The sequence below is a fragment of the Gigantopelta aegis genome, chromosome 12, assembly GCF_016097555.1.
Source record: "Gigantopelta aegis isolate Gae_Host chromosome 12, Gae_host_genome, whole genome shotgun sequence".
NCBI lineage: Eukaryota > Metazoa > Mollusca > Gastropoda > Neomphalida > Peltospiridae > Gigantopelta > Gigantopelta aegis.
Window position 1 is genome coordinate 37,216,221 of NC_054710.1, and position 72,089 is coordinate 37,288,309.

Sequence of the window (72,089 nt, forward strand, 5' to 3'; positions counted from 1 at the left end):
AAACTAATTTTCGGTTCTATCGTCCTATCCACACAAATCGTAGTATGACCTATATTTAAGAAAATATCTGTAAACATGAAGCAGGCGCGGATTCAGGTGGGGAGTTCAAGTGACAAAACCTCAGTTTGACAAAAAAAATATGTATCAAATATTATAATTATATTGTGGAATACACAAGCGCGCGCGCTGGAGAGAGAGAGAGAGAGAGAGAGAGAGAGAGAGAGAGAGAGAGAGAGAGAGAGAGAGAGAGAGAGAGAGAGAGACGTACGTGATTTATGTAACGACGCACTCGACATATTTTAATCTATGGTTATATGGTTATAGGGAGAGAGAGAGAAGAATATGGTATGCATGCGATTGGTGGAGGTGTGACCCTCTGCACAACCCCAACCCCACTTAAGGCTTCTTTTGTATATGGAGCGGGACGTAGCTCAGAGGTAAAGCGTTCGCTCATGGTAGGTCGACTGATCGATCCCACATGGTGGACCCATTGGGTTGTGTCTAGTTCCAGCCTGTGCACCACAACTGATGTATAAAGGCTGTGGTATGTGCTATCCTGTCTATGGGATGGTGCATATAAAACGTCCCTTATTGCTTATCGGAAACAGTGGGCCATGTGGCGGTAGCAAGTTTCTTTCTCACTGTCATAATGCTCCTTAACCGTTTTGTCTGACGCCACATAAACGTATATCAAATGCGTTGAGTGTGTCGTTAAATAAACATTTCTCTCATATGTATGTGTAGTCTATATGCATTTCTAGTCGATTAGTTTATAGGTTGTTAGGTTGTTTGATAGTGAATGATATGGAAATAAATAGTTTTTGGTGTTAAAGAGTTCATGCATACATTAAAGTAATACTCCTGATGGGTATGGAGAAATAACTTAATCAGTCGACGAACTCATTTCTTCATCACTATCTTCGTTAAGAGGGACTATCACAGGGGGTATTTTATCTCGGGCTTCAATCGCACTTTGGATCAGACATACAAATCAACTCAGGAAAGACTAAAAAATCACTTTGAACAAGTTAGATGACCAAGCTGCTTAGCATAACCATTGACAAATATTATTCAGAAATATGTTGTACTATAAAAATTAAACCCTGACATTTCTATGATATTTTCTATATAGCCAAAAAAAACCCAAGTGAGATTCTCTGGGTGTGTGGATGGGGAGGGGGGGGGGAGGCAACTGCCCCCCCTTGACCTCCGGAGGATACGGCCTTGTAAACAAGTGACAGTGATGACCCTTCACATGTACTGTTCTGTACTTGTTTTATTTTGGGGTAAGCAGCCCACAATACAGATACATGTATAAGAAATATGCAATTTTATTGAAAAGAATGTGTTTTATTCATGTTTACTCATTTTATTAAAGTGCTACCGTATATCTTCGCCTGTAAGTCGATCTCGGCTATAAGTCGAGTCCCTAATTTCAAGCCCTGAAAACGTATTTTTTTATTGACCCGTTTATAAGTCGACCCATGGAAAAACTACTTATAAATATTGAAATATTTCTTATTTTCAGCACATGAGAACAATAATATTTGAACAAAAGAAAATTATTTTACAAACTTCTGTTTTCACGTTTTGTACATCGCAATATGATCAGACTATTCCAATCAAACTATCATTATTACATAGCATCAAAACGAAATATTCCCTTAGTAGAGAGTGAAAGCTGTTTGACTGTTACTGTATAGTACTGTACAGATGGTTTTGTGCACAGACAACAACTTTATTTATAAACACTGACAACAGATCACTACGATAAAACTGAAAGTATCACGTTTTGCCGCCATATTAATACATGTAAGGAGGATAACTCTGGAAAGTACACTGGTTTTTGTACCAAATGATGTGTGTCCCTACTGCTGTAGATAAGTGAACTGCAGAGATCAGTCTATTTTAAGGGAAAGCTTAGTAATATTCATGAAGTTAATCACCGCCAAAACATTGTTTGAACAACCATTAATGCCAGTGACCAGATTTCAAAATAAACTCAGGCAACAGGTAGTTAGTATTGTTTACATTTTTACTATTAGTTATGACTGTTAATTTAACTAAGTGGACTGTTGTCTTGGCATGTGAGTGAGATCGTACGCCTTTTCGCATAACCAAAACCGTTCTAATGCCAAAAAAAATAGGTTATAAAAAATAAATGTGTCAAATTAACATATTTGAGTATAAATACATGGCATACTTCAGCAATAAAACTTGTAAAATAATCCCCAAAACAGTAATATCTTTTGGTGAAATTTTTTTACCCTCTTATAAGTCGACCCCCCAAGTTATAAAATCATTTTTGGGTGAAAAAAATTCGACTTATAGGCGAAGATATACGGTAATCAAATTCCAATAGTTGCTAATCAATTCTCCATCTAGTAGGAAAAACTGCTAATCAAAATTTTAAAAACAAATTGCACCCTGATATGTACAAATCGGAAGTTTCTTTTTTTGTTCAGTATATATATATATATATATATATATATATATATATATATTCACTGGCGTAGGAAGCAGGGGGGCAAGTGCCCCCCCACTTTTCAGATATTTTGGCCGCCTCCCCACACTTTTTGGCAGTGTGTGCATACATTCCCCCGTCTTGCCACCTTCATACGCCACTGGTATATGTACATAGATAAATGTGCGTGTTAGTTTGGGTTATCTTTTTGGTTGTGCGTGTGTACTGGTGTGGACTTGTTTTGTAGGCTATTGTTTATTTGGGGGCAGATTTGTTGTTAAAATATTAGGTTTTTTGTTTTGCCTGCCACTTACACTTATAATCATGCATAGAACAATGTCTTCATTTTAACATTTAAGCTTAAGTAATCGTCATGCAAGACTAACATAAATATGTTCACACAGATATTTTGATGTAAACAAAACAAGTACTGTTACTATAGGTAGATGTTTTTAGGTTAAACTATATATTTAGCTGTTATTACAGCAAAATTTACACTTTATAATGAAATGTATATAGGCCTAATCAATTTACAGCAAATATAATATTTAGTCAAACAGGCGCATGTGCAGGAAATTGTGTAACTGGCTAGTGGTGTTTTTAGGGGAGGGGTCGGGTCATACGTCCCCAGAAATACATTGAAGAAACCAAAACAAACATAATATAGCACATGGTGAAGGGAACTGTTCTGATCGGAATATTACATATAGTCCGTCCCATCCTACAAAAATGTTGTTTTTGTAATTAATTTAAGTTTGGTTTGACGTAAAAATAAAAGTTTTTTGGAAATAACAAAAATATGCTATTTTTGTGTGTAATTTAGAAAACAAGCGGCTCAGAAATAAATAACTTGTAAATTCCATAGTATGAAAAAATGCGTTCCTCGTGGGATGCACTATAAACATGTTTCCGTGATCTATTACAACGGTGTTACTGTCACACACAATTCATTAAAACTGGGGTTTGTATGTTTAAATGAAATTATGATAATTAATGTGAGGCGAGATTGCAGCTTTGAAGCAAAAAAAAAAAAAATTGCAAGAAAACCAAAACAATCGGGGGGGGGGGGGGGGGGTGGCAGCTTGCTAGATTCATCTCCTATATTTAACACATGATCAATTATAACAAAACGCAATTTCATCAACTTAATTTTTACCTGTATCATTCTTTATTTTTAAAGCATAGGTGGGGACATTTATGATGCCAGGGATTGGCATGCATAAATCTCAGCTGAAGATTTACAAACAACTGTGACCATCGTTTTTCCAGTTGTGGTTTTGTTCCCGTTGTTGGAAGCTCCCTTTTTCGTAAATATTCCTGCAATTTAACCTTTGTAATCTTTTTTGGAGGCACATTTTCATCGCTGATCCAAGAATTTATATCATGATCGTCCATGTTTGTTCAAACCGGAACGCGCCAGAAGTAGAGAGTGGTTAGGGGACATAACTCTGCCTATTTTTTTTCTTTCGAATTTCTAATAGAGGCTATATTGAAAACACGGAATAGTGGGTTCTGTTACGTTTCTTCCTGTAGTGTCCCTGTGTATTAGTGATTAAAATGTGAAATATTTGTTATCGGCGAACTTTAAAATTATCAATGTAATAGTATTTAGCATCAAACGTATGGGGTTATTGTTGCATTAGAGCAGGAATCTTTGCCTACCCAGTGATAGGTATGTGTTTTCCCTATAGACTTATCTCTGGCTGAGAGAGTGATCATTAACTGTAGGTAATTTATGGAGGAATAATCCCAGTTTGCAAGTTTTGTATCTTGGTTCATCATTTTTCTGTTCTCTTGTTCATCAACATTATTGTTACTTGAAACTACCCAAATCACTGAATAATATTTAATTTTGTTGGAGTGTTGTTGACCCATTAATTGGAGTACTAAGTAGTGCACGAAATCATAACACTCAACTTTTGTCATAATCATTTGTGGGTGACCTAATTCTGAAACATCTAATTCTCCATAACTTTTAATTTTGTGAATGGATTGAGTAAATAAAGAATACAGGATCACACTTTAAGGTTACTAAAGCTTTCTTTATTGTTGTCAGGACAAGTAGTAATAATGGCGTATGCGCTTATCCGGACGAATAGTGAACACGAGGATATCCAAAATGTATAAAATATTTTGAAAGGGTAATCAGTATTTTATTTAATTATTGTCTTACCTTTATAACTTTAAAAGTTAACAATTACTTTTCCCAATGGTGGCAACTTTTGCATTTAGCTCAACATTAACTATTAAGTCTTATATCTATGGATACAATTATCAGCACCACAGAATACGTTTATGGTAGGCGAGACATAATTGTATCAGATTTAATCAGTATTTTATTATTATTTATTTTTTTATTGCAGTAAATCATGGCGAGTGAACTTGCGGACAACTACGAAGCGTCGGACGAGGCGTCTGAGAATGAACTTCTTGACAAGAGTTTGTCCGTGTGGAAGGGTTGGGAGATGGCTGGAGACGACTTTGAACCCCTCCAGCATGATATGCACACGGCCTGCAGCATCGGACATTTCGATTATGTCCGTACACTCATTTCCAGGTGACTTATTATTTGATATTTAAAGTATCTGGAAGTCTCTTCATGTGAGCAGGGCTCGAAACTCACTAAAAAATATGGTGCCCAAAAAATAATTAAGGTAAGCGAACCATGAGCAAGATTTTAATGTGCAATAAATATATGCAATACATATATTAATAGTGGCTCATATGTTATAGCTCTAAAGAAGATCGTCCAGATAATATTGTTTGGGCGATTAACATTATTTTTTAATATTTAAGTTGCCCAAATGTCACATTTGACGACCTGGTCACATGCCGTTTCGAGCCCTGGTAAGTTTTACTAAACTAATGTGCCATCAGATAGTATTTTAGATTTGTTTCGACTACTTGAATAAAATTCTGGCAATCCTAAGTTTGCAACTTTTAGTTTTTTAATATAGCAGTCCACTACATAATCCATTAGCAGTTCATGTAATTTTAAAGTTGCATAGCTAATATGGAAACACAATGATGGTTTGTGTAACATATTATGCCCTGAAGTGATCAATTTTGGAAAATCCAACATGTTTTTAGTCGTCCTGGTCTAAATGTAGTACATAAAAATTAAATTTTAATACATTGGAGGTACATCCTCAGAAACTAGAATCAGCCTGTTTTTGTTAGAATCACAGCATTAGTCATTCTAAATCTTTGTTGATTTTGATGTTTCTCATGACCTAACCAGTATTTCGCAACTGGCATATCAAAGGCTATGGTATATATTGTCCTACCTTTTTTTAATATAATTTACTACTTTTTCAAAAGAAGTAGTCTAAAGTGGTTTTATCTCTCAAACTCTGCTAAGTGGTGAAATAAACATATGTTAGACACCAAACAGCCCATGTTCTGAGGGGTTGTTAACCTTTAGACTACTGGATTAATTTTTAACAAAAACCATGTTGAGTGGGTACAAGTTTATAATTTTTACTGACATATATTCACTTAAATGTTTTATAAATACATGAAATAAAGATCATATATGAATCGGTAAGTGTTATTTTCGTGGGTTTTTGTGATTTTTAGATCCGTTAATGGTGATTAAAATTAGGCAAAAAAAAGAAAAAAAGTCACGTTTACTTAGTCTTATGGGCATTTGTGACCAGCTGTCCAGTATTTATATCCATTATTCCCGATAACAGTGGTTTTCTGAGCAGAATTTTTTTTAAAACACGAACTACGATTCATATTGCAATATTTGGTGATTTTCGTTGTTGGTAAACGATCAAATTTATTATCAAATTAGCTGTCACAATCAGCTATCGATCCCTGAAAATGACCGTGACGTGCCGCCATTGTTGTCAAGCGAAAATACTTATCAAAAACCACTTTTTTGAACTAAACATTTCAAGGTATTTTTGAAAAAAATCAAAATAAAAGATACCATTTTGAAAAGAAATCTTTTTTTCTTTTATTATATTTCCATTTCCGGTGAGTGCCGTGTGCAAAACAGCGGGAAGTATGAATTGGGGAATGCACTGTATGTCGACATTTTGTTTTTAAAATATTGATTAGCAACATTTCTAGTAGTTGAAAATTGATTAGCAACTACTGTCTAATATTATAAAATTGAGTAATGATCTCTGAAATTTGCGAAGTGAATTGTGATGTGATACTGAACAAAATGTTATCTACATTCCTTTCCTTTCCATGGTTTTGTGTCATACAAGTTTATAACAGTGTGTCACGTGAATATTTGTACAACTGAGGTTTTTTAATCACAGTTTGCATGTTTGTTTTCTTTCAGAGGAGACTTGGACAGGAAAAACATGGGTACCTGGACACCATTAATGTATGCTTGTTACATCGGTCATGACAACATCGTCAACTTGTTGACGGAAGCGGGCTGCAGCGTGAACGTTAAAAACCACAAGTGCCAGACTCCACTCATGCTGGCGGCCAGTTGCGGCAACGAGACTGTCGGCAAGATGTTGGTTGGAGTAAGTGTAAGGAATCATTGTGGTCCGAATTTATGAAGCCTGTTTTTCTTAAACGCAGGTGTTTAAACATTGTAAATGCATGTAGTTACACATGTGTAAGTCATACTCGGGCTTTGTAAATTCGACCCTAAATGTTTTCATAGTTCTGATTAGTGACAGACTTTCTGCAAAACTGAGACTTGCTAATAAACACATTCTTTAAATCTTTTTGCCATGTGACACCTTATTGTTTGCAGGTAGGTAAAATGTAAGGTACCAGTACTATACTTTTTATGTGTACTACCTAAGTAGAACATTACCTTGTTTAGAGTTCTTCCCACAGGAAATGCCTTTTTTCATACTGTGGAATTTACTACAAGTTATTGATTTCTTAGCCGATTGTTTTCTCAATTGCACACAAAAATTGTTTTTTTGTGGGGTTTTTCCAAAACACTTACTTTTCTTCTTACGTCAAACCAAACTGAAATTATTTACAAAAAACATTTTTGTAAGAGGATGGGATGGGCTGTTGATCAGTTTTATTACAAAATTTTAACATTATAATATAAATCAGAAATGGGAATTGATTTGGTGTCATTGTGTCATATAAAAGACTGGTGACTGCTTGCATTACATCCACTTGTTGCAGAGTAACGTGTCCTTGAATATCAGTGTCAACAAAATGATGGTCTATTGAAATAGATAATTTTATTTTTTTCAAGTTATATTTTAATAAACATAAACTGGTAAGTATATTAATTTTAGAGATGGTATCTATTGATGATAATTAGATTTTGGCTATAGCTTTTGTAAACATTTCAAGTGGGGGGTTTTAAATACTATTAAATTATAGACTTCCTTTGCCTGTCAAAAGATGGAAGCTTATAACATTGTCAGACATAAGTGTGTTTTGGGCTGTCTGACACTGGTGTGTGTCAAATCGTCCACCTAATGTTAATCCCTGTATTTTTGGATGACCAGGTGAGATTGCAGTAATGAATGTTTTGGGGCGGGATGTAGCCCAGTGGTACAGCGCCCACTGGATGCGCGGTCGATTTGGGATCGATCCCCGTCAGTGGGCCTATTGCGCTATTTCTCTCTCCAGCCAGTGCACCACGACTGGTACATCAAAGGCCATGGTATGTGCTGTCTTGTCTATAGGATGGTGCATATAAAAGATCCCATGCTGCTAATCGAAAAGAGTAGCCCACGAAGTGGCAACAGTGGGTTTCCTCTCTCAATATCTGTGTGGTCCTTAACCATATGTCTGACGCCATATAACCGTAAATAAAATGTGTTGAGTGCGTTGTTAATTAAACATTTCTTTTTCTTTTCCCTCTCTCAATATTTGTGTGGTCCTTAACCATATGTCTGACACCATATAACCATAAATAAAATGTGTTGAGTGTGTCGTTAAATAAAACATTTCTTTCTTTCTTTTTTTAATGAATGTTTTTTCTTATGTTTTTTTAAAATTTATAGGCAGGAGCTCAGCTTGAAGCGAGGGATAGAAAAGGATGGACGGCTTTGTTTCATGCTACCTACGCCGGACACCAAAACTTTGTCCGTTTTTTGCTTTACAATCGTGCAGATATGAATGCTGTGTGAGTTTCAATCTATACACTAATGGTAGAATACTTGCCTAATATGTTATTGTTTGTGTGATCAACCTTGGAGACAACATTGTATTTTTACCTTCTAATCCATTATTTGTCAACAGGTGTATTAAAGGCTTTGGCAGTTTTAATCTTGTTTATAGGAAATACCTTCTTTTTTTCTTTCTTAAGAAGTGGGATCTACCGTATATCTTCGCCTGTAAGTCGATCTCGGCTATAAGTCGAGTCCCTAATTTCAAGCCCTGAAAACGTATTTTTTTATTGACCCGTTTATAAGTCGACCCATGAAAAACTACTTATAAATATTGAAATATTTCTTATTTTCAGCACATGAGAACAATAATATTTGAACAAAAGAAAATTATTTTACAAACTTCGGTTTTCACGTTTTGTACATCACAATATAATCAGACTATTCCAATCAAACTATCATTATTACATAGCATCAAAACGAAATATTCCCTTAGTAGAGAGTGAAAGCTGTTTGACTGTTACTGTATAGTACTGTACAGATGGTTTTGTGCACAGACAACAACTTTATTTATAAACACTGACAACAGATCACTACGATAAAACTGAAAGTATCACGTTTTGCCGCCATATTAATACATGTAAGGAGGATAACTCTGGAAAGTACACTGGTTTTTGTACCAAATGATGTGTGTCCCTATTGCTCTACATAGTGAACTGCAGAGATCAGTCTATTTTAAGGGAAAGCTCAGTAATATTCATGAAGTTAATCACCGCCAAAACATTGTTTGAACAACCATTAATGCCAGTGACCAGATTTCAAAATAAACTCAGGCAACAGGTAGTTAGTATTGTTTACATTTTTACTATTAGTGATGACTGTTAATTTAACTAAGTGGACTGTTGTCTTGGCATGTGAGTGAGATCGTACGCCTTTTCTCATAACCAAAACCGTTCTAATGCCAAAAAAAAAAGGTTATAAAAAATAAATGTGTCAAATTAACATATTTGAGTATAAATACATGGCATACTTCAACAATAAAACTTGTAAAATAATCCCCAAAACAGTAATATTTTTTGGTGGAGCGCTTGTTTGAGGTGCTTGTGTAGGAAAACAAACCGTCAGTAGGCCCATTCTCTGATAGGATTTTCCCCATCCCAACAAGTGCCCCATGACTGGTACATCAAAGACCATGGTATGTACTGTCCTGTCTTGGAAGTGCATATATAGATGATATTTTTTTTTACGTTATATAGATAAATATTTCACTTACCAGATTTGAAATAAAATGGATAAACTGGATTGTTTTATAAACTTTAATTCGTCCCTTCCTCCTATAAAAATGTTTTTCAAAACTACCTTTTATTTGCTTTGACGAAAGAAGAAAAATAAAAGTGTTTTGGAAATAACAAAAAAAATACTAATTTTGTGTGCAGTTTAGAAAACAATTGGCTCAGAAATAAATAACTTGTAGTAAATTCCATAATAAGAAAAAAGACATTCCCGGTGGGAAGGACTATAGAACTCATTTATTTGTATTTGTTTTTCAGTGAACCGCACACAAGTAGAACGCCATTCATGGAGGCAGCAGCCGAAGGACATGAAATTATTGTGCAGCTCTTTTTACAACATGTATGTATTAAGATATTTATTTTGTGTGTTAAGAAATATTTGATGGACGAGGAACGAGATGTAGTTCGATGGTGGTGTGTTCTGAGGTGGTTGGTCTAGGTCTCTAGTTTATTCTGTCTAAACCAATTTTGCCTAAACCCAGACAAAATTGCGACAGAAACCTTTTTTGAGAATTGTTATCAATGGGACTATTTTACTAACAACATACCTCAAATCTACAAAAATCTGACCATAGGAAAGTCTATATTGTCACCTTTTTGTAACACTGTCATTAAGATCTTCCACTGATTTAGGTGCCAAACCATAGTTTATTTTGTGTTCATTGATATACAAATTTAAACATAATGCTTGCAATAATAATTTTTAAAATATCTGTGCTAATAAACTTAGTGGTTGACAATGTAAAGACGAGATTGTCAGCTGTTTTCTTTTTCTTTTTTAAAATTATTTAAAGAAAATATTTTATTGGTCCTGAAATGTTGATAATGTCAGGGATGGGGCCTTGAATCACTATCTTACAAATAACGTTGAGCATAATAATATTAAATACATATAATACATAAAGAGTGTTGTTCAGTGTAAAAGTTTTCTGTGTTTGTTTGTTGCAGGGTGTTGACGTGAACAAGCGAGACCAGAATGGAGACGTGGCGCGGTCGCTGGCCCTGATGAACGGACATATGAAAGTTGTCAGTCTGATCGATAACCACGTGCTGCCAATCTCATCACTTCGATCAGAACCTGGTACGTTATAAAAAGAAATATAATTTAGAATATAATTCATAATGTGTAACGGGGTTATTCATGGAATGTAACTTGTTGGGGTGGTTGAAATATTAACTAGAATATTGGCACAAATATAATACATATTTTTTCGGCTTTGGTAAAATTTGTTATATGCATACCATACTTGACTAACACTGCATTTACTAAAATTTAATAGAAAACACGGACAAATTTGTCACCTAAATTGGCAACAGTCAACTCTAGTTATTTTTTCAATCAATTGAGCAGACTTGAAAAAGAGAATGATATAAAATATACTCTTCAAAAAAAGAAACGCAAAAGGGTACAAATGGGTTATAACTCCGATTTTATGTTTCCTACCGGTTCATGCTTTGTGAATATAAGGTCATTGCATGTCCCAAACACATTCCCACGGTTATATTCGATAAAACGCAGCTACTGTACAATAAAGTTCCAAAATGTGAATATTCGCAAAAACGCAGCCACGTGCAAACCATGTCACCACTGCACGTGCGTTGTCTGCACGTGCAACATGAACACCGACAGTATAAAAGTGCAGGGTGTTCGCTTGCCTGGCCTCTGTATCTGGCCGACAGTTGACAATCCAGGACATGCCACGTCTCAGTGAACCGCAGAGAAACAATGCCATCGGCCGACTAGACGCAGGCGAATCCAGAACGGCCGTTGCCAGGGCATTCCATGTGTCCCCAAGCACCATCTCCAGACTGTGGGACCGTTACCAGCAACATGGATCAACACGTGACCTCCCTAGATCCGGTCGACCACGGGTCACTACCCCCGGGCAGGACCGCTACATCCGGGTACGCCACCTTCGGGAACGATTGACTACTGCCACCTCCACAGCCGCAGCAATACCAGGTTTGCGCAGGATATCCGACCAGACCGTACGGAACCGCCTACGTGAGGTAGGAATTCGTGCCAGACGTCCAGTTCGAGGTGTCATCTTAACACCACAACACCGTCGACTCCGACTGCAGTGGTGCCAGATTCATCGACAATGGCCTCAACTGCGATGGAGACAGGTGTGGTTCAGTGACGAGTCCCGATTTCTGCTCCGACGTCATGATGGAAGATGTCGCGTGTATAGGCGTCGTGGTGAACGTAAAGCAGCAAACTGCGTGCAGGAAGTGGACAGATTCGGCGGGGGTAGTGTCATGGTGTGGGCAGCCATCTCACACACTGGCAGAACTGACCTGGTCCACGTGCAGGGCAACCTGAATGCACAGGGCTACATTGACCAGATCCTCCGGCCACACATCGTTCCAGTTATGGCCAACGCCAACGCAGTGTTCCAACATGACAACGCCAGGCCTCACACAGCACGTCTCACAACGGCTTTCCTACAGAACAACAACATTAATGTCCTTCCTTGGCCATCGATATCACCGGATTTGAACCCAATTGAGCATCTATGGGACGAGTTGGACCGACGCCTCCGACAGCGACAACCACAGCCCCAGACCCTGCCCGAGCTGGCAGCAGCCTTGCAGGCCGAGTGGGCCACCATCCCCCGGGACGTCATCCGTACTCTGGTTGCTTCAATGGGCAGGCGGTGCCAGGCAGTTGTCAACACACGCGGAGGCCACACCCGGTATTGACTTCAGATGACCTTGACCTTGGTGGTGTGTCCTATCACTTACTCACAATGGACTAGAGTGAATTGTGAACAATCCTGCAACATTTGGTAATTATCGGACTCACCATTCAATAATTAAATCAATTCTCCAAATGTTACGACAATGTGGTTTTGCGTTTCTTCTTTTGAAGAGTATATTAAATTTATCATAAAGTGTTAATCAAAGATCAAGGCATCATTATGTACAAAGCCGTGAAGTCTAAATCAAAAGATAAGTAGACCATATTGCTGTCTTTAATAATTAAAATTTACCATAAAATGCTTATTACTAAATTGATGTGGTAGGTAAGGCTTGGTTTCTTCTACTTTGTGGTTTTTAAGACTGATGTTAAGTTTGTTAATCTGTTTGGTTTGTTTTAGGACTAGACGATGACTTCAGTTCTTCAGATGAAGCTTACCAAAGGCCAAGGCATCACCACATACCGAGACATTCAAAAACTAAATCTAAAGGTAATGACACTAAATGTTAAGAAAATGTGTGCGAAATAAACTGAATATGTATCAAGTATTAACAGTTTATTACATGGAACTACTCGGCATAAAAAGAACAGTCGGGTCAAATATGAACCTTATCTGTTGGAAAGATGCATACCTGGAAAATCAGTTTCTGGGAATATATTATTGGGATGAAGTTCCTATTAAAAAACGAGCCCTGTTGCTTCATAAAGAAGATAAATTACATTACATTGTTTTCATTACCTGTTTAGCATTTAACGGGGTTTGCAGTTCAGAAAATTGCTTGAGCCAAAAAGAAATTTTGTGTAAATAATAACAGTAATATTAAAAATGCTGTTGCAGAACCAGTTTGCTACAGCTTTTTGCGTCAATGCAGCTGATTGCAATTGTGAATTTTGAGGGCTACAATCATTTCTGTTTTTTCAGGTCCCAGTATACGAGATGGTCCTGAAGCTATTGCTCGATTAATCGACCGATCACACAACGTGGACCATGGAGGCATCCAGAACATACAGACTGCTGATTATCAAAGTAAGTAGGAAGTACATAGTGAAACCCATCTAAACCAGACACCCATGGGACCCAAGTAAAAAGTCTGGTTTTAAAGGGTATCTGGTTTATAGAGTTTATTATGTACTGATATTTATTAGAGGACTGTAATTTTTTTTTGAAAAAGGCTGTGGTATGTGCTGTTCTGTCTGTGGAAAAGTATGTCAAAGATCTCTTGCTGCTTATATAACAATCTAAAACGTTTCATCGGAAGACTTGTCAGAATTATCTAGAGTTTGACATCCAGTTGCTGATGATTAATCAATGCGTTCTAGTGGTAGGGCTTTCTTTTTATCTTAATTAATTAGTAAATAATGGGGTTTCTGCATTTTAAACAATTTTATAAGATAATTTGTAAAAAACGTCTGCACGCCATGAGTGGTGTCTTTAAAGAAAACAAACTTTAACTAAATGTTATTGTATGCATAGGTGAGTTTTAATAAAACCATAAGTTTATAATTTTAAGTTTTGTTTAATCATGTTATGATTTCTGTTTGATTCCTTCTCTTATCCAAAATATTAATTTGTTCTGTGATTTTTTTACTAACTTTTGTAAATTAAAAAAAAAAGTTTTAAAGGCATGTGACCAGATGTACTTCACAACACTTTGCACTAACTGTCACATTTAATTTATTTCAGTTTGATATTTAAAAATATTTGTTTTCTTTATTTCAACAGATTCATTTGTGCCAAAAGGTTACATGACGTTTCCTCAGATTGGTCATTCAGATGAAACACTACTGTCCCACCGAGACGTCACTTCACCCATCAACCCACAGGACTACAATCTAGACAGTTCAGGGGACAAAGGTACAGTGATAAGCTGACGAGGAACCCAAAAGGGTGTCTGTGGGATAGTTAATATAAAGTCTTACATGATACTCATGGCAAAATGTAGCAGTTTTCCTCTCTAAGACGATATATCAAAATTACCAAATGTTTGACATCCAGTAGCCGATGATTAATACATCAATGTCCTCTAGCGGTGGTGTTAAAGAAAACAAACTTTAGCTTTTAATGTTTCTTTGTTTGCACGGCCTGTCTAGAACTGATCCCCGTCGGTGGGCCCATTGGGCTATTTCTCGTTCCAGCCATTGTATCACAACAGGTATATCAAAGGCCGTGGTATGTGCTATCCTGTCTGTGGAATGGTGCATATAACAGATGCCTTGCTGCTAATCGAAAAGAGTAGCCCAATATCTATATGGTCCTTAACCATATGTTAAATGCCATGTAACCGTAAATAAAATGTGTTTAGTGCGTCATTAAATAAAACATTTCCTTCCTTCCTCTATTTTAAAAATGAGAGTTGGGCTACTATTTGATTGGCATTAGAAAATGATTTTATAATCTTGTGAAGTAAGCTTATAACTTTACCATTAATTGTAATTACTTGCAGATTCTTGTCACGACGATGACAGTAATGCATTCTCCAAGACTGGAGCCATCACAATAAAGAGTAGCTCCAGCTCCAGTGGAGGTCTTATAGCCGCTCTCGGTCTTAGCCGAGACGGGAGTGTCGACAGCGACGAGCAGAACGAAGCTAACGAATCAAAACAAACCTCTAAGTCATGTGATATTAAAACTGAAAACACCCCAAGAGAAACCAAAGATACAGTGTGTGCGAAAGGTCGGACTGAAAATGAATCCATCAGCATTTCGGGGGATGTTTCTCCAGACGATATCAAACAGAACATCAAGAACTGGATAGAAGATTCGCACAGTCCAGATGCTCATAAAGACGAGAAGGAGATCTGTGACAAGGACAGCGGGTATGACCGAGACTCGCAGGTTGATAAAATCTCGGAGATTGAGTGGGACGGGAGCGTGCTGCCCCACTTGAACGACAGAGACACGGTTAATGGTGTGGATAATCAACACAGCACTTCTCTGACGGATGAGCTGGATCTCGAGTGTGCTCGGCTAAACTGTGAAGCTCAAAGGGGCACGGCTCTGTCAGTGTGCAATGACCAGTTGTTGATGGGCTACTACTTCACCCCCCAACCACCCGACACCCCCGCCGGAGCTCGGAGACCTGTCCTTGAGGAACAGCCGAGTTCACTGTAGTAAGTAGCCATGCTTGATTTAATGAGTAGCCAAGCTTGCTTTAGTAAGTAGCCAAGCTTGCTTTAGTAAGTAGCCAAGCTCGCTGTAGTAAGTAGCCAAGCTTGCTGTAACAAGTAGCCAAGCTTGCTGTAACAAGTAGCCAAGCTCACTGTAGGAAGTAGCCAAGCCTGCTACAGTAAGTAGCCAAGCTCGCTGTAGTAAGTAGCCAAGCTCGCTACAGTAAGTAGCCAAGCTCGCTACAGTAAGTAGCCAAGCTCGCTGTAGTAAGTAGCCGTGCTTGATTTAATGAGTAGCTAAGCTTGCTTTAGTAAGTAGCCAAGCTTGCTGTAGTGAGTAGCCAAGCTTGCTGTAATAAGTAGTCATGCTCACTGTAGTAAGTAGCCAAGCTTGCTGTAGAAAGTAGCCAAGCTCACTGTAGTAAGTAGCCAAGCTCTGTAGTAAGTAACCAAGCTGGCTGTAGTAAGTAACCAAGCTGGCTGTAGTAAGTAGCCAAGCTGGCTGCACAGTGTTCTCGCTGGGTGAAAATTAAAGGAGGGCGGCCACTTGGCATCGCACCTTTCAAAAACCCCCACCAATAAACAAAAAGCAAAAAAAATACAAAAAAAGGTGGGGGGTTTCGTTTGGTTACCATATTGTTGTGTGTTGGTAGACTTTGTGAAAAGACATACTCCTTATTTTGCCTACAAAAAGGTTTATAAATACAAAATACAAGCAGACTCATCTTTTAATTGAACCGAAGATGATATCGGTCTGACATTCACGGGCAGTTCTGGTTTTGCTGAATCAATCAAAGATTTAATATTATTTTTAATAAAGATTTCAAGATATACGAAAAACAGTAAAGATGTTTGTAAAGTGATCCCCTAATGTGGGATACATTTATTATTATTTCCATCTTCATCAAATGAATCGATCGCTGTGATAAAATATTATCGCCAGCTAATAAAAAGTAGTTTTGTTTTTGTAAAGGCGGTGTATATATTATTTGGTACTCAAGATAAATGATTTTAATGATAAACACTACCACTACCGTTGTTTTTATAAGCGTTCATATCTCTCCAAAATGAAAAGTTTACAATATTTTATAAAGAACTGCTGAATAAACAGAATGACAGAAATGACAGAAAGTAAAAATTATCAGTTACAACGAATTATATCTGCAACTGAGGACAAAATATCAGACGATAGTTAGTGGAAACAAAAGACAGAATGACCGTTCTGATCACGTGACAAATTTGGCGCCAAATAAGTGAGGGTTTTTTTCAATCGGAGATTGCCGAATCCGTAAAAAATAAAACTGTTTTCATTGCTCAAATAAAATATATAATTTTTATTGTGTCTATTAAACATACAAATGGATACAGATATGGAACAAAATAGAGGCTGTTAAAAATAGTTAAATTACGTTACGGTAACTGTAGTAAATGTGTCGTCAATTGCTTTTTCGTACACATGCGGCTTGTTTTCTTTGATGTCCATTGTGCAGACTGATCGTTGTTTTTTGTGGGGGAAAAAGTGTGCATTTGGAAATAGCGGAGATAGGTGCTGGAAAACAAAGAGGGGCACACAAAAATAAAGGACGGTAGAGAACATGAAAGGAGGTCGGCAAAATGGAAAAGCAGGGCGGGCCGCCCCGCTTAAATGGAGCAGCGAGAACAGTAAGTAGTCAAGCTTGCCTTCATGTATTTACTAAGATATTGCTGTGATTTCAGTGCCCCTCAAGACTTGGTGACCTTGCTACAGACTCTAGGTCTAATGAAATATCTACCAGTGTTTGAAGAACAAGACGTTGATCTTCAGGTTTTTCTCTCACTCACAGACAACGACCTTAAAGAAATCGGAATCAAGTAAGGGCTGTTAATCCTATTTTTATCCTTTGAAGGAATTTGGTTGGTTTGTGAACTGGGTGTGTTTTCTTGTACATAGTCCTCACCTCAGAGCTAAGACCTTTCGGTAAACTGGAGTTCTCTTAAAAACTGGATGTTTTTCACTGTCTATTTTTAAATATCAATACAGAACAGAATCTCTCTGGACACTCCTTATAACCAGACTTTTTACCTTGGTGTGATGGGTTTTATGGTGCTTGGTTGTGATCAGGAGTAATGTGGGATTTTTAAAATCCAATTTTGTATCTGGCACGCTATTTTGGGTACACACCAACTGTGGGTTATTTGTGCAGGACATTGAGTTAATGGTTCATTGTCAGTGGTTATGATATATGAAAGTACAAAGTGTCGGTCGGCAATATTCAAACCTACTGCAGGGCGGGACTTATCTCAGTAGTACAGCACTCGCTTGATTCGCGGTCGGTCTGGGATCGATCCCTGTCGGTGGGCCCATTGGGCTATTTCTCGTTCCAGCCAGTGCACCATCACTGGTTTATCAAAGGCCGTGGTATGTGTTATCCTGTCTGTGGGATGGTGCATATAAAAGATCCCTTGCTGCTAATCGAAAAGAGTAGCCCATGAAGTGGCGACAGTGGGTTTCCCATCTCAATCTGTGGTCCTTAACCATATGTCTGACGCCATATAACTGTAAAATAAAATGTGTTGAGTGCGTCGTTAAATATAAAAAAAATATTAAAAAAATAAACCTACTGCACTGACTCACATGGCATATAACAGACTCCAGGTTATCCAGAAAACTGTCAGTTTATAATGTATTTTGTCAAACACCATTCAAAAGTAGTATAACAGTTCTTAGCTAATATTCAGCAATTTTTAAATTGTAACTCGCTCTGGGTGAGAACCAGTACTGGGGTGCAAACCCAGTACCTATCAGCCTTAATGCTTACAGCTTAACCCCAACAAACCCCAGTGAAACCATTGAAGATGTCAGTCCTTATGGCCCCTGATTAAACACTAGATTGAGACTTAATTAAAACACAACAGTGAAATAAAAATCATTAAACATGTCCATCGTAATGACCACTGATTACACAGTACACTGAGAGAGGTGGAAAAAAAACCCAGTGAGATAGAAATTATTAAACATATCTGTCGGGTCAGATCGTAGGGCTTAATGTGTACATTCAGAGCAAGCTGTTGTAGCGCACATCTGTCATGGGCGCAGGTGTCAAACCATACCGGCTCATCTGTCCAGGACAGGAAAGGGTTTGGGGTGGGTGGAAGGAGCGACCGTCTGTGCTGGCAAGTGCAAGAGAGCACCAGCAGCCTGACCAGGATTGGTAGCAGGCAGGAGCACATGTCCATCCTAATGACCACTGGTTAAACAATACATAAGTGTTACTGACTGTTCCTTTTCTCAGGTTGTTTGGTCCTCGTAAGAAGATGACCAATGCCATAGCTCGGTGGCACAGCAACGCCCCCCTCTCCTCGAGTTCCCTGGAGCAGTCCTATGCCGACCGCCTGGAGGGGGAGATGCAGGAAATGGCAATTCAGCTCAATCAGGTATGTAAGAATATTTATTTAATATACATTATGTATCTGACTGGGTGTTTTTTCTTTTTCAGCTAGCATTTAAAACCATTCCCTAGATTGTTTGTCGGAAAACCAGGCTGAAGTTGTAAAAATGTTTTTAAAGGAATTCATACATAATGTTGACACAGAAATAGTCCTATGTACCTAGTGGTGTCATTGTTTCTGTCCAGCAGGACATAGCCCGGTGGTAAAGTGCTCGCCTGATGCAAGGATCAATCCCTGTCGATGGTTCCACTGGGCTATTTCTCGTTCCAGCCTGTGCACTAGGACTGGTATATCAAAGCACGTGGTATGTGCTATCCTGTCTGTAGGATGGTTCATATAAAAGATCCGTTGCAAAAATGTAGCGGGTTTCCTCTCTAAGACTATGATGGAATTACGAAATGTTTGACATCCAGTAGTTCATCAATGTGATCTAGTGGTGTCACTAAACTAAACATTTTAACTTTTGGCCTATGTACCAAGTTAGTTGAAATCTTTAGTTGTGTTGTTTCTGTCATGAATATGTCCTTCTCATTCTGTTAGTTGAAATTTTTGTTATGACAATGTCCATCTATCTTTAGGCCTATGCGGAAGTGGACCGAATGAAGGCGCAGGTCTTGCAGGAACAGCAACTCCGATCAGTCACCGAGCAGTGCCTCATGGAGCAGCAGAGTCACATTCATAGCGTCGTCATGGATACGAAACACAAATGCGAGGACATCAAGGACATTTTCAAGAAGCTCAAGTATGTCTTGTTGTCTATATGAGCTGTAGTGGCGTCGAGAAACAAAACAAACTTTAGCTTTAGTATGTGCTGAGATTCAGACCTAGTGCTATTTATTGCTGTTGGTGGTAATGTTTCCGATTTAATTATATGGTTTGTCTGTTATTTCTTTTACGTTCATCGGGATATGAAGAAAAATGCACCTTAACCAATTCACAGAGTTATCGCATACCCCAATTAAAAGAAATAACAGAAAATCCTTAAATAACTGCTGATAATAAATTAATCAGTGTGATCTAGTGGTGTTGTTAAACAAAAAAACTTTGGTGGAACATAATTGTTTACTGATTGTGACTGGTATAAATGACTTATGGGTTGTTGTTCCTCTTTTTCAGGAATTATTGTACTGAAATTAAAGAGAGATTTGGGTGTTCTAAAGGTCAAAACGTGGACCAGCCTAGACACTTGAAAGGAAGCATTTCTTTACAGGATGAAAAACATTCTCAGAAAGCCAGTGATGCAAATGTGGTATCCATGGAGATTCTTATGAAGCAAATGGAAAGCTACTTAAAGAAGGGGCAACAAATAGTTGCTATGGTAACTATCAACAGTGAACAGTTGGTTGACAAGAAGACTGAAGCAACAGATAAGGAATTTAATCCATCCTGTTATAGCTGATAATAGTTTCTTTGCAGATTTTTTTTTATTGCACCATGTTTACAGATGATTCACCATTTTGACAAACATATTGCATGCTTTTGTTTTTCAGAGGTAATGAAGATATGGAAATATACTCAACAAAATTAATTAAAGACCAGTAGGTTTATTGGTAATTCTTTGCATTTATAATATTGTTTCAGTTTAATTTGACCCATGATTCACGCACACTTCTTTGTCAGTGTAAAACAGTTATGGTGCCATACCCAAAATTATTGTAGATTTTTTTATTTTTTAAGTTAACCTTTTGACAGAATTAATTACTCTTATCATTACTGTATGATTTTCTTAACCCTAACCCTAAACTTAACACTTTTCTTTCTGGGGGAGCCCCCCATAACACACACACACACCACCACCACCACCACCCACCCCCACCCCCCGTTGACTATGGTTATATTCAGTTCCAAATATACCCAACATACCAAAATATTTCTTTCTGACAGAAACACTACAAACTACCCAAATGAACATTTGGCTAGGGTTCGTAACACTTTAGTTCGTAACAATACTTGTCTTTTTTTCATTTTGTTTTCATTCTATATTGTTTTACTCATGTTTAAGAACATGCTACAATGACAATACCTTACAACAAGGGAAGCTATCTTTTTTGTTTACATTATTTAAAGAAAAAGCTGAAAATATCTACTGTTCTTTAATTAATTTTGTTCATTATTCAGGTATAGAGTGATATACAGGTTACCACAGAATACGGGTCCGGTAACCCAGAGGCAATCACACATACAACAGGTTTACAATTCACAGTATGTTTACTCTGAAATCCTGAAAACAAAGACACTGATACTGTGTTATTCAATCATATTGCTACTCATTTCATTGATCTTTATAGTATGTGGATCTTTTATATTTATATTTGAAGTGGTTTTTACTTTTTTTTCATAAGATTTAAGAAGAAAAAAAAAAGAAATACAGTTTCAAGTTCCTTGACATGTGGTAATCTGAACCAGGAATGACCATCCTCCATTTATTTAGATAACAAATAGTTAAATACAAATTTAATTTTTGCAAATATAGTCCACAACTAGAGCTCGAATTTAATGGCAATTGCTGTAGTTGTGATAAGAATTGTCATCGGTCAGGGGTTTTACCATTGGCAGTTTTTGCTGCTGGATAAAAATTATTACTTTCAGTTCAGTGTTCGAGATTAACGGTATCCCGATATCCCAGGGATACAAGAATTTAATTTTGAATACCAGACTTCAATAACCCAGTATCCCACTGGGATACCATATAATGTTGGGTTTTTTTTTCTTCTAATCCTGCATTTTTATTTTTCGCTGAAACAATGAAAGTCTTCATTTGTTTGTTACGATGTTATTTATGAATTTCATTTAAGTGTGATACTAAATTCTCAGGTAGGATACTAGATTTTGAAATGTTAGTATCCAACTGGGATACTGCCCAAAAGTTTTAATCTCGAACACTGCAGTTCAAAGGATAATCTTTGGTTTTTAATTTCGTGTTTATTTGTTGCAAAAGTTACTAGGTTTAAAATTCTGTGGGCAGGCTGAAAGTTTTCATAGGTGAGCATTTTGACTCTGGCGAAAACCTTTAAAAATTGATGTAGGTAACAAATTCTAAAGTTCAAGCTCTGCTTTCATCACAATGCTACTTTGAGAACTAGCATGTTAAATGAACCATATTTTGTTGCATTTGTTCTACAAAGAAAAGTCAGACATTTTGGTTTCACATTTTCAAAACGAATTTGCCAAGTAGCTAAAAATATGTTCTGGTCAACTTATCGTCTGGACAAACACCTGATGGGAATGTCGACTTATTTTGCCACAGAGTTCATTGATTAACCTAACTAGTCTTGCTTTTAAAAATGTTCAGTCTCCATGTAGTATTTATAATGTAACAACCTTGGCCGTTCATTTATGTCAATTCTAATTTGGGAAATAATAGTTCATTTGTCATGATCATAGTTGGTTTTACAAGGCAGGTAAGTAAACAAGCAAGATGTAAACAAATGTTAAATGTTTATTTTTAAGAAACAATTTTTTGCTGCTTCAGTGAAGAAAGGATGTAACAATGTTCGTTAGAAGGCAGCAGGCGACTATTGATGCTTCTACTACCACCTGTTTTTCATTATTTCAGTTATAAACCTCTCTGCCTTCTGCATTAAATATAGCCACCTGCGTTTCTCAAACAGCCTGCTATTGTCAAAGATAATTAACTCTCTGATGTAAGTGAAAAACAAAAGACAAATTGCGAAAATTTATCATATAATAGCAATGCATACCCTGATTATCATCAGTTAGTTGTGGGTTATCTTTCTTGATATACAAATTTTAACTATTAATACAACTGGTGACATATCTGATTGTCCATGTTATGTAATAAGTCAGATACAACCTTTTACCGCGTGATGTGCTTTTAAAGAGGTTGGTGCTGGAAGGTATTAACAAAAATCATTGTTTCTGTTTGATCACTCATAAATGTGGTATAAAAGTGAACTTAGTCAGATTCCCAGAATGAATCACAATGAAAATGACAAATTAACCCATTACTTTTATGTTCCAAACCTCATACTAATCCTATATGATGCTTTGTAACATTACCCTCTGAATTGTAGAACCCCCGTCTGGTTTATCAGCTCCCTGAGTACATGAATATCCAATTCAAAATATCTATCATGAGGAATCTCAAGACCATTTGATGCAACCAGCTCCAGCCACTTTTTTGCATATGTAGATAGCAACTGTTTTACACACACGCATGCATGCACACACACACACACCCAGTGGTTGGAAGTTCTTATGGACAAATCTTGAGTAGGGTTGGATATTGGCAGTAATTTTCGTATTATGATATGTATGATATATATTTTAGTATATTGTGCTCATTTGAAAAAAAAAGTTATAATAAAGATATGTTAATTTAATAATAATTACATTTCTGTTACATTCATTACAATAATATAACGTGATCCCACTGATCCAGCCGTAGCTTTATTATGATGCAAGTAGTATATTTTGTACGTAGAGGGGACAACAATGGAAATACAATGGAGTCGCCTCCAATACAATGGATATGCACCTCCGGAACAATGGGTCCCCAATCCGCAACAATTGTCTTTCCGATTCAGTGGAGCGTATAATTGGTTTTTCCGGTTCAGTGGAGCGTATAATTGGGTTTTCCGGTTCAGTGGAGCGAATAATGGATTTTTGAACAAAAGAAGTGCACCTATTGTGGCATTTTTTCAAATTTTGGGCGGGAACGTCCCGTTTTTTTTGGTTCGATGGGGTCACTGTAAAAGTGCGTATTATTTATAAAGTGGCTTTTTAAAAGGTAGCATTATGAGAGTTCTACATCAGGATCCTTCTATTTTTAGAAATAGGGTCAAGGCAGTGCAAGTGTGGTGTAATATTCTATTGTTCTATAAATAATATTTTGTTGGGTGCGATGGGGTCACTGCAAAAGTGCGTATTTGAAATAAAGTGGCTTTTGAAAGGTTGTTTTTATAAATGTGTTATTGGTTTAAAAGGATTTATTTTTAGTTATAATGAAATATTCTTTTGTATAGGAAATCAACGTTATTCAAGATATGTATGCGATAGACCTAACAATTGTATATGGTACATAGATTAATGATCATAAACATTATGTTTAATTGACGTCAGTGCTTTGTATGTAACGGTTCATTCTAAACCATGACAGAACAAGAATGTTTGATAAAGATAACGACCCCTACAACAATTACGATAGTAGGTGGAAGTGGCAGCGGGAAAACGTTTTTTACAAAGCGTCTTTTGGAGAATGCCAAGTTTGTGTTTGATGTAACACCTACACGAATTGTTTATTGTTACGTGGTATGGCAGGATGTGTACACAGACATGCAACACTCCGTTCCTAACATACTGTTTTACGAGGGACTGCCCACACAGGAAGAGCTGTACACGTGGGCAGACGAGGCTCAGAACCATATTGTGTTGGTCTTGGACGATCTGATGATGGAAGTGTGTAACAGTGAGCTCATGTTGAAAGTTTATTCTACTCTTTCACATCATTTGGGTATTACATGCATTAGTTTACAACAAAGTCTTTACCCTAAAGGAAAGTGTTCTCGCACCATGAGTTTAAATACCCATTTGTTTGTGTTAATGGCTAATGCGCGATCAGCGCATGAATATAAGATTTTTGCTTCACAGATATTTCCCGGTCAGTCTAAGTACTTTACCGAGTCATATCAAGATGCAGTGCAATCAAGAAAATATGGATATCTGTTAGTAGATGTGGCACCATACAGTAATCCCGATTATGGACGACTACGTACGGGTATTTTACCTGGAGAACTGTGTACTGTCTATCTTCCTAAAGACTAATATAAACCAGTGTTGTGTACGTCAATGCTCATTTGTGCGACTGCAGACGACATGAGCAAGCAGTACTCTTGGATTATTGTAGCATACCCACGTGGTAAACCAGAGAGAGTATTATCGGAGGGATCGCAGTGGAATAAAAGCAAGACTGAAGCTATTGATTCACTGAATCGTTTTGTCGCACGTGGTGTCGACATTCCAGATAGTTGGAGTGGGCCCTACTATTTTATCGTGAGGAGATCAGTTTTCGTGGTAAATTATGACAGACTTAATTAACAACAATTTGAGCTACCTGACACTTCTCAAGGATGCATGCATCAAACAGAGACGTGCGCTGTTGATCCACGCATCACCCGAACAGTTCAAGGCATTAATTGAAGTGATCTACAACATTCTACGTGGTAACATTTCAATCTCGGACAGTGTACAAAAACGTCTGTATCGCTACAGAGTGATCATTCGTCAACTGGTCGATAGATCAGTTAACAAAAAGGAGAAATACAGACTGTTACGATCTAATCATTTCATAATACCCAGTTGCATTGAAGCGCTCTTAAACTACTTGAAAGGGAACGATACTGCAGAATTACAGGTGAACAATGGCGAAAGCACATGTTCTACTGACCCGAGACACGTACAACAATCTATTGAAGAAAAGCAATACACCGAGTCGGATGAGTGATTCTACAACTATTAAGAGTGAATGTGAAGACCGTTCTATTGAAACTGCTTCGCCAACAGAGAAACAGACCATGACTAATGATGGTGATACATCTAATAAACATTATACGAGTTTATCAGAACAGTCAAACAACAACAATTCACTGTTATCTTTACAAACTGCTATACTACAAGGTGTTCCCAGTGCAAGACTAATCGGAAAATTAATGGCTTTGTGGATTTTTGTTAAGGATCAGTTTGAAAAGGGCACATTACAGTGGAATGATGATGGTGAACTACTTGATAAAGATGGACACGCTCACGTGGGATCTAATATACCAATGATGATACGCTACGCTGTGTTGGACACTGATTCTACAAAGCAACCCGTGGGATATGAACATTTCATTAATAAACTGAAAGAGTTAAATGTGCCCCAGAAACTCTTGGTATTGACACAGAAAGGGAGCGGAACACAAAGAAAACGAACACCAGATTTAAACAAGAATAAACAGTTTTATTTAAAAAGAAAAGCTAACGCGGGCATTCCCGGCGTGAAGAAATTAAAGGTGTTAGAAAAGTATTAAAAGAAATAAAGTGTTCTTTATTCACTAGTATGTTGTGTTTATTACTTACTTTCTAATTAATATGTAGTGTTTGTTTATACTTAGTTTTCTAATTAATATGTAGTGTTTTTATTACTGAAAGTCATTCAGTCATTTGTACACGTAACATTAACTCCAGTACATTCCGACAATCTTCACTAAGAAAGTTCTCTTGCAGCCACTCGACGCTGGTGTAAGGTAGGGTGTGTATCGCATGAGTCGGTGCACCGTGTATGCGTACGAAACGTTCTGCGTCTCGCACTATTGACTCGTGTGGCAAAGACTGCAGGGCTCTTTGAAAATAGGTATCAATGGCTTCATTCTGAGTCATCATTAAACAACTGTGTTGCGTTTGAGACGGATGATCAATTGCACATCCTTCACAACAGTCTTTTGTCATTTGGTTTATTGCTGGTTGCAGCACATGCAAGTAAAAGGCAATGAGGGTCATTTCAAAGGGGGTTCTCCAAGAAGTATTCCGTTCCCCAGCAATGTTCACTGAACACATAACAACCTTTATGCGTACAGCTGTATGTGCATTTCTGTACTGAGCTAGGTTATGCCTAAGTGCATGTCGCAGGCAGCGTCTTCGGCTTCTAAATAGAACGGCGTGTCTGTAAACAACTCTTCCTGTATCCCTGTTTACCACCTGGTAATAATAATAGCAGTTGGAGTCCATTCTGTAATAGAGTGAAATATTAGTTTAATATATAATTATTATTATTCTTATTAGATTGTGCAGAGCTTATATCTGCACATATATTAATAAGTAATAATTTATTACTTTAATCAAAGTGCGTGTGAACATTTATCTGTTTTAAATTCTGAAACGCTATGTATACATACAGTATGTATATGGATTCGTTAACATTAAGTAACTTGCGAATTAAATATAGCTTACAAATAAAGTTGTACCTTGTATATTTCTTCTTCTTTTCGTTCAGTTCGTACATGTTAACAATAACTGTGATCTTTATTTATTTTTAAATGCTTGATAACCATATGGTACTGAGGTAATACCATCTTCTAAAATGTATCGTTTATTATCTAAAGGTATTAAAGCTACTTTTGTGTTTTTGATCGTGTACAGGGTATTGTTAAATGATCGTATCAAATTAAATGTGGCAGAGAACGTTTTTTTCTGAAAGAGACATTGCTTAAACAGTTCGTGACGCAGTGACTTTTTAACAAAACCCCGTTTGATACCCTTTGCTCTTTTGTGTTCGATTTTAGAACTTGTATTTTTGTCAATGATGGTAAAACTGTAATTTTTAGCCCTAAGGCCAACGAACTCGTCAATGACTGAACCGCCAGCTTCGTCTTTCATCAATCCTGTCACGTTGTGTCTTACCATAGAAAATAATGGATGGTCTGGGGGAAAGTTGGACGTATCAAACAAGTGACTGTTTCCTTGCATGAACTCGTATGGGTCTAACAAATGTTTACCCGGAGTTTCCCTGATTTCCATGAACAAACTGTCAGTGTCTGTCATGAGTAGTCGCACGCGGTCGTTGTACTGTTTCACCATGGTTTCATAATAAAAAGACAGAATGTGACGTTTAGCGTGTTCTAAAATACAAAATCCCACTGCAATGGGTTTGTTTAAGGTAACCGTGGTTCTTTGCATTTCAACTGCCACTAAGTCTTCTGAAAAAATATTTATGTGTTTGAAATTTGATTTTGCAGTGTATCGTCTTAGTCGTTCTCGTTGTGCAACCAATTCAACTTGTTTGTATTTTCTGACCGACTCTATGAATTTCCCATAACAGACATTTGACATTGCTTTGTACAAATCTTGGGAACATTTGTCTTTAGCATGCTTGCGTTTTTCTATGTTCCGAGTTACAAAAGGTTTCATCCACTTCGATTGCTTGAATTTTAAAACTTTGTGAATACATTTTAACTCCAAACCGAGTTTTAAATATAACTTTAGAGTTGCAAAATGAATGACGTAGTTGCTTTTATTTTTTAAAGTACAAAACAATTTTTTGCCAGATGGTTTATTTAAATTTAAACCAAACTGTTCAAGTAACTGTTTACAGTATGGGGAAAACTCATCTGAGGGTATGTTATCGTGTACAGGTGCCAGGGGAAAAGAGGAGTGTTTTGCGTGAAGTTCTTTGGGATATTCCAGATCGACTTCTAAAATGTACCCTAACTCACCCTCAGTGTCCAAAGTAGTCCATTCGATATCAATGAACTCTTCGGGTTCCATGAACTTGTAGTCACAGAGTGCAAGTGGTTCTAACATAGTGGTTGCATACAGTGAATTAACATCGAAGTACATGAGGTAGCACGTGTCTTTTTGTGGGTCAAAATCACTCATATATTTATTATTTGCTTTGGAATATCTGTGCGAAATCATCGACACCCCACCCCGTAAACCTTTTTCAATGAAGCCGTACATGTTTGGATCCGTGAACAAGTCTAATTCAACATCAGTCATTTTTAAAGACGCATCTAAAGCAAAACCTGGGAGACTTTTGTAATGTAACGGATCTAGTTCGTAACTTTTAAGACACATGTCCCTAAATGATTCCATGACATCACACAATAAGAGAACATCGACAGAAACGTAAAGTCTCATGAATTCCTCTAGTGTTGTAATATGAAATTCCTTCCAAAGTTGTTCTGCAAAGGCGTATTCTTCGTCAGAAATGTTACTTTCCGCGAGTTGTGAATAAAAGTCTTTATGCATGGGTAACTGTTTGTCATTTAATTTCTCGAATGAATCTACGTATTCATAACAGAAAGGAAGTTTACGGGTTAGCATGTCGATGTGATTGGGAAAATGTTTACTTAAATGTACAAAACATTGCTTTCCTTTGCTCATGAGATTTTTTGTCAGCGAATCGAGAGATGATGTTAGGAATTTAAAAGAGTCGACAAAAACTAAATCATCAATGGAGAACGACAGAAACTGTTCAGTATTATGTGGAATGCAACTCAGTTTTCTGTCTGCAAACTTAGTGGATGCTTGAAGAATTAAATGCGTGTCGTACCGTTCGCTGTTATGAAGCACACATATCACTTCTTTTTCCAGTTTGAAATTTAAATTACAGTAGCCATGACAAACCCCCCTAAACTTTCCCGTGAGGTGACAGTGGTCTACGTGTCTACTGTAATCTAAAGGTTCGCCGCACAGATAGCAGTGTGTGGCGTTAGCGATTTCCCATCTTGCCTCGGGCGTGAGCACAACGTCAACGGGATTACTAAAAATGTCCATTATTTCTTCATATTCCTCTAAAATGCTTTCTATAAAATGTTCTGACGCATCTCTACCGGTGTAGACTTTCAGTGGTTTTGTGTATTTATCTAGGATACTTACGACCTTGTATGCGTACCCACACGGCACGTGTTTTTGTATTCGATTTTTTTCGGTTGTGGGTTCAAGTACGCTCTCGAAGTCACTATAAATAATGAACGGAAATCGCTGTGTTTTATACTTTTGTTTCACACCAAAACATTTTATTGCTTCCTCAAATGGTGGCATAACTATTCTCTGTGCGTTATGATAACAGTAATCTCTGTGTTTGTCTAATCGGTCTTCGCTGGTAAAGGGCCACAGACACTTTTTACATATGTAATGTTGTCGATCATGGTATGCCGTGCACGATGTTAAACCAGACAAGCTTTTGATTAAACAGAAATGAATTTTTTGTTTATCGTTTAGTGTATTTTCTGTTAACATGAGAAGATCAACGTGACGGTTATTTGATTCGTTCGGAGATTTACTTATTCGTATGGGGTATACAACCTTCGGTGGCGGAGAGTCTTTAGGTTCGTTTCTACCCACTGGTGGAATTTCTTCATAACCGTAAACATTTACAGTCAAGTCATTATTTTATTCAAATAAATCGATTTGTTTTAGTGTAACTGGAAATGTTATACCATTAACATTCAGTTTGTCTTCATGTGGTAAATAGTGATGTGTTCTCTCTGGGTGTGAATGATTGGGAGCGGGGTACAGATGCGCCAGTACACAATACAGAAAGCATTTGTCATCATCGTTTTGTATATTAAGGATACTTTTTTTCTTTTGCTTTAACTCTACAGGTAATTTGATGTATGATGCGCCTCTGAACGGTTGAAATCGAACAACGGTCAGTTTCATGGTAATGACTTCTTCAAAATTAAGATTTGATTCTTCGCCTTCATAGTCGTCTAATCTTATCATGATAGTATTCATTGCAGTAGAATATTGTTCTGCTAAATCATCTGTCTCTGTAGCAACGACCATTTTGTTTTTGAAGTACGGTTCTACAAATGTCTGTTCACCTTCTGTGGTTACTTTTGACATTTTAATTTGTACACAAATACCCCATTTTATCGATAATTTTTCTCTTAGTTCTGACTGAATATCACGAATAATGTCACTACGACGTGCGACTAGAAATCGCATCAAGTCCGACCTATCTTGTTCAGTACCGACATAGTCAAATTCTCTCACATCACCACCCAGAGCTTGTCTATTACAACCTCTGTTTGGAGAAAGTGGCTCGTCGGGTATCTGTTCATCATCTTCTGGTTGTGGGGAAGGGACTTGTGGTGGTGGGGGCGTTGTGTCAGGGTTACGACTAATGGTGGCCGATGGTTTGCGTCGCTTGTTATGTGGCTGAACACTGACAGTTTGGGAAGATGTAGTACTGACTGACGGAGCTGGCTTTGCTCGTTTGGCTCGTGGTTTTCCACCCCCCGATTGTGCTCGACATACTTTAAAATGTCGTTTTAACATATGCACATTGACAAAGTCTGTTAGACATAATGAACACTGAAATGTTCTTTGCGGTTTATGATTACGAGAGTTGTGTATTGATAGTTCTCTAAATGTTGAAAAAATGCTCTGACACTGATTACACGAATACGATTGAGGTCTACTGATACATGCTGAAACGTGAAGTTCGAGTTTGTTTCGGTTTGAACACTGATACGAACAGTTTAAACATTTTAAAGTATGTTCATGAAACCGTTTGACATGTCTGTGATAGTTATCTTTTCTGGTAAAATGTTCCCCACACAGTTCACACATGAAAATGTGTGACTGATTGAAACAATTCCTTTTATGCCTAATAAGATCAGCATTCCGAGAAAAGCGGCTCTGACACAGTTCACACAAAAATATTCTGCATGTTGTGTGAGAGGACATTTTAAAGGTTTAAGTACTGTTTATTCTTGTTTAGATTAATTATAAACTATCTATTTCCTAATAGCATATAGTCATAATTACATTAACATATTTCTGGTTATATATTAAACTATCTACTTTGATTACATTTAACCTATTTCTGGTTATATATTAAACTATCTACTTTGATTACATTGTTTTAAAACTTTGATCACATTTTATGTTAACATGTTACATACGAACACTTTCAGTGCCCTGCAAATAAATGAAAAACCTTTTAAGTAAGCTGTTTAGTATGATTAGTGAATAAAACATTAGTAAGTCATATTTTCAAGTTATAACAATTACACTATTTAACTGAAACTTTATTTTCCAAGTTGTATGTTAAACGCCTTAACAAACGGATAAAAGCTAAGTGCTTGCTTAAAAATAGGATAAGTTTGGCACTATGAAAAGTATATCTAAACACATACCTTCAATATAGATTCAGAAGCAAGAGATTTAGTTGGTAGATTTCCCAAGCAAGTAGCACTCCCAAGCAAGAGTGTCTGTCACTGGGCAACGTAATGCTTTTAAAGGGAAGATCATTTTTGTCTTTCCGTCAACCGCTTTATTAACCAATCATAAATGGTTTAATTATAGCGGTGGGGTCAAATAACTTTTAAATGACTACACTATACCCCGTAACCCAATTACAAAACCGGTTTATACAACTTATAATCTGTCAATCATTTAATTACTGTAGTGATGTTACTGAACTTTTATAGTGCACTCCAACTTCGATTAGTTTATCAAAGTGGTTAAACAGATATTAAAATAAACCTACAGTCTAACTAATATTGCAATTATACCTTTAAGTTATACATATATGTTAACATTAAATAACAACAACTCACAGAGAAAATTACATTCAACAGATCAATAAGTAGCTCTCGATAGCATCGATTTTAGTATAGATTGACTCATTAACTATTCTTTAATTTACATAACATTAATATATTTGTTTGATTTTAAAATAATGGCTTGCAAACAAATATGTTTAATAAGTTATGGATGTGGGGTAATGCCATCTACGTTTCTAGGTTGACACGTTTGTATGTTATTCTTTAAAGTAAAGAATAATAAAAGTAACCAAACATCGTTTGAACATGGTATAGAAAATAGTCTCGCTTGGTATACTCAACACAATACGTTTTATATTTAATGTTTAATCACTGTCCAGTATGTATTTGTGAAAATACTTAGGAATAACCTATTTTTAAAACATATACCAATTATCATACAAATGTATTAATGCTTCGAGGCAAACTGTTAGTACACGAAACACCTGTTATTTCTATTGATGAATAGAAGTTTAAACCAAAGGGCGAAACCCAAAAGCACGGTTCAATGGTAACATCTTAAAATAGTCTTGCATGTTTAAAGAACAGAATATAGTTTACAATTTGAAGAGTAAGCCTTTAACCCAAAAGTATTGACAAAAAAAAAAAGCATGATGAATTTTATAATTTAAAGAATTATACTCCCATCATTGAAATTTAAAGATGTGACCGACATCTGCTTTTCTATAGATAATAGTCTTGTATGTTTAAAGAACAGAATATAGTTTACAATTTGAAGAGTAAGCCTTTAACCCAAAAGTATTGACAAAAAACGTGATGAATTTTCTAATTTAAAGAATTATACTCCCATCATTGAAATTTAAAGATGTGACCGTTAATAGAAACTTCATTATGAATTGTCAAATTTAAATTACTGTTAATAGTTTGCTATTTCTAGACAGTAGGAGAAACAGCTCAAGTCGCTAAATCGTGGGAAACGGTTTAAAGTGAATTTATTGGTTAGTGGTAACCTGTCAGTCGTTTAAGACCACCTATGTTATTGTTAATCGTTTCTAACAAAACTGTGAAACACAAGAGTTGGTGACATTCTGCGCAGAATATTCTCGTGAATTTCTTTTACATAATTTAACAAATTTAAAAATGAATCAAAGTGACAAAATATATTTCTTTTACAAGGACCACGCAGTGGTAAAGACATGGGACGGTAATGGTCAGGTATATGTACATATAAACAAGGTTACTAAAACAGGGACAAAGTCCCTGACATTTTCAGCTGAAGCATTTCCCTCATTTTGTCAAAATGTTACGAAAATAATGCAGTCCCTCGATCGGTTGGAAAGAGAGAATGAGGAAGAAATGTCTATGATTCAATACAGCGATCTATTCGAAACGCAGCAGCTACAACCAAAGTCACAACCGAAGCAGCTACAACCACAGCTGGTAGAACCACAGCTAGAACCGCAACAGCTACAACCGAAGTATCAGCAGCAGCCACAACAACAACACCAGCAGCTACAGACACAACCCAAACCCCAGCAGCTACAGCCACAACCCCAACCCCAGCAGCTACAGACACAGAGATCTGTACAAATGAAAAGAAGATTCCTCCCGTATGTTGGTGAGTTTTATATTTTAAAGGGGCATTCCCGAGTTTGCAATATATTTAATATGAAAGTTTAATAGTAGAAATAAAAAATGAATCAAACACGGGAATGTCCCTTAATAGAAACGCACAAATGTGTGTGTGTGTGTGTGTGTGTGCGTGCGTGCGTGCGTGCGTGTGTGTGTGTGTGTGCGTGTGTGCGTTTTCGAAGTCTGTTGTTTAACAAAACTTGAGACTGAATTAATATGTTTATGCAAGATGAACATGATAATTCTCTTGTTAACTTGTTTAGACCGCTTTCATATTTTTTAAAAATATTGAAAAAGGGTAATGTACTAAGTAATATAAATGTTGTTTTCAACTTCCCAGACGGTTTAGTACATTGTAATTCATTGTTTGCACCGTATTTGTTTTCAGAAAGAACACACACAAGGTGTGTGCAAACGAATTCCCAAGCACAGCACCCTAAAATGATTAGGAAGGCAACGAAGGAAGAAAATGAAGGTACTATTTAAATGAATTTGTATAAGAACATAGTGAACTAGGAGAAAGAAAACCTCTTTTCGTTTTGCATAAAGGGATTTTATATGTACATATCATTGACTTTGTTACACCAGTTAACCACTGGGTTTTTGCTACACATAACCATATGTCCGACGTCGATATAAACGTAATTATAATGTGTTGAGTGTGTCGTTTAACAAACAAACAAAAATGTTACACAGTTGTGGAGCAGTTGCATGAAAGAGACGTAGTAACTAGATTTTAAAATTACATTCATACATAATATTTATTTAACACTCAGTTTGTATAGAAATTAATTATCTGCAACGTTTTTTGTTTTTCCAGAACAGTCAGACATACGACTGGTAACGAACACACATCGAGTAACGAACACTCAGTCAGTAAATCCTTTAGTCTCAAACTTTGTAAGTCAGATACGAAGAGAGTCAGATAAACAAACGTATGAAAGGATTACACCAGAAGAAGAAGAAGAAGTCTTCATTTATGTTTGAACAGTTGGTGAAAACATGACTGTGTAGAGACACAGTACCCAAATGAAATATCTTTATAATAAAATAATAATAATAATAATCTTCGATTTATTCTCGTATATTATAAATTTAAAGGTCTCCCCTTGACCACCATTTCTTGTTTGGATTACCTACTTTTGTGGTTTTACTCTGGATTACTTAGTATTGGATTACTCTACTAGTTTTCATATTGGATTACTCACTGGAATTACTTAATATTGGATTACTCGCTTACTAGTTTTCATACTGGATTACTCACTGTGGATTACTTACTGGAATTACTTAGTATTGGATTACTCGCCTACTAGTTTTCATACTGGATTACTCACTGTGGATTACTCACTGGAATTACCTAGTATTGGATTACACATATTAATTTTTAATTATCTTATGTATTCAAGAAAGTGTGTAGGTTAAGATCATATTTTATAATAAATAATATTAATTAATAATATATATTTGTTATTATTTAGTATAAGCTATGATATTGCAAATTAAAAGGTTGTTTCCCCTTGAACATCAACAAATCATTTTTTCCTCTTGTTTTGGATTACAACCTATTGTGATTTGAAATATTCACATTGAGCTACACACCACTGTAATATTGGATTACCTACTATTGCATTACACAATCAGAGGAATATTTTCCCTGAATAAGTAGCCGTTACATTACAACTAATCATGCACATAAAGGACGAACACATTAAATAATTTTAAAAAATATTTATTATATAAGTCAGGAGTTACAGAACCAGATCTGAGTAAGAAAACTGGGTTTGTTTGTTTTTCCCCAATTCAATAATAATAATAATAATAAAGTTTAAAATGTTCAACTTGTTTTACGGAACTAGTCCTGAATAAAATCTAAACTATTACAACAATGTTTGAGGTATGAGCTACAGGATCAGCAGACAATTTGTTAAATTTAAATGATATATAAACTTATTAATTTTTACAAAAATTGTAAATACAACTTATTAAACCAATTTAAATAAATACAACTTATATTACCAAATTTAAATACTAGTAAATTTTAAATTTCAGTATTGTCTGCTTTCCTGGATAATATCAAAAACAATTTGTAAAAATAATCAACATTAATATACATTTCTTACATAAAAAATAATCAACATGGTTATAAATTCTTACATATAAAAAAAATAATACATTAATTTGCATAAATAATGAGAACTCTTTCATAAAATAATAACATTAATTTGCATAAAATAAACATGTAAATTCTTACATGATAATCACCAGTAATTTACATAAATATGTAAATTCTTACATCAAAATCACAGTAATTTACATAAAATAAACATGTAAATTCTTACATGATAAATCATCAGTAATTTGCATAAATATGTAAATTCTTACATCAAAATCACAGTAATTTGCATAAATATGTAATTCTTACATATTTATATGGAATTCTTACAAGTAAAACATGTAAATTCTTACAAATCAGCACTAATCAAGTAACTAGCTATAGGTAACTTTAAAAAGGTGAATATGAAAGGCAAATAGGATTTAGTTGCAGTAACAGTCTTAATCTGAATTAATGTGTAACTGAAAATCTATTTCCTCATCAATGAAAACAATTCTATTTCCTCATCACTGTCATCATTAGAAAGAAACAGAGGAGACAGGGGCATAAAATAAGGCACAGGTGGTGTAATTAAGAGGGGGTCAGATGGTGAATCAGGAAAGGGAATAAAAGTGGTTGTACTTGGAGTGGTGGTGAGTTGTGGTTCTGGTGAGAGATGAACTGAGGGAGTGTCAGGGTCCAAAACAGCCATGGTGCTTGGTGAGAGAATAACTGGGGGTGAGGGAGGATCCGTGGGAGTGACAGGAGCAGAAATAGGTGTGGGGGACTGTGCGAGAGGAACCGTGGGAGTGACAGGAGCAGAAATAGGTGTGGGGGACTGTGCGAGAGGAACCATGGGAGTGTCAGGAGCAGAAATAGGTGTGGGGGAGAGAGGAATAGTTTCAAGAGAGTCAGTGTGTATCAGTGAAATAAGTGTGTGAACAGAAGGGTTAGGGGGTGTCACTACTCTTTTGGGAATAGTTTCAGGAGACAGTTTTGGAGAAGGGGCAGGAGTTGAAATAACTTGAACTGAGGGAGAAGAAGCACCATGATGACACCAACGTATCCACATTGTAAAATAAAATGTAACCAAAATTACAACAGTAGCAAGAACAACAACAACAATTATACAAAGAAACACAACAACAACAATTTCAAACCATCCAGTTTCTGAAAAAAAAAAAAAAAAAAAAAAAAAAAAAAAAAAAAAAAATATATATATATATATGGTTGAATTATGAAATAGGTTACATTCACAAATTTTACACTACTTAATAATTTACATATTTATTTTAACTGACACTCTTAAATAATTTAAATAATATGATTGTCAACTTAATAATAACATATTTAACACTCTAAATAATTATGATTTTCACAACTTAAATAAATTACATTTGGATCGGGTCTGATGACATGCTTTTTAAAACAATTTTTTTTTTTTTTTCTACACAAAACCAAAGATATAAACAAAATGACACTAATTAAAAACACACAAACTGAAATAGGTAGTATACATTTTATTTTCTTGCATGAGGAAGGTAATTCAGCAATGTTTCTTGAAGGAAGCAACAGAAACTCTGAAAAATAATAATATTATTTAAACAATTAGTAATAAACATTAAAACACATTAGTAATAAACATGATTAATTATTTAACAAGTTAGTAAATAAACAAGTTAGTAAATAAAGATCATAAAATATTATTTAAACAAATTAGTAAATAAACAGCATAAAATATGTTAGTAATGAAATGTACATTAATAACAAATTAGATAACAAATTTAAAATTAGTATTTCAGACTAAGTACACATTGATTACCATTGGAATGATTGAGTACAATCTTTCTCACTGTGACCTGTTCAGGTATGGTTTTGCTTGCTGGGGTCTTGCTTATTGGGGTCTTACTTGATGGACTCTTGCTTGCTGAGGTCTTGCTTGCTACATAATTAAAATAAAAAAAAAAAAAAAAAAATAAAAAAAAAAATAATAATAATAATAAAAATTAAAACATTTTTAAAAATAATAATAAATTGTTTCAAACAAATATAACCATAAAATAATAATAATAATATCACTAATCCTATTTGTAAACCTAGAGTGTTCAAATCAAATCCTGCTCTCATTTCATAACTTAAGTGTGGTAATTATAGCATGATCCTTTAATCAGCTCTATAACATTGAATTTTATACCTTCGGACACTCCAAATTGTTGTTTAACATTAATTCATTCATTGTATCAAATTAAATTTCATTGTTGGGTGAGCTACATATATAACTGTAAATGTGTTGTATGCTTTGACTTTTAAATAATCATTTTTTTTTTTTTTCTCTGAAATTAAATAAGTTTAAAAATATTAATAATGTTAAAACTCTTACCACACATTTCCTTGTTCACTTGAATTTTACGTTGTGATTCATGATCAAAAATTACTGAGTCGCATGAAATATTACTACTTCCAGTAATCAGTTTTAGAATTGGGAACAGCGACGCTTTAATCAGAATATTTCCACCATGTTCCACTTTTATGACCCGTATTTTTGGATATGGGCTTCCAGTTACATGTTGCAAGGTTTTTCCACCCTTGCAAGTAAGAATTGTTTTTCCTTCGCAATCGCTGCTAAACCGCGGCACAGAATTCACTATCACAATTATTCCCATTAAAAAGATGAAGCTGAACATTTTTTTTTTCTTTCTTTCCTCCTGGTATGCTTTTGCTTTTAATGTCGGATGTCGAGTGCAACTTCTAACAGAGTTATCTACCATGAAAAATAATACTATTTTCTAAATATATATTTTGTTTAAAAGATAACAAACCAGTGTTTTTGACACAACGTATTTATTTTAAAACATTTGCATTACAATGATTTGGTACACACATATGTTTGAATTTACAACATACTAGTATGAACAGTGAATACAAGATGGAATACAATATCTGAAATATTTACATATAAAATTGGATACAAATACATCATTCTGTAATGTATCTTTACTAAACTGATTCACAATATCGTTCATTATCAGATCAGTTTTACATTTTTGTAACAAGTAATACAAACAATAGAATCCACACGTAATAGCTTTCGCGTTTTGAATTGGTTTGCTACTGTAAACATAAGATGTACAATGTTTTTCCAGAAATGTTACAAAGTTTGGGTTATAATATGCAGGTGGTTTACCAAAACTATCGAAAAACTCTGCTTTATTGTTGTCAAAATAAAACGCAACCCAGTGTCTGCCTGGGAAGTGAGATGGGTCTGTGTTCACGATACAGCTCCACCTCCCACGTTGGTTTACTCGTGGTAGTGTGTCGCTCGAGTAAACACCTACAATGCGTGAACGTAAATCTGAGTCACAGTCAATCGCACACTGAATCTGCTTTCCATTCATGATCTATTTGACAAACACGTTCCTGGTTTGATCAATTTCAATCAAACTGGGGAATTCACCATACACTATACAACTCACTGTCTTTGTTAATGCAGATTTAAACTGCACTTCTAACCTTAAGTTACCGTTTTTTTTAATAAACTTAAATAATCAGAGTCAACGAAAACGGGTTCAAGGTTGAACACAAACAGACCATTTCCCAAAGAAAATTCAGTTCTTTCAATATAATTTCCACAATTCAGGTTCCAGCTATTAACACCTTCAAACAAATTCACGTAGGCACTGACGTCATCTGCTTCGACTGGTCGACCGGGTACACTGACTCCATCCAAATATAAGCCAACCGTTTTCACGAATGAACTCTGGAAGTTAAACGGGTTCTTTGTGTATGATCCACTCACTCCGTCACCGTCGACAAAACCAACGATCAGTCTGTTTGGACACTGCGACTGATACACACTGTCCCACACGTAACTTTGTTGGGACGACGGAATACTAGACATTTTAACTTCGGTTTTAGCGAATGGGTACAAGGCGTTAGACTTTTCAAACATCTTGTTGTGTGTTAAAATAAGTGCACTGTTCATTTTCAGTTTACATATCTTGAAGTAAATATCTAAGAGTTCGATCTTGTACTCCTGTCCGGTCTTCCCAGACATCAAACAAAAGGGTATGGAGCTCCGAAATAACTTAACTGTCATATCAACCCCATTCACCATATATCTCCCCATGTTAAAAATATCTTCACACAGGGGACCTTCCATGGTAACCGTTTTGGTGTCTGCGATGTGCGCTCCTCGGTCCGATACACCAGAATTAGTGCCAGTGATAGGATCGGTGCTCTCGATGTCAGCTTGTGTCTCTCCGACGTCCTTGTAAAACATCTGAGATTGTAGTTGCGATTGTTTAGCTTCTGCGCCATAATTCAGTAAGGTTTGAATGTATGCTTTGTAGGGATAATGATTGTTCGCCGAACTCACCAGCTGACCTTGTAAGTACACAGCGACTTGCGACCATAGAGCTTGCATGAATAAATTTACTGGTGCCACGTGTTCGTCCTTACCCAGAACCGTTCCATCGGAATGACTCACTTTCAGTTTAACATGTAAACGACTTCGTTTCAAATCCACGTAGTCACTTCCACTATTTGCAATTTGAAATTCTACTGGTGACGAATCTGTAATTTGACTAACAGGTCTAACATCGACGTAGTAATGTTGAAACACACTCGTTTGGTATGGGGGCATAGTAAACAGATCCAAAGCACTGGGTAAAGCCCTTTCTACCACATCTTGTGTTTGTGACGTCACTTCTATTTTAGGTTTGTGCTTGTTGTCTCCGTCACTGTTTACATGGCTCGGTATCATTGGAATCATATAAGAAAACCACTTGTCCTTGTAATTCCCAACTCCAGATCCAACCTGCTTATTTGACTGAACAACATTCTTTGTTCGTTTATCAAAATACTTTAACCATTTATTCACATCAGGAACGTAAAGTTTTCGATCCATGTTAATTTATTCTAAAAACGGATAATGTCGAAATAGTAGTGTCACACTCGTGCTCTCTTTGATAAATGAGACTGGAGTGTTGGATGCAACCTTTATATGTATTTCAACATATGAACTCTCTGTCACTACAACAGGAATGTTCCACAATGTATTAAACTCATACCGCGGACCGTCTCGTAAATCAACACGTCTCAGTAGAGGTACAAAACTATCTCCTACTAGACTGCTACCACACAAATTACACAACACATCTACTTGCAAATCGTTCATACTTTGAATATCAATTTCTCCAAAATTCAAATCCACAAGAGACACAATCCATACACCTTCAAACGTTAACCTCTGATTTAACTTTACTCGGAAATGATAAGGATTGTTGTCAGGAAACACTGATTTAGAGTCAGTACTCTTCAATATAATGTACTTCTCCATGTTTCACACAGTTTTCAGTTCTCCTTCTTCTACGTACGAATCGAAGCTAGGTGGCCACCCTAACCACCGAACCAAATAGTACACTTTTCCCTTTTCCTTCTTCTTTTTTAACACTTTTTCGATTTTCCACAGAATGTCTTGATTCTTATTCACTTTCTGAAGTTCGGCAGTATAAAATATACCTTTCAACACTTCGTCGTGAAAATCGCGCAGTTTATAAACTGGAATACCCTGTCGTCTACTTCTAGAATGTATTTTAAACAACTCTTCTGTCCACCTCAAATCCTGCTCCTTTGTGAATGATTTACGCAAATAGCTAATTCTCGTTAAATCACCCACTTTAAATAGAAATTTTGCTAATGGTTTCTTTACTTTAAGTTTCTTAACCATGGGATCGACGTACAGATGACTCCACACTTTAATTTCGTTCGCTTTATTTACATCAACCGGTGCCCACAGTCCCAGTGACGAGTGAACTGTATTGTTATAATTGTGTACTAGATCTGCTAAAACGTCTATGTATTTGTGTGTATTGTTGTAAGTCGTAAAACGCGCGATAAGACCCCGAAGCGTCCTAATACTTCTTTCTGCGAAATTACTTTTGATATCTTCATTCTGCGTGACAATCAGTTTAATGTTTTCTTTTGATAGAAACTGCTTGAATACACCTGCGAACTCTGTACCTTTGTCTACCCGGACTTTCTTGGGTATACGTTTGTCTTTTAAAATTGTTTTGAATCCTTCTAACACCGTCTCCGGTTTCTTGTTTACAAGGGGTATGGCCCACAGGTATCTCGAAAGAATGTCAATAGCTATAAGCAGGTACCTAACTCCATCGTTGTCTTTTGAATGGCGGCTGACGTCCATTAAATCCATGTCAAACATCTCATCTTTTTTGTTAACCCGTACTCGGAGACGCTTGAATGAACGGTTCACTGGTTTGTGAAGACTACGCATCTTCGTCGTTCAACCACTGTGTTACCGCTTTTAACTTGTATGTTTGTAAACCACGTCTCTTCAGAGCGTCGTGAAACTTCTTTGGTCCGTAGAAAGCTCCAGCGTCTCTCGGTTTTGTATAATATTTTTCAAGTCTTTTCTTGTTACGTTCATTCTTTTCAGTGTTAGGGTTCACTCTGGATGACATGACTGAACTAATGTATTCTGTGTTATTAATTTATACTCGCATACGATCTTCTAAACGTAGTATTTTAAGTACTTGTTCTTTTAAAATATTCATCCACTCTACAGTTTTAACGTTCATAACCAAATAGTCTTTGCATTGATACTGACACAAAACAAATCCTGGAGTGTTTAATAAAACTGGATCTGCATAAACAAGACGTAACCACCTGTCAGCAACTACATCTTCGTTCAGTTCAACCCATGCAGTTGTGTAATAGCGTTCGAGCATATCCTCGTGATTCAGTGTTTTACAGGTGTGAGTTTTCTCCTCGTCGAACATGCATCCCATACACATTTCTTTACAGAATCGCTGAACCAGTTTACACACTTCAAAGGCATAACTCAGAGTTAACAAATTTTCCAAGCATTTTCTGTTATCAACTGTATCTACTTCATCCACAAGTATACGAGTTGGTCGTATTTTCTTGATTATTATTAGCTTGGTACTGGTAGTCAAATCGCAGAAGGATCGTTTGGCATCCATCTCACATTCAGTACGACTCTTAAACCAACAAGTTGATTTTTTCACTATTGATTCATTAAAACTGCATTCTGATCGTAAAACATATTTCCAGCTGAAGTAAACAGCCTGTTTCTTGTCGTTGTACTTCATCTTTGAACGAAATCGTTACAAATAATAAATAATTTCACTTTTATGTTATAACATATATTCAAATGCAATGTTTAAAACGACTGTTTCGATTGGATAATAGTAATAACAAATAAACCGGTTTCAACTGGTTTTCTATTCAAAAATATTATTTCATCATTGCTAACAATAAACCTTTCAAAGCATATTTAGACAAAGGTCTTTGTACCCATCACCCTTGTCACAACTAAAAACCAAGCAAACACAAAAGACTGACTCAAACTATCTATAAATAACACCACTTTAGTTCCTATTGAAAACGCGGACGTTCCCGCCCAAAATTTGAAAAAATGCCAGTCATCCTTTTTAAAAAATGCCAGTCATCCACTCAGCACAATAGGTGCACTTCTTTTGTTCAAAAATCCATTATTCGCTCCACTGAACCGGAAAACCCAATTATACGCTCCACTGAACCGGAAAAATCAATTATACGCTCCACTGAACCGGAAAGACAATAGGTGCACATCCATTGTTGCGGATTGGGGACCCATTGTTCCGGAGGTGCATATCCATTGTATTGGAGGCGACTCCATTGTATTTCCATTGTTGTCCCCTCTACGTACAAAATATACTACTGATGCAGAATTTGTTCCTATGTCAGCAATTACTGATCTTCTCGGGTATCTGTCGTCAAACTATCACAGTTAACATCCCAACAACTTCTGGCTTGCTTAGTATGTTTTTAAACCTTGCTGAAGTCACTCCGTCTGTAAACTAACATTCTTTTCCTGATCAGACATAAATAAATACCTAAAATTATCAAATTTTGACACTTGCCATCTTCTATTCTCTTTTCTTTCATCTTTCCATTATCTTTTCTCTCATATTGACTTCTTCCGTCCTTCACCCAACACTGTTGATCTTTCTTTGTCATGTCCTTCCGGAATGTTGCGCTTGCATATTTCAGACCTTGCCATTTAAGGTGTGCGGGTGAAATCGTGCTTGTACAGCGCACGTAATTTCAATCTGGTGAGTGAAAAATAACGCACGTTACACTTAACAAATGACGCACGTAAAACTATTTTGTATATTGATTGCCACTACTTACCTTATGTAGCTGACAGAAAGATCCATTTAATAATACCAAGAAAAAATGTGACGAGAACGGTAGTGTCCACGCAATATTTTAATATATTACTGGTACTTATCTTTGCTATACAAATCGGAAAACACAGGTTTAATAAACATCTTCGAAGACGTACCAATCTGATCAAAACTTCTTTTCCTATTTAATTTATTATTAATTATAAACAGTCCACTTCTGTAAGGTAATAGATCACAACGTCTGATAAGGATATCTCATTTATACTGTTCATATAGTTATGAAAAAAGAGAAAGGGGATTGAATTAAATAGCTGGCTTCTGTAGCCTACATAAATGAACTCGTTACGGAAATCAGCAAAGTCAGTACAATTGTCTCGATTAGTTCATAACTGTTAGCCTACAAAGCTTACGTGTGGTCCCGAAAATGCAATCGTGTAATTTTTATACTTTCTTTCAAAAAAAAAAGATTTTTTTTTTAAAAGAAATGAAATTTAGATGAAATAATAAAAAGAAGGAAAAGAAATGATAATAGGTATGTAGGAATAAGCCTAGGTATTTCTTTTACGTCTATTTTTCTTTTTTATCTTTAAGAAAACAAAAATCAAATAAAACTTCATTTAAATATTTGTATTTCAGCCAGAGGTTAATGAATGCGCATATGTTATTTATATATGTACACACTATAGTAACTAATAATGATCATTGCCGACTATTTGTTTCTTAGAAAGTCACAGACCATGTGACTGGAACATGATTTGATGTGCAGTACTCTGTGGCATACTGAGCAGATTATTTTTACTCTTGGAATTCTGCACGCATACGCTGGTCTGCTTGACAACTTTTTACACATTGATGATGGTGTCTAAAATTATGAGTTTTTTTATTATCTTTATTATGGCATCCCACATTTGGAATAAAATCCTTTGTAATAACAGATTTTATCAGAGTTTATATATTTTTTATCAACAGCATTGGGGCCGTTCTAGATCAGTGACGTAATGCTGTTAGAGCCATTTGTAACTTGTAGCAGTAGGTCAAATGACGTGTTACAAAATGTTGAGGGAGGGAGACTGGCTGCGTAATTGTTGAATTAAAAATGCCTCGTGAATGTCAATGTCCCGACCAAAACTATCAATTGAAGTAATTGTAGGCCTATGTTTCACGAGTTATTTTTAAAAATGTTTTAATAATATGAATCGGTAGTGCACACCTGAAATGCTTGGGTTGTAGTTCATGAACCACATCCTCGGAACCACTGGTTTTTTTACCATCCCAACTATCCTAATCATGTTCATTGTACATAATAATGAAATTCATGACAAGTTGATTCCTATATATGTTTAGCTGCACGTTCATCAAACCACCTAACACTGAAAAGATATATATATAATTGTGTGCATCAAATTGTCTGAATAGTACATATTGTAATTAAAAAATCAAATTTATAGGCCTACATGTCATAATTATATGAAACTTTTTAATAAATTATAACTCCATTCCTGAAAGGGAAAAGAAGTCAGACTACACTAATGAACCAAACAACATAAAATTAGAAGAAAACATTGGTTTATTGGTTCATTTTTGCAACATATGTCTCTGCATTTACATGTACCAATTACTTCATAAATTAATAGTGCTTGGTTTTCACTCGCCTAAGTGTTTTGAGGTGTGCGATTTTTCACTCACCTTTGTTTTTCTAAAGCCAAGGACTGATATTTCAGAACTCTGAAGTTGTCTATTGTTATTTTGCGACATGCATTGTTGTGTATTTCATCATCATTCTGAAGCATTTGTTTGAGTGGTTAAGAATTCTGGCACGGCTGGTGTGGAGTCACGGAAGACCTGTAGTTGTATTTTTTAATTTGTAGATTTTCAGCATGTCTCTACGTTTCACCTCATGGTGTTTGTAAGTTGTTAAATGTCCTTTTTGTAACTCATATTAGAAAGACATTGAAAAATTTATATAAATCAATTAAAATGCTTCAGAGCAAATGCATAGAAAGGCTATCCAGCAACTTGTAAACTTCTTTGTCGAAGCTCCAAGATCATATATTCCCAACTGGGGTAACTGGTACATCATTGTGAAAGATGAATTTGGGATCAACAGTGGATTCATCCCGAAACCTGGCCAGTTGAAAAAACTTGGCTTTCCTGATGGATGCAGAAATTTAACTAGTGCACTATCATCTTCATGAATATCTAGGACAGTCCCTATGTACCATAAATCTGGCGGGCTAAAGGCAAGTGCTACAAATTTACCCACATGTAGCTCTGCTGGTTTCTGCAGTTTGGCAGAAAGCGATTTATCAATGTCCGGCTCAGCGGAAGATCGTTTTCTCTTCATGTTCTTGGATTTTTCTTTCCCGTTGTTGCGCTGCCCCTTGTTTAAGGTTTTCTTTGCCTTCCTCACAAGTTTACCCACAGCTCTATCCCTAATCCTCTTTTCCATTTCCTCCACCGTATCGTGTTTTTTTCGTTCTTCATCTTTCTGATGGGACTGATGTTTTTTTCTAAGTAATGCCCCATTCTGTCGGGCATGCACCCACAACAGTTTTTGTTGCTCCTTGGGTTTTCTGGAGAACCATCGATCTATCTCTTCACGATTTTTCTTGAGCATTTCTATGCTGGAGTGGCAATGGAATGTAGCATTTGGATGCCTCCGCTGGCTAGCATCCAAACTTCCAAGATGCCTTTCACAAGAGAGATTGTCCAGCCGACTGAAATTTGTCCATGCCAACTCAGATTCAGATGGAGCAGTGGAGTATTTCTCACCAGGTAAGAATTCAGCAAGCTGGTTGTCAAACGTTTTCATGAAGGCTTTGTGTAAAAGTTTCAAGGTATCATGCAACAGCTCCCAATGTTCTGGGTATACAGGGGTGAAAATGTCTGTATGGAGTTCAGGGTGTACCATACATATTGCATCACATGCATGAGTGTCCATGTCAACTAACATTTCTGGATGGCTCTGACATTACTGAAGAAAACTGTACAGTTGTTGAAGTGTCTGGTACAACTCCAAATACTTGGCCTTGTTGCCTACAATAAGGGAATGATATGGTTCTGTAACTTTAATGTACATAATGGCCAATGCTTGGATAATAGTAATTAGTCTTGGACTGGTTAAATCAAGGTGAACAGACACCAACTTCTGGTTTGCTTTGTCCTTACTACCTTTTACCTTTTTTTCTAAAAGGTCAGTCAGGTCTTTGAGATGGTGGCAAATAAGGCATTAAATTGATTATCTCTGTAATTTCCCATGATAGATTTGATACCCTTTTGTTGACAGACACCATTCCAAAGCTCTTTCAGGCTCAGATGATCCCCGGCTGGGCCAAATTTTTCGGCTGTCATGCAGATGGCTTTTTCAGCTGCTAGGGTTTTACCAAATCTGAAGAACTGTCCACTGGCATCTCGTCCTAACTTTCCATCAACTTCAAGTTCATTTTGTTGAGACTGAAGTTCTTGACGGCTGTAACTGTGAAAACGTAGCAAACAGTGTGCCATGCAGAAAAAATGGTAAACAACCTGTCCTTGCTGGTCTGACTTGGCTGCCTGCAGAAGTTCATCCCGCCACTCACAGAGTTTTCTATCACTAGTCTTTTTATTAGAGCCACGGTCGCTCATTAGAAATGTTAACTTCGCCATAACATCCTTAATGAATTTATCCTCGGGTGAATCAGACTGTGAACCATGTCCATGACTATGAGCTTCTGCAATTTCCTTCAGTTTATTCTGAAATACTCTAACAATGGTGTCTGAATCTTCAGTTGCTATCTTTGTGAAACCTAACGAGATAATTTTCCCTGACTGGACAGTGATAGCAGTGTCAAGAATCTGCTCCTTCCGACAAGTTGTCCCATCTTTATTTCCACCCCAATAAGGAGTTTCTTTCAATAGTTCTCCAATGTATCGCTCGGCCATATACTGAGCTTCATCGGTAATGTTCACATAGACTTGCCTTGAAGGAACTTACCCGGAATGTCACATTTTCTAACAAAATTGCCCAAGCTGTCAACAATGTTTTCAGTGTTTTTTCCGATTTTGATGTCAAGTTTAACCGTTTTTTTCAAGCCATGTCCATTTAAACTTATTTTTCACTAATTTGTCGATTTCTTGAACTCATGATTCCTCTTCCTTAGCCAATAATTTTATCATGTTTAGCCTAATTAATAATGTTCACTCGCTTACTGCCATGAAAAGCTTTAAGTAGTGCAATCATTACGGCTCTTGTGATTGGTCAAATCTGTTTCATTTCATTATGCCCATCCAATGGCTAGTGATTTTACGTATGGCCTGCTATAGTGTCGAACCAAAGCCTGTTGTTTTTATAATATATAGAAAACATGTCTTAAAACAATAATTTATAATATATATAGAAAACATGTCTTAAAACAATAATTTATTACAAACATATCTTACTAATAACAAAGAGAGAGAGAGAGACAAGTCATGTATTAGGCCCTAAGGGTTCGAATTTTACCACGCCACTGATGGCACTGTGCCGTGGTTACCTTCCTTACATGCCGTTAATTTTGTGTCCTGAAAATCTGATGTTAACAGCAAGACAAATGCTGTGGTGCCATACCTGGTTTGTCACTGTGCCCTTCCCATACATCCCATTTTATATACATGTGCAGTGTTTCTGCTAGAAAGAAATGTTTGGGTATGGCACTATGGAATTGAATGCAACCACAGTCAACAAGGGGTATGAGAGGCTTCCCCCAGAAAGAACATGGGTTACGTTTAAGGTTAGGGTTAAGAAAGTCCAATTAATTTTGTCAAAAGGTTAACTTTTTTTTTTTAATCTACCAAAAAATCTGGGTATGGTACCATACACATTTTACCCACTGGCAGAAACCTTGATGTGTATCCTTAATTGCAAAAAATTAAAAAAATATGCAAACGAATTGACAATTTGGGGAAACAAATTTACAAAAGTCTTTTTTATCTTAATTTTTAGTAACCCAAACATGCTTGCAACCAATTTTTCCTTGTTGCCCCTTTTTTAAAATTAAATTGAAGGCAACATTTGCCGCACCAGATGAAATCTGTCCTACAAATTGTAGCTTCGTTTTGCAAAGTAAAAATAGTGTCTCCCAAAAATTAACATTGCACTCATGTGGTTGGGATAACAGATTTTAGGGCTGTTCCTTTTCGGGTCGCTTCCATTTCTTCGCCATCTGGGATCCACGACTTGTCAAATATCCACCACGTGATTAGGACTTATCATGATTGGGTACACATCGTGTCTCACATGGGCGAAAAGTTTGACGGTCTTTCTTTCTTTCTCGAATCTGTGGCATGGTTTCTGATTGTTTTCAAGTTATCTTCAACCCATTGAACAAGTGACAACACAGTTCTCACTTTGGTAGGATACAATTATCCTGTGTGGGCAGATGTATTACAGATCTGTGAATACAAATTATGATCAAACCTATTGTTAGGTACTTTATAAAGTGACATTATGTCAAATGGATTTTAGAAAATTGCATCATTAATATGAATCCATTACGGTAAATTATGGAAGCTGGTAACTTGATGATGTCAACAGCCTCTGAATTAATACTTCCTAATGTACCTCCGTGTTTGGGATACCATATAGCAACAAATTATGTTTACAAAAATAAGTTTCAAGTAGCCTTCTTTTAGTTTCGTAATTTCTTGGGACATCTGGTGCTTCAGGACAGTTATGTCAGTCTTCTGTATGTCCAGTCTATTAATAAGTGCCTTCAGTTACTCTTTAATAGCCTTCATTTTCAAATCAAACTGGCCACAGATTTCCTCAGTTCGTTTCTTTAATGCTTCCGTCAGTAACATTTAATACTTCCTAATTTTGTTTGAATTGGACAAGTGGTTCTTGAGAAGTTGTTCAAAGGAAAAGTTTAGTGATGGGTAGACGACAGATGTTGGCAGATCTCTCTAAGCTAATTACACAAGACAATTTCATTATAAACTTACAGTGGGTGTTCTAGTTCAGTCTAAAGTAGGTGGAGGAGGATCCTTGCCATTATTTTCACCAATAACGGCAAGAAACACGGTCGCCGACTGAGAGTCAACTAGAATCAAAAATAGTTTGTCTTGATATTGCACATTTCAATTGCAGGGCTCGAACTTAAAAATGGCACCAATCGCCGTTGAGATATAAATTGCCTTAGGTCAGGAGCATAAATGACGGCACATAATTATCTGCCAGTGTATAACATTTGTTCACTTGAAATATGTCTACATACAGCAAAATAACCTTTCAGTCATGTTTATTTGCTGCAAAGGTCACTTTTAAAAACAAATTGCTGTAGCCAGGGCCATTTCACCCATAGATGACAATTTTTTTTTTTTTTTAATTGCCTTGGGAGACAAATTCTTCTGTCCGAGCCCTGCAGTTCTGACCAGCCTCAGGTTGATTGAAGTTATACTGTTATACTGATGGAAAGAAATAGTCCAGTAAAAATATGACTGAACATAGAACAAAGTGTGCAAAGGAAGGTTTTCTTTGTTTTATATTTGTAGAGTGATACAGATGCTTACTTACCTAAGTGCAATCCTGAATTCACCATGTGTCGCTGTGTGCGTCCGTATGGCTTCGTGTGTCACCTCCAGCCAATTGCAGGACTGCACATCTTCCCGCCAGGCTTTGCCCAGGCTAATGGCACTGCTCTCAGTTCTGTCTATCTTAGACTTGCTGTGCACAGCAGACCATCACATATTTGTTAAGATGACCCCACATAAATTGTAACATCAAATAACTGATTGCTACCAAAACCCTCTTCCATAGTATGAGGAAGTCAAATGTTGTACCTTCCCCAACTTTCCTTGTCACTTAAAAATGATTAGTTGCACTTCCTACACTAAATGATATTCCTTGACAAGCTGTTCATAGGGTTGTGCAATTGCAGAGAAGAAAAAAAATCGGTGGTCGCAAATAACCTATCACTTGCTCAAAATGACTGAGACATTCTATTGGAAAACAATAACCTATTTGTTAGGTAATAGTTTGTCAGCTCAACTTGTCTGTTAACATGCCCCTATACCACTACGGTTTCAGGCAGGTTTTCTGTGAGCCACAATTTTTATTTTTTTTACATCGTTGTTGTTTACTCTTGTTACTTTGTATGGTGAAGCCGCTTAAATTGGCATGTACCGGTACACTAATTTCCCAATAAAAATATGTTAAAATCCAGGATTTCACTGAAATCAAGAAAAGTAACTCTTGTCAAGAAAAATTGTGACGTTCTATGATCAGTTTATTCCGTTCACCTACAGAAAATAGCTAGTATCTGATGTTCAACTGAAGCAAACCAAACATTTGTCTAAGTAACAGAAACAAAGAACCCCTAACAGAAATAACAAAGAACCCCTTACCCACATCGTATCACTCGACATTGCTAGAATGTGCAATGCATGTCGTTTCATCCTTCAAAATAATATTAATTTTAAAGTACAAAAAGAAATTATTAGGTTTGCAAATTGCTTGAATAAAACTACTCCAAATAACTTCTTTTTTTTTTCTCTTATTTTGTCATGACCATTTTGTTTATATCTACAATCATTTCGTCCATCTCTTCTGTCTGAAAACAATGTAGGTTTAAAAGTGTGTGGTATATATATATATAGAGAGAGGGAGAGAGGTGGGGGGAGCAAGAGAGGGGAGGGGGCAAGAGAGGGGAGGGAGTGACAGGGATAATTTTTATTCCTAATATATGATAATGACGATACCGAAACACACGAGGGTAATAATCTGTTTATCATATAATCTCCAGCTTAATACAACATGTTTTTGTAAACCGTACCCGCAACTTTAATTCCAGTCCACCATTACTAGATATTCAAATGACGTAAGAATATGTGGCACGGTGTCTTTTTGAATGGAAATGACGTCAGACTCGAATGACGCCATTTTGGATGTCCTTATATCAAAATAAACTAGTGCGTAACGTTTATATATATATATATATATATAACAAAATTACATTTAAAAAAATAACAATAATAAAACTACTACCAACAGTTCAGTTATTTAATAATGACATGTTTCGGCATATTGCCTTTTTCAAATTAACAATAAGATGACGTAACGTCATCCTGACGTCATTCTCATCATGACGTCATTGAGACAAACAGATTATTTTTTATTTTTTATGCACTCTCATTTCCATTATTGTAATATTGTTTTATCAATTTGTACAGGATCTGCGTAGATACAACAGTAGTCTAAAAACAGCAGGTTAATGCATTGAAAAGTAGCCATCAAAACAGACATTAGACCACTAACTGAACATATTGAAATTTTAAAGAACAATGTCACATTTTAAATAGAAAAAGGTAATAATAAGTGTATAAATGCATTTTATAGCAATTTTGTTAAATTACTAAAAGACAAGATTATTTAATTAATTATGGAACATGGAAACACAAAGTAATGTCACTGTACTGCATTGGATATTTATAACGTTACTGAATGCCTAAGATGTGTTTACATGAAATATAACGTTATCATTAAGTGCATGTGGCGTTTTGGTTCTCAGTTTGTGTATCCAAAAAGTTTCTCTAACTAGTCGATGATGTTCATCATTGCTAAATACTTGTTCAATAGGCATAAAAGAAAAGTTAGATATGGAATGATAATTCGTATTAAAGTGGGTATTAACCAACGTAGATTTGCTAGGATATAAATTGATGTCGCTACGGTGTCCATTCATACGTAAAGACAGCTTACCCCCTGTTTGTCCTACATATTGCATACTACATTTTGTGCAAGTGATAAGATAAATCATGTTTGAAGAACAGCATGTCATAGTATGTTTTATGGGATAAACGCGTCCAGTTTGACTGCTTTCAAAGTGCGTTTTTTCTTCAAGGAATTTGTAATTTTGACATTTACTTTTACCACATTTTAATGCAGAGTGCTTTTTATTATCATCATTAGATTGTAGTTTAGAATGAACAAGCATGTCTTTAAGATTATGTGGTCTTTTAAAAGCAACAATTGGTTTACTTTGTGCTAGTATGTTGAGTTTACTTGACTGTTCGAGAATTCCCCAATATCTGTAATATATGGCCAATATTTGGTTGGCATGGGTTGTATGTTACGACAAAAGGGATCATTGTTTCTTGTTCAGACGTAGATGCAGGAGATTCGATATGTTTTTCTTTGGGTCCAATTGATGTTTTTTTCTGTTAGCATTATTTACAATGGCAGGAGGGTAAAGTCTATTCAAGAAGTGTTTTTTCAAACTATTTAGTTCAGTTTGTAACGTGTCACTGTTTGAAATGATTCTGGTGTACCTTTTAGCTTGACTGAAAGGAATTCCTTTTTTACATACCTTGGGGTGAGCTGATTGGAAATGTAAATATTGGTGTGTGTTTGTTACTTTTGTGTGAACAGTTGATGAAAAAGACCCACTATCTGTTTTAATGACATCAACATCTATATAGATATATATATCTATATAGATATATATCTTCTTACATCAATATATCTATATATAGATAGATAGATAGATAGATAGATATACATATATACATATATAGAGGTTATTACCAGAGTTTTTCGGTATCGTCAATATCATATATTAGGAATAAAAATTGTATTATGCGAGCATAATACAATTTTTATTCCTAATATATGATATTGACGATACCGAAATACATGAGGGTAATAATCTCTTTATTATATAAGCTCAAGCTTAATACAACGTGTTTTTGTAAACTGTACACGCAACTTTAATTCCAGTCCGCCATTACTTGATATTCAAATGACGTAAGAATATGCAGGGCTAGAAATGAAAAAAAAAATCTACATGCACCATTAAAATTCTGCATACACCAAAAAATAAAGTAAATCCTGTTAACAATGAGGAAAATACTATTTTAATTACCTTGATTAGAGTGTTGATTTTTTTTTATATGAAGCTATTCCGTATTCAGAATTATTCGGCAATACCTATATGTATTTATTAACAGTACCGGAACGTTATACAACTGCGTTTATTACTGATTCTTGATCAAATTTGAAAATTTCACCCAACGTAAACGCCTTACAGAAATCTATAATAGGCCTATTACAAAAACGTACGAATAGTTGTGTTTTGTATTAAGCAAGTTATCAACTATTTGAACTCGATAAGATCTGTTGGTATAATATAAATTAGCCTACGGAATTCGACGAGAAGTTGCGATTGAAATAATCACTGGCTGATTTCGAGTCAACTACGCGAGTAACGCACCTGCACGTTCGCAATCATCTGATCAAGTGCTCATATCTGAGGTCGAAAATGTTCAAGGCAGTTATGGTACTTTGTATTGATCACAGATCTGGCGGAGTTCAATTTGTCAGTGACGACAACTGTGTTATGAGCGTGGATACCTCAAAGTCGGTCTCGACCACCTTCCCTAATACCGTTCACGGATATAACCGAGATATTGCCGGCAATTTTCGCAAATATATTTCACGGAAATGACCGAACAACCATTGTTGTAAGTAGGATTATGGAATACGAAATGGATGCGCCCATAAGATAAAAGTTATTGTTTTCATGTGGCGAACAGATTACGAAATGCATACACAAAATTCAACAATTTGAGTCTGAATCTGGTAGACAACAGGATACTAGTATATGCAATACACAGTACTTGAAAAATATTAGCATGCACCGCGTGCACCCAATTTTAAAAGTTACATGCACACGCAAAAATCAGCATGCACCGGTGCATGTACTAACACTGCATTTCGAGCCCTGATATGTGGCACGGTGTATTTGTGAATGGAAATGACGTCAAACTTGAATGACGTCATTTTGGATGTCCTTACATCAAAATAAAGTTATGCCTAATGTTTTTTGTTTTCTGAACGCTGGACAGCTTTCAGTGTCAAATTGCCATTGAAATGTTTTTATTTGATGACTATGAATGCATACGTCAATCATGGAGTGTCACCCAAGTACATTTGCTTAAATGTCAATAAACCTAGTGCCGAAACCTCGACTAATTTACATCTAATTTGCAAAGTTATCAAATTCTTAAAGTATGTGATCTGAAAAATATCACATACTTTGATTACACTGAAAATGTAAGATATATATATATATATATATATATATATATATATATATATAAAATCATTTTTGTCTGTGGCCAATTTTGGCCACAGTACTTTGTAGACGACACCAAATACATAAAATAAATACATTGTATTTATGCTATGAGGGAATGCGATAGAACAAGATTTTCAATTATGTTAAGATGACCGGGTAGGAATATTTCTCCTATAGTTCGTCCCATCCTGTAAGTGTTGTTTTCTTACTATGGTGCATGTATGTATTAGTTTTATTTATTTATGAACCAAATTGCGTTTTTTATTTCTCACTAAAATGTGGGGGTTTTTCAAACACTTTTACTTTTCTTCTTACATCAAACTAAACTAAAATTAGTTACAAAAATAAATTTTTGTAGGACGACGGGATGGACTATAGATAGTCACTAAAGATATGGCTGTCGAGAGTATCTTATTTGTGTTACGAGGGATTGCGGTAAAACAAGATTTTCCATCATAATGAATCATCCGGTGTAGGAATCTTTCTTCTATATAATCGTTCTGTGTCTACATCTTCAATCTGGTTGTTTGTTCACCCATATAGATAGGATTGGATTATTCAATTTTGGAGGAACCTCAGTGTGATCGGTGAAAAACTTGATGTGCATACTTTATGCCAATACCCAGGCTAGAGATTTTTGAAGCTATCTTAGCACTACGATATCGCAAAACCATTATAAGCTATGACGTCACTACAGTACATGTCATTGTGACGTCATAGCTTATGTAGTCCATGAGCCAGACCCTGGATTTTTGAGATTGACTACCAAAAAGGTGACCAGATCTAACAGTGATTTTTGGTTAGTCTGGTACCTGAGTGGTCCAAAAAACTGATGGACTTTTTGGAAGTGTAGCTTAGTGCCCGTATGGTGGCCATCTTTAAAGATGGCTGCCAGTTTGGGACTAAAATATAATACTTCATAAAAGAGACTTTGGAGCTCTAACCACATGACCTACAGACATGGGGTTTGGAGTATTTTGTTCATCTTTGGATTACGCATCTTATGGTGTATATATAGTGTACCTTAATTACTATTGTCTGTTCCAAATTTAAGAAATGTAAAACATTTGTGTTTTTTTCCACATTTTTCTAGTAAAATGTATCACCATTCTCTATCTATACATGTTATGGTCAAATGTCCACCGAGGTCATCTCGATGTATTCATATGCCATCCATAACCACCATTACATGGTCTTGTTTGACCATTTTTGTACTCTGGTGACACGTTTTACTATAGATACCTAATTTTCGTTTTCGGCTCTTTTGGGGTAGGGGTAGTATCAGATCTTTAATAAGCTGCTATAAGGAATCATAGATATGACTTGGGGACATGAAGTTAGGCTAATTTTATATCAAAATACATTTTGTATTCATATATTTATAATTTTACACCACTTCAACCATTATAGTCTGTTCATAGGCCTATAGGTTCTGATGATTTAGTCGTTTTAAATAATCTACCAAAACATACATGTTGGCCAACCACAGTACCAATCACTTGCAGAGTTAGGCCTACCATGATTCATTATACACGGGCCCTACAGAATTGGCTATAACAAAAAACAACCACAACAAATACTACGTTCACTTTCATCATGGATGCCAGGAACTACAGACATGTGCATGTGTCGAAATGTTACTTTGATCTAGCTCAAATTATTGTTATCGTGAAGGCCTAAAACTTCCAGTAGGCCTACAGAGATGGTGAGTATTGACTTATGATATATGTTAATCCCACTTGTGCATACTTTGTGAGGGCTATTTTATGTAGGTCACCTCTGCAATGCATAGCCATTGCATGTACATTGCACACCTGTATGCTGTAGGCCAGTTTCTATTGATACTCTATACTGTGGATGGATGGATGTAGCCCCACTGTGGCGATGTAATTAAACATTGCAATGATTGTCAATGTAGCCCTAGATTAAAAGGCTAGATATTTTCATAAAAATTCTAGACATTGTCCCCGATGTGTTTCACAACATTAAAGTGATTATGTCCCAGGTAGCGGAAGTGGCAACAAATTGGAAATTTCGTGGTAAACGAAATTCAAGTAAGACCCTCTATATTTCACATGTGTAACCTGGCTATTGTAGGTATATAGAGCCGCTTATCCAAGGCGCCATCTACATTTTTATAGGTGTAACCTGAACTGCACGTCTGTGGAGTCACTAGGACTATGCTCTGTGATTTCTATTACCTCCAATGCCCACTAGGTATTGCCACTTGTCTGATTCCGATTCTGATAAACGCTGTTTATTTCAGATGTGAAGCCATGGCATAGCCCCCACAGAAACGCCCCAAACTTGACCCCTGCATAATCTGTGGAAAGAACTCTCCACCTGATCAACTGGTGAGGCCAAGAGATCTGGAATCTTGGAAAATGCTTTGTGATGCTGCAGAGATACGACATTTTGAACCTATCATAAAACTGTCGACTGACAATCTAAGTGTTGTACCCAATGTACTGTATCATTGTGAATGCACATCAGGATTTACATACAAAAAGGAACTGACATGGCTACAAAACGTGGTAAAAAGGCAAGAATTGGTTAGGACTGAAGGGGAAAAGACAGAACCAAGGCAATCATTGCGACACATGGGAACTGAAGAAAAATCACGTGTGTATGATAAGGTGTACATTTTCTGTGAACAGAAAAACAAGTACTTTAGTATGTAAAAGGAACACAGAGTTGAGAACCCTTGATACAGGCTGTAGACCTTCGGGCTGACCAGACTATTCTAAACATGGCAATAAAGACCGCTAATGAACGACTTCTTGCCATAACTTCCAGAGACATCGTTGCAGCAGAGGCACATTACCATCGTAGTTGTTCTTAGATTTTCCAGAGACATCGTTGCAGCAGAGGCACATTACCATCGTAGTTGTTCTTAGATTTTTCAGTGTCCTCCACCCACCAATGTCACTGGTACTCTTTTCTTGCACTTCAGTTACAGATCAAAATGTTTTTGGTTTATGGCAGCCTTTTTACGTTTGGCAACTAACTGCATCAGATTTTCAGTGGCCTTACTTTTCTGTGCCTTTTGATGGGCTAGCCTAGCAACCTTAGCTGCCTGTTCTTGTGATCTTTTCTGCTGGGCTCTGCTTTCCATCTTTTGTTGCTGACAGCGCACACTTCTGAGTTTGGCTTCTTTAATTTCTTTCTTTTCTTTCTTTTCTTGTATGTAACTAGAAGCAGAAGTTTTAAAAATTTCTGCACAGACAACTATCAACTTCATCTTGTTTAATATCCCCTTTTCTGAAATATTCCAGAGCTGTCATCTTTCTTGACATCAGGCCATACTTCACTGTTTGTATGGCACTGAATGTAGCAATGTTCATCCTCGTTGAACAGATGTCAATAATGTCTCCCATTAAATTGAATGAAGACTCTACCATTAGCCCATGGAAGCAGCTGAGACAGACAGATCATTTTTCACTGATAATTAGACCCCACCAATCCACAATCTTTTCTCCCTCAACATATTTCTTTAGAGTCCCATCTACTTGGTACTTGAGAACTTCCCGTGATAAGCTCTCTTCCTCTTCCTCAGTGAAAAATGGTTTCAGATACTCCCCCAATTTTGTCATTGCCTTGGATACCTCACTATGTCCCCTGGCTCGAGGATCAATTGATGACATAGCTCTCAACAAGCCATTGTTAAGTGGCAGTGTCTTCTGGATGTGTTTAGCACCCATGATATAGGCTGTAGACACTTTTTTCAGGAACTCTTTGATGGTTTTATCATTTCTGTGGATGGTGCTTACAATCTGAGTAACAGCCCGTCCGACAAACATGTCTTTTTGATCAAGAAATTGATTCCCATCACTGTCTAGACACAACAGCTTCATTTGCTTAGCACTTTTGTCAACCAAATTCTCCGACTTGACAAAACATGCCAGGAAATCTTTAAAGACTTGCTCCTGTTTATCATGAAGAAGATGAATTAGTGGCTCACGAGACTGAAACAAACATACATATTCTTTCATGATTGGCAGGACAGCCATGAAGAAGTGCATTGTGAGCATGGTTTTCTTTGACTGAATGATAATCTTCTCCACAATGCGATTCTTTCTTTTCTTACCATCATCTGTCAGTTTCTTTTGTCCAAGTTCTTTCCAGATTTCCTTCACCTCTGAACACCCTGGGGAGAAACATTCTTGGCTACCAAAATATTCATCATGATTTCCTTGAAAAGGGCCTTATCTCCAGGTTGAAGGAAGCCGTAATAGAAGGTTTTAAAGGCATCCATCATTACCATATTACTGTTACAAACATCGTAACATGAAAGCCACCTGTGATTGAGAAAACGCTGTGGCATTGTGAACTTGATGCCAAGCATCGTGCAGATTTCTTCCAAATATTGACAAAGATCTGGAGACCACTTGACATCGTTGTGGATATCGGACTGCAGATACTCGACCCAGTTCTCAAATGGTTTGCAGAATTGCTTGCATGCATTGTGCATGTGATGACAGGAGTCTTCGTCAACATCAAGCAACTGAGGAGCCTTTGAATTTCGAATTCTTGTTTCCACACCATTCTTCCTTCCTCTCATGACACTGCATGAATCCATTAGAACAGAAACTAGATTTGTCCGAGGGATGTCATGCTTCAGGAACAAGGCTTGAAGCTCTTCAAAGAGACTTAGTGAGTCAACTTTGATAACCTCCAGTGAATCCAAATGTTCTACAACCACCATCTTTTGTTGTTGTGAGTAATAACTAACAAGGACTGCAAGGACTCGCTTATGACTGTTTGACATGTTTTCGTCTATGTTAAGAGAAAATTGGGTAGTTCAGAGTGCAGTGATGGTTTCATCTTGGAATGTCTTGCCAAGTCCAAATCTCATTTTGTAGGATGATGTTGTCCTATCTAAGTTCAAATGGTTGAGTGACTTTGGGTCTTTGGCAAGTTCCTGTGCCGTCTCCACAATGACTGGCGCCATAGACAGAGGAAGGCAATGTTCTGCAACAACTCCAAGTACAAGAGCCTAAAATAAAATAAAATAATTATACTTCATCTGCATCAAAGGTGATTACTATGAACACCACCTGTTGATAAAAAGACATTGCTATTATTAAATGCTATGAAGTTCTACCAACACATAATAAGCATGTCACAAAAATCACACATTTAGTTTTCTCAGTGCATGACGACCTGTAAAAAAAAAAATGAGTATCTAATTATTACCCTCAACAATTACAAATTTTATTTTTATTTTTTTTAACAGACTTTAAAAAAATTAAGCATAGCTTCCGCATAAAATGAGTATCTAATTATTACCATCAGCAATTACAACTTTTTTTTTGCTTTAAACAACTTTTTTAAAATTTGAGCATAGCTTCTGCATAAAATGAATATCTAATTATTACCCTCAGCAATTACAAATGTTTATTTGTATTTTTTTTAAACGACTTAATTTTTTTTTATCATAGCTTCCGCGTAAAATGAGTATCTAATTATTACCCTCAACAATTACAAATTTTATTTGTATTTTTTTTAAACGACTTTAAAAAAATTAAGCATAGCTTCCGCGTAAAATGAGTATCTAATTATTACCATCAGCAATTACAACTTTTTTTTTGCTTTAAACGACTTTAAAAATTTGAGCATAGCTTCCGCGTAAAATGAGTATCTAATTATTACCCTCAGCAATTACAATTTTTTGTTTTTGTTTAAACGACTTTTAAAAAATTAGTGTCCAAACCAAATTGTTAACAACTACAATAAATTACTCTCCTACCATTAATTACTGTTACATTTCCCCCAAATTTTGTCCAGACAGTTTGTGAAAAAAACATTACAGTGACACAGATTCCACATACGAGACTATGATGATGTTGCCAGTATCGACTTTGCTGGGATAGCATAGGGCAAAATCCATGCAGTTTTCTGCCGTCTGCCATTTTGTTTTTTTATGGAATACACTTCAAGAGGGGTGAAAGCCTCCAAAGTATGTGACATAATTAATATAAAATCAGTTATCTCTAGTGGTATCTTAAAAAAAAATACTAATACAAAAAATTAGTATGACGTCATCACGTTTGCTTTTATAACATGTTAAGATGTTGTTACATTAAATCATATCCTTACACCCCTCTTGGAGAATATTCCATAAAAAGTCAAAATGGCAGCCAGTACAAAATTACATGCTTTTTGCCCTATACGATCTCAACGAAGTCGATATAAGTGACATGGTTATCATCTAGTAGTATTTAAAAGTATATCAATAATTTACAAATTCAGAACAACTTAAGTACATAAACTTACTCCGAATGCACTTTTCTGTCACCCAGAGGTGTCAGCGGTTTTGATGAAGATCCCGGTAGAACAAGCTGAGCTTCGTTGACCCCGGGTAACGACTTTACCGAAAATGCCGATCCCAACGAATAATTCGATCGTCTTAATGCGACTTTTTCCTGATGTTTCTTCCCTTTTGTTGCGTGGTCTATTAATGCCACACATCCGCGAGACCCGTAATTAATTAAGTCACAGCAATATAAGCACTGGGCTTTTCCCGGAACATCGCATTTGGCGATGAATTAAAAACGCCAACTTTTCCATCACAGTTTCAACGTTTGGTCCTATCTTTACACTGAATGTTGCATTTTTTTGTAACCAGGACCAACGAAACTTATTTCTAATGTCTTTATCAATCTGCTTCACCAACGCCTCGTCTTCTGGATTTATTAATTTAACCATGTTTAATATTTATCTAATTTCCCCATCGTCGTGTGCTCCACTAACTACTGACTTGCAATTCAAAGTAGAAATAAATCGCTATCATTTATTGGTTGCTTGTCGACAATCCACCAAATAAAATGCAATTTGCATGGAAATCATTGTTTCTTACTGTTGTTAAAAAGCATTGGCCCACAGTAATTATTTCAGCCAATCGTAATTGCGCTTTCTTAGCCGCTTGCGTCTGGCTTTTTTTTCGTTGCTCAGAAGAAAAACGGGACCAAAAAATGGACCTCACCCCCCTTAAAATTATCTCCTCAGATTTAGATGATTCACAAGATCGTTCCTGGGGAGATAAAATCCGCGGATCCGCAGAAAATTCTCATCCCTGGGTACATACAGTTCTCCCTTCATTTTGTAAATGTTTGGTGAGAGAAATGACAACTTGTTCACCGAGTCCAAACAATTTACTTACACCTTTTGTATATTTTCCAACATAAATGTTAAAATTGCTACAATATCCAGTTACAGAATTAGCCAACACCCACATTTTGATGCCAACTTATACAGGTTTATCTTTCATGTATTGTTTGAATGACCACCTTCCTTTGAAAGGAATCATGGCTTCGTCAACAAGTATGTCTTCATGGAGTACAGAATTCTGTAAAAACAAGTCCCTCACTGTGTCTAGCATATATTGAATGTTGTACAACCGATCCTCATTTACGGGTAAGTTCTCATCACAAAAATGCAGGTAATGCCGTATCTGCATGAAATGGTCACGTGATAGAGAGGCCCATCACCATATGGTTCTATTTATAATTAAAATAAAGAGTTTCATCTATTTGTTGACTTATTTTTGCATGTTACTTAGTAAAGAAAATTGTCACTGTCTCTGAAACTGCTGGAAACGTCACTGACACTGTCATCTGACTTATTTCTTCTTTCTTTCCATACCTTGGATTTGGGCTCTCTAGGGCACCCAGAATCACGTACCTTCGTTGTCCGGTCTTTATGAGCTGGTGTCACTGCTGTTGCTACGTTGTGGCTGCCACTGCTGGAACTGTCGCTGTCATTTGGTTTCCTCCTTCTTTCTTTCACTTTTGGCTTGGAATCTCTGGGAAATCCTGAATCGTGTACCTTGCTTATCGTTGTTCTTTTGTTCGCTGGTGTCGCTGTTGTAGTTGAAGTCGTTCTTTTGTTCACTGGTGTCGCTGTTGTTGTTGAGGCGTCTGTGTCTGTGCTGTCGTCGCTCTCTGTTGTCGTTGTGTTGACTTCGCTGTTACTGTCATTCCGCTCTGTTGCCTTTCTTTTGTTTCTGCTGACTTGTTTCACCGTGTTGTCGTCATATTTTTTGTGTATGTCGTTCTCACTGTCTGTGCTTATCGATGTTTTGTGTTGTCTGCTTGGGCAATTCTTTTTAACATGGCCTGTCTCTTCACACATTAAGCACATTTGTTCTCTGTTTTTGATTACGATCAAAAATTCCTGTCCCATGAACACTGCGTGATGTGGGATGTTGTTAAATTCCTCCTCTGTACAAACTACTCCAAAGTTCCTAACATTTGTTTTTATGTTACCTATTCGTTGGAAAGAAGTATGCATAAGTTTACCACAACAGTTCTCTTTGAAAATCTCACTGAGAAAAATGTAAATTAAAGATATTTTAGTTATAAACATACTCCTGCATTAAAAAGTCATCAAATAACCTAGCAGGCATGCTTAGTTTTTACATAAAATAATGTCAAAATATGACATACACGCCAATTAAAATGCTCAACACGAATCAACTCAAATTCTTGTCCAATTTTATGTTCATATGGAAAAATATTACAATTAATTGTCATGGAAAATGTTAAATGAAACAGTTCTTTTAGATGATGGAACTGATGAAAATAGTCTGGTCTATGTTCATTTAAGAATTGAACGTTATATTTTTGACGTTCATGCGATGATAAACACCAAAACTGTTTTACACACTATGAATGGCATAGCACGTTAGCTGTGTATTTTTTGTTGATAAAAGATGTCAACAGACAACAAACTGTCGACAACTGCTCGACAATGGATCCATGATGGATTCCCACAAAAACACACTGTCATTATCCATTTCCATGATTGTCCACATGTTTCAGTTTCTTAAATAATGGATCTGGTGGATATGGAATACTGGATGTACATGGATGCAAGTAATCAATAGCAGCTAGGCCATCTGACTTTACTTCAACTATCTGACCAGGATACCAGACACCCCCTGCAAAGACAAAGTTTACAATGTGAGCTAATTTATAACAAGTCAAGTATTTTTTATATAATGCCTGTACATATCTGTCACTGTGCGTGTTATGTTAAAGTTTAATTAAATATTAAAGTAAATTGTAAATATTTCCTTTAAATGGCATTTATTCAATTTATTTTATAATCAGTCCAAGGAGATTAGGACCTACTAAAAAAAATAATAATAATAAAAAAAAAAATAATAATAAAATATATTTAATGTCGTTCTACATAATAAATTTGGCAACCTGGCCTCAGGCCGTTTTGAGCCCTGATGAGAATGTTACAAAAAGTAGAAGAAAATAAACTGATTTGCATAAACAAAACTGTCAAATAAAAATAAAAATCAGTTTTGCAAAAATAGTATCAATAACAGGCACAAGTAAAACCAGCATCACACGCTCCTGAGAAGGAAAAAACACCCTCTTGTCCAAAGTTTTTGTAATATCAGTTCATAAGAATGTTAGCTACTAAAACTAGAAAAGAAAAACCTTATTTGCATAAACAAAACATTTAAATCAAAATCAGTATCAAAATCAAAATCAATCTCAGTAAGAAGCACAAGTGAAAAATCCATCACATTAAACTACACTATAATCATTCTTTAAAAACAAAGGCAATGCCGTGACCTGGTACAAGTAAAGGGGGCTGAACAATTTCCTGCACCTGGTCTTCTGCTAGCCAAGCACACTGTGCCCAAATGTACTGGTTGCTTTCTGGTTTCATTTTTAAATAATGTAATTTGATGTCACCAGTGGCACCCTCAATGTCCAACACTTTGGTGTAAAAAGTTACAACCCTTTGGCGACCTTTGAGGGCCACTTTCACCAAATCTCCCACCTTCGGAGTCTGAGTAGGATTGTTTTTTTCTGTTTGGTGAGGAGAAGGATCAACTGGTTCAGGTTCTCGTGGAGTGGTGACTGTTTGTTGAACTACTTCAGATTCGCTGGGAGTTCTGTTTGTAGTTGCAGCCTGGCTTGGAACAGCAGCAGTCTGAAGAGTATGAGTCTCCAGCGGTTCAGTTGTGTGGGTGTTCAGGCATAAACCCAAACCAGACTGACAAGGGACACAGAAGCACGAAAGATGACGTCTGATTATCACATTGTGCTCCACACACTTAACACAGTGGAGGGAACGGGTCCTCTTCAATGTCTTTACTGGCCGGTTCCGGTCTCTCCTGATATCGCTGCTTGGCACCTAGAAGAAAGATCTTTAAAAATGCTTGCATCCACCTTCTGGCTTTGTTCAGTGAACTTGCAACACAGTAATTAAAAAGATCATTCGCACTGGTGATCAAGTGCGAACCAGCTTTGATGGCGGTGGCTGCGTGGTGTTTCACCACAGCACTTTCTCCATCAGAAGGCCCTTTGCCATAGCGCGATCCAAAATAATTACGTTCGAACGTACACCCAAAGTCTGCGAGAGCACAAGAGATGTCCAAAAAAGGGCCCTTCGATTTATATTGGCTCACGCAGCCATCCGTCATTGGATGATGTGGTCCAGCTCCAATCCCTGGGTGTTCCTTAGATGGTCAATGGCGACTTTGGTGAAGTAGAAGACTGCATTGAAGTCATGGTGTCTATCATCGCTTATGAACACCAGGGACTCTGAGATGGTCTCCTCACAGAATGGGCAGACATAGTACGTGACTATGGGATGAACTGTTACTTGCTCATGATACCAGTGCGCTGCTTGGACTTCATCCTGGTTTGAGCAAGTAAAGTTTACCGCAAAGTCAAGAACCATGCCAACTGTGGTTCGCGGAAAGGGTGTTGTTCTTCTCATCGATTCAAACTGACAATGCTGCCAATCAGTTCTGAAGAGGTGGCCAGCAAGGAAGGTGACCTCTGCCCTCAGTTCTACCATTAGTTCCTCCATTGTTCTCTGCTTCCTCATCAACATCTACCGCGTTACCTGAAATACCAGAACATTTCTATTAATAGTTTACTCAGAGAACAATGAAAATGTCAATTTTTTTTTAAGAAATACACAATGAATTATATTAACCAATAATAAGTGTAACAATACCTTAACATAATAGGTTATGTGACATATGACCACTCCACCTTTAGTCTACAGGGGTGCAGAAATGGAAAATATTTCACTAGCCTGCCAGACCAAAACCAACTAAAATTCAATAGCCCGCCAGTTTATAGAACAATGTATTATATTAATAATTATTAACAATATTATAATATACAGTGTCTTCACTTCAAATGGTATATATTAATATATTGACAAAACAGTAAGAACATTTGTAAGTGATCAACTTCATGTGGCAAATGAAATCAAAAAGACAGATAGACAGTCGGACTGGTAGTTGCATTTTTTAACTCTTTCGTCAGAATTTTTACTCGCATTTGGCGAGCGGGCAAGTACTTTCTACACCCCTGGTCTAATTCTGATACAGAGCAAGGGAATTTTTATATGCACTTAACCTTAAGACTACATCATAAAACAATATACTGTACATATCATTTCCTTTAATGTACCAGTTGGAATTGAAACCAAATCACTGAAGGTTGCACTGCAAGCAAGCACTTTATCACAAAGCCACATTCATCCCCAATAAATCATCTAAAATAATTTTGCACTTAAAATAAACATCTAATAGTATCATTGCTTAGTTACTGTCAGCAATTCAAAGAATTAAGAAAAATTACCCTTTTTCTGTTGACAATATGTGACCGGTGACAGCAAAACCAGTCACATGTTTTTTTAATACAGTTGATATAACCATACAATATGCTTTAAACTGGAGCAAACATTATTCAAATATATGCAACAGTTGTCGAGATATCGCATTTTGAAAATGATCAGGTCACCAAGACATATTTTGAGAAAATTGAGCTTAAAGTCGAGGCAGACAGTTCACATAATTTTCCATAGCAACCGTTATGTTACAATAATGGTACATGTACAGCTCACTCCTTATACATTTGCACATGCTCTGCAAAAAAAAGAACACTGAACAACAAGGTGGTGTTGAAATATTTAAATTTTAATAATACATATTTTGGGGGAAATATTTAAAGTACTGAAAAACACCAAAAAAAGAAAATCTTTTATACACACCAATCACCGTATCAGTAGTCAATTGTTCATTTGTATTTAGAATGGCAACAAAATGTTATAATTGGTTAATAAAATTTGGTAATCTCCTCCACCCCATTCCAAAAAGTGTGAAATTTTGAGATTTAAAAAAAAAAAAATAATAATAATTCAGTGTTAGCTGTCGTAATGACACATAATATTATTTAGGATGTACTGAACAACATGTAATGCATTAAAATGATGTTTAAACCGTAACATTTAATATAAAGCTAAAACGTATACTGAAAATTAAGCATGCCATTTTCTTCAACCCCCACCACCACCACCACCACCACCACCACCACCCCCCCCCCCCCCCCCCCCCCCCCCCCCCCCCACAAATCAAATATTTCACCAAATTCTTTTCCGTTTCAGGCAACACCTATTTAGCTCGTACTGAACAATATATAAAACAATAACATATTTATATTAGGCCTGTGGAAGTTGCTTGAATGATTTTTCATTAATTTTTGTTCCAAAATAATATAAATTTAAAATTAAATTAAATAATTTAAAAAAAAAAAAACATGTTTCATTTAAAATGACCATTACATCTCTTTTTATATACATAGAACATGCAAGGTCTCTCCTCCTCAAGTCATTTAATACTATCTAACTTGGCCTGTATCGTTTACAGCTGGAAACCAAAACAAACATTTGTCTTTTAAACTGTTTGTATTAAAAAAAGGGCTAAATGGGTAGGTGTAATGCCACTACACCCTCTTCTGTCTTCTGTCTTACTAACACTGTCACTAACGACTAACAATTAACCAGTCCTGGACAGACATCTGAAATAGCTGAGGTGTGTGCCCAAGCCAGTGTACTTGAACCTTAATTTGATATAAGCACGAAAATAAGTTGAAAGGAATTTATCAAAATTTAATTTCTTATTTCTCAAACATCAAAACATATTAACTGTTTTAGAGGCTAAAGGAAATCAGAATTATTTTTACAGTGTGATTAAGTCAATGTGAGATAGTTACTAAATGACTTCTGAAAAACATAAATTTAGTTTTTAATTTTGTTTAAAAACCTGCCAAAATAATGGAAAACCTTTTGTTTTATATTGAATAGTGAAGTATGTCATTTGGAACATCAACATGAATGATTTTGTTATATTTGTATTTACAAAACAAACAGGTATCCTTTGTATATGTACAATAACAATGTTTTTGCTTCTTCCAAAAATGTTTGTAATGCTCTCCACTAAAATTAGTCAACACGTTGTCGTTTACGACCATGTTTGGCAGCCTGTCCACGCTCCATGCCATTAGGTACAATATTACCAACCACCTCATTAAGTGGCTTAGCAGGACCATCATTTACAACTGATGGAACAGGGCAAGTAATGTCCATAGTGGACGGAGTGCAAAACTCCCGTATTTTTTCAAAGAGATATTGCTGTCTCTTTTGGTCGAGCCCAGATGGGATGACTGTTTGCGGTCTAGCCCTCGGTGGTACACTTGTCAGCACAGTGTGTGTGGTTTCCTCGGAATCGGCATACTCCTTGGCAAACACTATGCCTGGTTCTGATGAATCAAACCTGAAATAGAACGTTTTCAGTCCAGGAAACACTTTGAAATGGGGTTTTAGGAATGTCTGACAGTCATACTGAGGTACAATGATGTCACCATTTTCTGTTCCAATTAGTTGTGCAATGTTAACACCGGTTACTGTGCTGGTATTCACAACCGCAACAATGTCATCCAAGCAGGAAACCATGTTTCGTCTGTAATTTTGCTTCACCAGTCCAAAACACCAATCTGGTGCAAACTTGGTGTGGCCCGCTATCAGAAAATTCGGAGACACTGATTTGTGAAGATTATTTAAAACCCTCCAAGCCAAATACCAGAGCATATAATTATTTTTGTTCTGTCCCGAACAGTTATCACAATGCAGTTCAACTGCTGTCTCGCCCAGTCCATATTTATCAAAGAAGTGATCAAGATAACTTATGACGGCATTGGATCCTTTTGTAATGCACATGCATTCATCAATCAGATAGTTTACCTGTTGTGGAATACCCTCACATGCAATTCCAAACAGGCCACATTTCCACGGAGTAAGGAAATACATAGGTCCAGGTTGCATCGGATCAGAAGGAAAATGTACCTGCTGTGCATAGTCAAAACTGTAATGCATGGTCATGTCCTTTGAAGCTGGAGAATTTCTACCAAGTTTCATATTATGCTGAGAACAGGACCCTTTGCTTTCTGAACCATGTCCTGATACAGTGAACGTTCAAGTGTAAACTGATGAAGATGAGCTTCCTGCTGTTTAAGGCGCTCCGATTTCTCTTCATTAGGCAGGTTCGCACTTTTGTAGATTGCAGAATTATTTTTTTGGCACATCCAGCACAGATCTGTTGCCGGACGAGATTGTACGATGAAAGGTACAAGAGTTCTCCACAGCTTACGGAATGAGTGCAATTTGACTGCACGGTTTCCTGACAAAAAGAAGAAAGAAAGTAAGTATTGACTATGAAGACTAACAAGTTGCTAAATACATAGAGGTTATTACCAGAGTGTTTTTCGGTATTGTCAATATCATATATTGGGAATAAAAATTGTATTATGCGAGCCTCTGGCGAGCATAATACATTATTTTTATTCCTAATAATTATAATTTATATGATATTGACGATACCGAAATACACGAGGGTAATAATCTCTTTATCATATAAGCTCAAGCTTAGTACAACGTGTTTTTGTAAACTGTACACGCAACTTTAATTCCAGTCCGCCATTACTAGATATTCAAATGACGTAAGAATATGTGTTGCGATGTATTTTTGAATGGAAATGACGTCAAACTCGAATGACGTCATTTTGTATGTCCTTACATCAAAGTAAGGCCAGTCGTTTTTGATTAATAGGTTTACGGATCCGCTGAAGTTAATTAAAAAGTCCCGCTGGAAAAATAAAAATGCAAACCTACATTTAAAAAAAAAAAAATTACCGCCATTCTGACCAAAAAAAGAAAGAAAGTAATTCATGGGTATTTTTCCCAAAATTATACTTGTCAAATCATATTCTGTCTTTGTTACATTATTTATTCAGAACTACGTTGCGTTTTGACTTTGCCATGTACTGTGAGGGTGCACAGGTGCATGGCCACCATCTTGTTGTTGTTGTTGTTATTGATACTTGCGGAAAGCGGCTATATGTCGAAATCAGAATTTCAAGTAGCAGAATTGAACAGTTTATCGTAGTATGTCTGTATTAACTAATTCAACATCATAAATACATATCAAAAGTATAAATCAATAAGCATCTATGTATAATACAGTATTTATATGCCTGAATGCCAAAGCAGTAAAATTATGACATGTGCAGACCAATTTCTGTTGAATCCGGGTCGTTTCGCCCTAAAACCATTTCGAACCCTGTGTTGTTTCGCCCTTAGACCCATTCACCCAGGGTTGGTTCGTTCTAAAATCTTATTCATACGGAGTCGTTTCGCCCAAAAAGTGAGTCGATTCGACCCGATTATATATTTATTAGTGTAATTTTTTTTAAATAACATGAATATATCCACATTAGTTATAAATTTAAACGAGATATAAATACTGTAAAACCCAGGAAGCAGAATGATAGTGAATGAGAAAGTACATGCAACCACAAAATCCATTTGCAACATATGTGTGTGTGTGTGTTCATGATGAATAATCTGGATTTGAAATTTATTTATTTTTCCTCCGACAGAAAAATTAAATAAAAAAGTGGATCCAAAACTTTTATTTTTATTTTGACCACCTACATATATTTTGTGGAAAAACATCTGTAAACCTTTAATAAAAAATAGGTGGCCTAAAGTTATGCCTAACGGTTTTTGTTTCCTGAACGCTGGACAGCTTTCAGTGTCAAATTGGGCTAGTAATTAACTACTATGAACTTGCCCGACAGCTAATGAAAGAAGTAAACTTACTCTAACTTTATTGTTGAATAAAGATAGATATCACATGGCTTCTAGAATATGGTAGCCCTACTGCCCTGGCTAGTGATTTTCAATGTTGGGCAAGTAATTTACTACTACGAACATGTCTGACGTCTATAGAAAATAAGTCTAATTTCTCTAAATTTAAAAGTTAAATTAATATATAGTTATCAGCAGGGCTAGTGGATTTTTAGTCATGGCTAGTGAATTTTGAAAATCACTGATCCCATGGCTAGTGAATTTTATTTTAATTCCAGAAGGCCTGTTTAAACCCTACAGTATACTCATTCTTCTATTTATAAATATAAATCCTACAGTATACTCAGTCTTCTATTTATAAATATTAACCCTACAGTATACTCATTCTTCTATTTATAAATATAAAGACAAACCTATTGCTTCCATGGCAACCTTGTATTTGTTCCAAACACTTGCTTTGGTAGAACTTGAGGGTAAGAGTTTGAAGTCAAATCTTTTATATCCAGGAATGCGGCCAGGTAATGCGATGGCGTGGTCTTCTGCGAAGTTCACTATGAATGAAATGACTCAAGTTTAATTATAAAACTACTTAAATTAATGTTTCGAGTTTAAACCAGTGGTTCATGTGTGTAAACTGTTTGTTTTACTTGTACAGAGATGTATTTAGTATTCCCTGATATTATAATTATAGTTTTATAATTTCCATAGCTTTCGGATTGTATTAAACTTGTTTTATGGATTGTATTAAACTTGTTTTATGGTATTTATTGTTATGGGGAAAACTGGTAATGCATTACAGGCGAACTGATAATATACTGGGGGGGGGGGGGGGGGGATGTCCAGGGAACGAAACGTCAGGACATTTACAGACAATATCAAAGTGATATACATGCTAATGAATGTTTACTTACCAGTGTAGAAATTTAAACATTTCTCTGCATACTTGACGTCCCTCCACAAGGTACTGTGTGCGTTGATGTTTACGTACAGTTTGTCCTTTTCGTTTAGAAATATCTGTCGGTTT

At 36.3% G+C, this 72,089-nt stretch overlaps 4 protein-coding genes across 4 annotated transcripts; 2 read left to right on the forward strand and 2 right to left on the reverse strand.

Moving 5' to 3' along the window:
• Positions 1 to 4,830: 4,830 nt before the first annotated feature.
• On the forward strand, positions 4,831 to 20,690 carry LOC121386770 (ankyrin repeat and SAM domain-containing protein 3-like). The gene is made up of 13 exons (XM_041517780.1): positions 4,831 to 5,021; positions 6,765 to 6,957; positions 8,419 to 8,540; positions 10,074 to 10,155; positions 10,764 to 10,896; positions 12,917 to 13,006; positions 13,439 to 13,543; positions 14,240 to 14,371; positions 14,961 to 15,627; positions 17,341 to 17,475; positions 18,897 to 19,038; positions 19,632 to 19,795; positions 20,170 to 20,690. The coding sequence occupies exons 1-13, from the start codon at positions 4,834 to 4,836 to the stop codon at positions 20,450 to 20,452; spliced, it is 2,436 nt and encodes an 811-aa protein (XP_041373714.1). The 5' UTR covers positions 4,831 to 4,833; the 3' UTR covers positions 20,453 to 20,690.
• A 10,940-nt stretch (positions 20,691 to 31,630) lies between these two features.
• On the forward strand, positions 31,631 to 35,841 carry LOC121386741 (putative uncharacterized protein DDB_G0294196). The gene is made up of 3 exons (XM_041517741.1): positions 31,631 to 33,684; positions 34,087 to 34,173; positions 34,519 to 35,841. Exons 1-3 carry the CDS (start codon positions 33,207 to 33,209, stop codon positions 34,683 to 34,685), a joined length of 732 nt encoding a protein of 243 aa, XP_041373675.1. The 5' UTR covers positions 31,631 to 33,206; the 3' UTR covers positions 34,686 to 35,841.
• Positions 35,842 to 36,280: 439 nt separating this feature from the next.
• Positions 36,281 to 39,185, reverse strand: LOC121386030 (merozoite surface protein CMZ-8-like). Its single transcript, XM_041516827.1, has 2 exons — positions 39,126 to 39,185; positions 36,281 to 36,628 (listed from the first exon to the last, which is right to left on the reverse strand). The coding sequence occupies exons 1-2, from the start codon at positions 39,183 to 39,185 to the stop codon at positions 36,281 to 36,283; spliced, it is 408 nt and encodes a 135-aa protein (XP_041372761.1).
• A 116-nt stretch (positions 39,186 to 39,301) lies between these two features.
• Positions 39,302 to 40,696, reverse strand: LOC121386031 (uncharacterized protein F54H12.2-like). The gene has a single exon (XM_041516828.1). It carries the CDS (start codon positions 40,694 to 40,696, stop codon positions 39,302 to 39,304), a length of 1,395 nt encoding a protein of 464 aa, XP_041372762.1.
• Between the last annotated feature and the right edge of the window lie 31,393 nt (positions 40,697 to 72,089).

Bases quoted from the DNA above. Each gene is read 5' to 3' on its own strand.
- LOC121386770 (XM_041517780.1), top strand. From the start codon at position 4,834: ATGGCGAGTGAACTTGCGGACAACTACGAAGCGTCGGACGAGGCGTCT. The intron at 10,156-10,763 runs GTATGTATTAAG...TGTTTGTTGCAG, and splicing joins TGCAGCTCTTTTTACAACAT to GGTGTTGACGTGAACAAGCG. The intron at 13,544-14,239 runs GTAAGTAGGAAG...TTATTTCAACAG, and splicing joins ACAGACTGCTGATTATCAAA to ATTCATTTGTGCCAAAAGGT.
- LOC121386741 (XM_041517741.1), top strand. From the start codon at position 33,207: ATGAATCAAAGTGACAAAATATATTTCTTTTACAAGGACCACGCAGTG. The intron at 33,685-34,086 runs GTGAGTTTTATA...ATTTGTTTTCAG, and splicing joins AAGATTCCTCCCGTATGTTG to AAAGAACACACACAAGGTGT. The intron at 34,174-34,518 runs GTACTATTTAAA...TTGTTTTTCCAG, and splicing joins AACGAAGGAAGAAAATGAAG to AACAGTCAGACATACGACTG.
- LOC121386030 (XM_041516827.1), bottom strand. From the start codon at position 39,185: ATGAATGGAAAGCAGATTCAGTGTGCGATTGACTGTGACTCAGATTTA. The intron at 36,629-39,125 runs GTAGGTGTTTAC...CCTCTCGCACAG, and splicing joins CAGATTTACGTTCACGCATT to TCCCCCACACCTATTTCTGC.
- LOC121386031 (XM_041516828.1), bottom strand. From the start codon at position 40,696: ATGGATCGAAAACTTTACGTTCCTGATGTGAATAAATGGTTAAAGTAT.